At 35.6% G+C, this 72,089-nt stretch overlaps 5 protein-coding genes and 4 pseudogenes across 6 annotated transcripts; 7 read left to right on the plus strand and 2 right to left on the minus strand.

The window, feature by feature from the left end:
• Positions 1 to 2,015: 2,015 nt before the first annotated feature.
• Positions 2,016 to 6,741, plus strand: LOC143634806 (protein ABC transporter 1, mitochondrial-like). The gene is made up of 8 exons (XM_077102795.1): positions 2,016 to 2,554; positions 3,444 to 3,669; positions 4,414 to 4,566; positions 4,765 to 4,923; positions 5,063 to 5,222; positions 5,308 to 5,417; positions 5,546 to 5,662; positions 6,297 to 6,741. The coding sequence occupies exons 1-8, from the start codon at positions 2,016 to 2,018 to the stop codon at positions 6,654 to 6,656; spliced, it is 1,824 nt and encodes a 607-aa protein (XP_076958910.1). The 3' UTR covers positions 6,657 to 6,741.
• Positions 6,742 to 8,140: 1,399 nt separating this feature from the next.
• LOC143634780 (uncharacterized) lies at positions 8,141 to 10,618 on the plus strand (annotated as a pseudogene). The gene is made up of 8 exons (XR_013153926.1): positions 8,141 to 8,343; positions 8,474 to 8,533; positions 9,326 to 9,487; positions 9,570 to 9,752; positions 9,851 to 9,981; positions 10,083 to 10,250; positions 10,319 to 10,448; positions 10,551 to 10,618. The product of XR_013153926.1 is annotated as an uncharacterized LOC143634780 (transcript).
• Positions 10,619 to 16,420: 5,802 nt separating this feature from the next.
• On the plus strand, positions 16,421 to 19,453 carry LOC143634807 (uncharacterized). Its single transcript, XM_077102796.1, has 7 exons — positions 16,421 to 16,494; positions 16,576 to 16,650; positions 18,432 to 18,489; positions 18,686 to 18,741; positions 18,901 to 18,963; positions 19,041 to 19,112; positions 19,201 to 19,453. The coding sequence occupies exons 1-7, from the start codon at positions 16,435 to 16,437 to the stop codon at positions 19,381 to 19,383; spliced, it is 567 nt and encodes a 188-aa protein (XP_076958911.1). The 5' UTR covers positions 16,421 to 16,434; the 3' UTR covers positions 19,384 to 19,453.
• A 5,315-nt stretch (positions 19,454 to 24,768) lies between these two features.
• Positions 24,769 to 28,123, minus strand: LOC143634808 (peptide chain release factor 1, mitochondrial-like). Its single transcript, XM_077102797.1, has 11 exons — positions 27,985 to 28,123; positions 26,647 to 26,753; positions 26,439 to 26,537; positions 26,182 to 26,365; positions 26,041 to 26,089; positions 25,882 to 25,960; positions 25,732 to 25,806; positions 25,543 to 25,620; positions 25,293 to 25,451; positions 25,123 to 25,218; positions 24,769 to 25,026 (listed from the first exon to the last, which is right to left on the minus strand). Exons 1-11 carry the CDS (start codon positions 28,112 to 28,114, stop codon positions 24,826 to 24,828), a joined length of 1,257 nt encoding a protein of 418 aa, XP_076958912.1. The 5' UTR covers positions 28,115 to 28,123; the 3' UTR covers positions 24,769 to 24,825.
• A 2,582-nt stretch (positions 28,124 to 30,705) lies between these two features.
• On the minus strand, positions 30,706 to 36,740 carry LOC143634828 (uncharacterized). Its single transcript, XM_077102810.1, is given in 18 exon segments — positions 30,706 to 30,935; positions 31,030 to 31,578; positions 31,668 to 31,753; positions 31,867 to 31,947; positions 32,051 to 32,467; positions 32,546 to 32,730; positions 32,802 to 32,894; positions 32,973 to 33,161; positions 33,252 to 33,924; positions 34,015 to 34,218; positions 34,304 to 34,386; positions 34,494 to 34,626; positions 34,721 to 34,735; positions 34,737 to 34,915; positions 35,055 to 35,137; positions 35,228 to 35,336; positions 36,137 to 36,414; positions 36,617 to 36,740. Coding segments are annotated over 18 exon segments (3,675 nt in total). The 5' UTR covers positions 36,708 to 36,740; the 3' UTR covers positions 30,706 to 30,708.
• Positions 36,741 to 38,347: 1,607 nt separating this feature from the next.
• On the plus strand, positions 38,348 to 40,108 carry LOC143634809 (pectinesterase pseudogene; annotated as a pseudogene).
• Positions 40,109 to 41,093: 985 nt separating this feature from the next.
• LOC143634781 (disease resistance protein Roq1-like) lies at positions 41,094 to 46,699 on the plus strand (annotated as a pseudogene).
• Positions 46,700 to 58,986: 12,287 nt separating this feature from the next.
• Positions 58,987 to 60,766, plus strand: LOC143634782 (pectinesterase pseudogene; annotated as a pseudogene).
• Positions 60,767 to 62,618: 1,852 nt separating this feature from the next.
• Positions 62,619 to 69,570, plus strand: LOC143634783 (uncharacterized). Its single transcript, XM_077102777.1, has 5 exons — positions 62,619 to 62,809; positions 62,916 to 63,015; positions 69,178 to 69,273; positions 69,369 to 69,421; positions 69,507 to 69,570. The coding sequence occupies exons 1-5, from the start codon at positions 62,619 to 62,621 to the stop codon at positions 69,568 to 69,570; spliced, it is 504 nt and encodes a 167-aa protein (XP_076958892.1).
• The last annotated feature ends 2,519 nt before the right edge of the window (positions 69,571 to 72,089 follow it).

A 72,089-nucleotide genomic window follows, 5' to 3' on the forward strand; every position in this document is an offset into this window, starting at 1 on the left:
AAACCCACAAACAGATGTCTAGTTGCCCACCAGAGGTTTAAAGAGAAGATGAGAGAGAAAGGAATGGAGAAGACAAGAGAGAGGGGGTATTGATGATGTGGTTGTTTGTAATAAAGCCAACTACAAAAATGTTGCAATAATCGTTAGTTGGACGGTGATAGAGACCGACTCGAGATGGTCAATCTCCCAATAGACTCGTAGAGTAGGTTAGGCTCCGAAAACAAAAGAGAATAAGAGAAACCAAAGTTGAAACAATTTTCTGATTATTTTTCTTATTCTTTTTCTCAAACGAGATTACAATATATAGGAAAACAAAGACATAAAAATAAGAAAAGATAAACACTAAGGAAACCTAATATAATACAATAAGTAAACTAAATAAAAGATAAACTTAATTAATATATTAAACTTAAGGGGCTGTTTGGGATTCCTTATTTTCACCTCCTTATAACTTATAAGGAGAAGTCATAAGTTACAAAAGTGTAACTTATCAATATTTCCTCTCACATAATAAGAAAACCCAACCACTTTTTTTTTAATTTATCATAAGTTATAAGTTATAAGGAGGTAAAAATAAGGAATCCCAAACAGCCCCTAAATAATATTTATGATCACATCAGACGGTAAGATGAGAATTAGGAATTAATCAGATGTCTATTCAAGATTTTACAACCACGGCTACAAGCCTACATCCATTGCTCATGCTCTAATGGGTTGATGCTGAGTGAGGGCCTCCCCACCAAGCCACGACCCCATGAATTTTCCCATACCGAATAAAACCAAGCTTATTTTAAAAGATTACTCATAAGTTTAATTTAAGCATGATTTTTTCTTTTTATATTTGACTCGACTAAATCCAACCAACCACCAAGTCAAGCCGTTTAACTAAATTCATTTTCATTATAGTTACATTTATTACAATCATCAAAAATTGATCTTAAACAAAACTAAAATAAAATAAATATAAAAACAAGTCAATTAAAATGACTCCATCATAGCCAATGAGCTTATAGTGGAGCGTTAAAAAAACACTTAGTGTTTTATGTGACCTAAGTTCGATTCATGCCTTCAACATTTAGTTTCAGTGGCACCAGTGTAATGATGAGAGACTTGCCGACTAGGCGAATAGGTAACGTTTACTAGTTGGATCTTTGAAATGAACATGTTTTATCCAATGTTGCAAAAGTCTCCAGGCGAACCTTAAGCGACCGAATGAGGAGTTGGGAGTACTCGGGCATGGTAAATATATATAAAAAAAAATAATTCTTGAATATTATATATTTGTCAAAATAAGCATAATTCACGTCAAAAAGATACTCTAGCTGACTCAGCAACTTTTGAATGGCTTTTATGAGAATCAAATAGAGTAATTATATATACAAGTAGAGTAATTATGTAATTACATCATAGAGTAATTACGTAAGTACTCTATGATGTAATTACATAATTACTCTACTTGTGTATATAATTATTTTATTTGATTATCACGTTTAGCACGTTATTTTCATTTATATTTGATCCAAACCCTATATATTTGTCAAAATAAGCATAATTCACGTCAAAAAGGTACTCTAGCTGACTCAACAACTTTTGTATGACTTTTAATGACTTCTAGAGAATCCCAGCCCGTATTGCCCGACTTTTGACCACCTCGCCCGATTTTTGACCGAATTTGATCACCTCTGACTTGAAGAAAGTCTCCAAGGTAGGGGCGTAGGGCTATGAGAACCGACTAATCGGCCTTGGAATTCGATTTTTACTAAACCGATTTTATCTCACCGCTCCGTCGTGCCTTTAGACAAGTGTTTACTTTGGCTAGAATTTTTCTCGGATTGAAGGCCAGCATCCCGAATGTAATGAATTTAGGCTATGAGCCCATTTGATTTGTCTTGGGCGTCAGGGTTACCGTCCCTTGGCCAGCAACCCTACTTCATCTTCCCATATCCATAACCACCACCACCACCATATAACCAACCAACCAACCAATCACGCCGCCACCATTTTTCACCGGAAAAATGCCGCCGTTAAAAGACCTAACGAAGCTAATGAACGGATTATCATTAGTCGCCAAAGAATCCATTCGCCGTAGCAATCTCAATAACTCAGACCTCCAAACCCTAGCTCGACAAGCCTTACTATCCGTCACCGACTTATCTGGCCTCACCGAAGGCCAAATTCGTAATTTCACCGGCCATAAACCCAATGCCGGTTCCCAAAACGACACCGTTGTGTATTTTGAAGATAATAATAATAATAATAATAATAATAATAATAATAATAATAATAATAATAATAATAATAATAATAATAATATATCGTCGCCTACAGTTTCCGATCGGAGTAATGTTGCCGGAGGTGAGTTGGAGCCTACGGTTGTTGCTGCTCCGTTGAATTTGGAGAATGGTGATGTGGCTGCTGCTAAAGTTGTGGTGGTTGAAGAAGTGGTGAATAATATTCCGGTGACGGAGTTGCCGGAGAAAGTGGCGCCAGTGGTGGTGCAGAGGAGACGGAGGGAGAGGAAGGTTCCGTCTACGCCGTTTTCGAGAGCGCTTGGGTGAGTTTAAGTTGTTAGAATTGGAAACTAAAAGTTAGGGTTAATGTGTGCATGATTCGGTTAGGTTATTAGCCTAATTTAAACCAAAGTCATTGGTTAATCTATTTTATTTAACCAATTGAATTCGGTTAATCAGTCTCATATTTAGGGCTGTCTAAAAAGCTTGGGCTTGTGGCTCGCTTGAATAAAACTAGCTAACAAAACTTGAGTTGGAACAACCTGAGCTGAGTTGGCTCATTTTTGTAACCGAGCCAAACTCGTCCCAGGCTCGGCTCGTTGGCTCGATCTTAGGCTCATTTAACTTCAAAATCGAGCTAGAGCCTAGCTGAGCTGCTTTTTGTAATTTCGAGCTCGAACCCACCCCGGCTCTACTCGAGCTCGACTTGTGAACAGCATAATCGGTTCGTTTGTTAGGTTAGTTTGTCGGTTTCGGTTTGGTTATAAGTTATAACCAAAGCCAACCTTGGGCTAAAATTTTGCTATGAAATACATGAAATGCAAGTATAAATGCATGAAACGAAAGTATACGTGAAATGGAGGTATAAAACCTGAATTACATGAGATGGAAAGCTGGAAATATATGAAAATATGAATGGTTCGGTTCAGTTAATTTCGGTTAACCTACGGTACAAAAAAAACCGATAACTGATTTTCGGTTAATCCAGTTTTTGGTTAATTTTGGTTCGGTTTCAGTTAATGGTTTCCCCAGGTTATGCACAATGCCACGTATAATAGGAATTGATTTGTGTATCATTAAATTTGGGTGTTTTTGTAACTTGTAGCTTGTGATTTGTACAAATCAGTTAATATTATAAGTTTAGTTTGATATGTATACATGTGCTACAATTTTAGCAGACTGGTGGCTAGATTGCTAACTTTAGTTGTTAAGTTTTGCTGGCCTAGGAGCTGGGCTTGCTTGGGGAACGGTACAGGAATCTGCAAGGAGAATTGTGTATGGTAAAAGTGAATCACAAGGGAAACAGTCTGCACTTTCACCGTTTTTGTCTGAAAAGAATGCAGAGCGGTTGGCTCTTGCTCTATGTAGGATGCGTGGAGCAGCATTGAAACTAGGACAGATGTTGAGTATCCAGGATGAATCTCTCGTTCCTGCCCCGGTATATTCCTTTTCTATCCGTTTAAGGCTTTATAGATTAGCAACTCATTTGATGGAAATTAGTTCATTTCACCTGTTAGTTCTAAAGATAATTGTATTAGACTTAACTGCTTAAGTAAATATTAATCGTAGGTCAATGAGACCAACAGCAAACTAACAATGATGTGACTGTCACATGAGTAAACCTGTGAGCAAGATTGCTGAACACAATTGTTTTAACTCATGTGAAGTGAGTCATAATATGAAATTTTGAATCACATTACTTGTTTTTATTATTCACATTTGAGTTGTGCAAATCTAACTAGTAAACTTTCTATCACCAGTTCTACTCCACAATTATTTGTTGAATTCAAGATATTGTAATTTTGTAAATTCAAAATGTGCTTCATTGTTTATTAAAATTCAAATATTGTAACACTTGTAGATATATGTTATGCATGTATGCATGCGTATGCACACAATTCACATGGACATATACATATACTTGCATACATAGATATATATGTATACTTACATGATATACATATGCACATTTCCATTTGTATACATAAATACATGGATATGCGTATATACATTGTGTGTAAATTATGCTTAATGTATAATTTTATGTAATAACTATAACTTATACTTATCTGTATTTGTTGCCGAAGTAATAAAGTAAGCATTAAACTTATATTCAAAAAATGAAAAATTTATTCATGTTTGGTTTTTTGCTTATGAAACTTTGAATTCTTATTCCTAGTAGATATTGGCTGCTTTAGATATTGTTCGTCAGGGTGCTGATGTAATGCCAAGAAGCCAACTTAATCAAGTTTTGGACTCTGAATTAGGTCCTGATTGGTCTTCCAAGTTGAAAAGCTTTGATTATGAACCACTCGCTGCTGCAAGTATAGGCCAGGTGAGTCAGAAGTCGTTTTTTTCCGACTTGTTTAACATTTTGATTCGTCTTTAGTTGTCGGTTAGTTGGCAGTTCTATGATCTTCTAAAAAGTTATGTAGTTTAAATATCGTTTAAGATTCTTTCTTTATGTATTTTATGCAATAAAGTGTGCGCATCTCTCAAGTTTTGGTTCTTAAGGGTTGAAATGTATTCCTAGGTACACCTAGCTGTCACCAAGGATGATATTAAAGTTGCAATGAAGATTCAATATCCTGGAGTTGCAGATAGCATTGAGAGCGACATTGAGAATGTTAAATTGATATTAGACTATACAAATCTGATTCCAGAGGGTTTGTATCTTGATAGAGCTATGAAGGTAACTTTCACCATCACTAGACACTAGCTTTTGATCTTTTTTGTCATCTAAATATCTAATATTGTCATGCTCATCCTGAAGTATGATTGTTAAAATGTCCTGAAAAACAATTTATGGGTGAACCTGAAACCCTTTATAGGTGACAAAAGAAGAATTATCACGCGAATGTGACTACGAGTTGGAGTCATCAAACCAGAAAAGATTTCGCGAATTGCTATCAAATGTAGATGGGTTTTATGTGCCATTCGTTGTAGATGAACTATCAAGTAAAAAAGTTCTCACCACAGAACTTGTTCATGGTAAAGTCAATAATTTTCTTTTAAGATTTGCATTGTTACATCTTTCTTTTGGTGCCCTGAATTTATTTATTTTTTCTTAATACAGGAATTCCTATTGATAAGGTTGCACTTCTAGATCAGGAGACCCGTAGTTATGTTGGGACAAAGTTGCTTGAGCTTACATTAATGGAGCTATTTGTATTCAGATTTATGCAGGCATGTCTTTCTGCATCTTTTTTTTTCTTTTTTATTTATTTATTTATTTTATTTCTTTCACATGTAAAAGACATTGTGAACGCTCCTTCTCTTGTTTCTGATATTTTTTTTTAAATTATTCAATGCAGACCGATCCAAATTGGAGTAATTTTTTGTACAATGAGGATACACGATCAATAAATCTCATCGACTTTGGTGCAGCTCGAAGCTACCCTAAGACTTTTGTTGATAATTACTTGAGAATGGTTAGTATTATTATCAGTTTATCACTATTAATCCTAGCTTTTGTGATTGTGGTTTCAGTTCAAGATTAAGATTTTCTTTAAACACAAGTTTATAAAAGTAAGGGCAAATTTCATGAAGATTAACAATTTTTCGGATTGGTTCTTACTTTGGTAACTGGCTTATTTTGGCCATAGAAAGCACCGATCAAACTTTGATTATTATTATTATTATTATTATTATTTTTTAATTATTTTTTTCATTTAGGGTAATCGATACAGGTTCCTAGTCAAAAAGTCTAGTCAGCAAGTAACTAGCCTACTTGCTGCTTTTTAAAATTGGACTTTTTTTTTTCTGACATTGCATATTTTCTAAAGAAGTTAAAAAACTCAGGTTGCTTGTGCATTTTTCTTAAAAGTTTAATCTTTGAGTTGATTTAAAACTTTGGTACAACTTTTACTTTCAGTTTCTTTTGTCATTTTATTTCTTTAATTGTATTAATTTAAATGTCTGGTAGTTTGTTTATGGCCAAAAATAAGTTAGTTACACAAAAGTCAAAAGTATAAATCAACCCAAATTATATTACCTTGTTATGCTATTAATCCTAAAATAACTAGAAAGAATTATACTTAATGGAGGTTTTAAAATATGAATCAGGTTGTTGCATGTACAAATTGTGATCGGGAAGGTGTAATCGAGATGTCACAGAGGCTTGGTTTCTTGACGGGCAAAGAACCAGAGATAATGTTGGAGGCACATGTGCAGGCGGCTTTTGTTGTAGGTTTGCCATTTGCAAAACCCGGGGACTATGATTTCCGTGCTAATAACATAACTCAAAGCCTTTCAAACATCGGTGGAACAATGTTGAGACACAGATTAACACCACCACCTGATGAGGTGTATAGCCTGCATCGCAAGCTTGCTGGTGCGTTTTTGGCTTGCATCAAGATCGGGGCGGTTGTACCCTGTCGGGAGCTTTTGCTGAAAGTATACGAAAGTTACGAGTTTGATAATTAGAAACATTGATATTGGTTTTGATTAGTTAGTTACTAATTTACTATAATTGCCCTTGATGCATGTATACTTAAATCGAATCACAGGTAGTAAGTAAACCATTTATTCTGTTGACTTGGTCAATCATTTCCTCTGAATAAATTAGTGCAAACTCTGATATTGATTTTTAGGTTAAACTTGAAATGTTACTTCATTTGTTCACTTGTGGACTCACACAGTAAAAGGATTTTATGTGTTTATTTGGCTTTTCATGCTTATTTTTTTGTGTGATTTACTATTTACGTTTGTGGAAGTAAAAGAAAATCTTTGTGGAGAGATCGACACATCAAACATTTTTGACAAGTGACATCATGATCACACGTCCACACTCGTGAAACCTTAAGGTTTCTGATGCAAAAGATAAGTGACATCATGACCACACGTCACACTTGTGAAACTTAAAGTTTCTTATGCGAAAATGAAAAAAAAAAATACTTTCTAAATAAAGTGGCATAAGTAATACATATGGTGTGTCGGTTTAGTAATGCAAGGGGGAGTGTCAGTTTTCGAATCTGATACGAAAAACAATGTTCAAGTTGAACCCAAATGGTACGCTGTAAGCTCGTATCACGAACCCAAATTCAGGTTTTCAATTTTTGAATCAGACTGACATTCGATTTAAATACATGTTTTGATTCAAACAAAACAAAGTTTTCGATTTTCAAACTAAATATTTTTCGAATGACCACGACCAACAAAGAATCAAAATGGTATCAAAACATGTTTGTTAGATAAAACTCGTGCGGTACGCGAGCTTTAAGGTTTTCGGTTTTGATGTACTCGACACGCCAACCGAACAAGAAACGTCAAAATATAGTCGTAATATAACAAAAAAAAAGTGGTTTTTGTTATGTAACGTCTGAACTCGTGATGCCAAATCTGCACGCTGCGTGGGGTGCCAAACGAAAGATAAACCTGAAAATATAACGTGTTTGGTTAATCAGTAGCCTAAATAACTAAAAGTAATAAAAAAATAACAAGAAAATAAAAATAATAAAAAGGTAATAAAAAAGAATAAAAATAATAAAAGTTGAACAGTCAAAATGCCTAGTGGTAGAAGACTTGGATTCTCCGGTGGAGACTCAAGTTCTAATCCCATTTGTGTCATTTTTGGGTGTATATAGACAATGAAGGATTAGAGCTAGGATTTGTACAAAAGTTGTCGGTTCAAATCTTGAGCCCACCCGGGTTTTCGTCCCACTGTGTGTTACACCATAGAGTTCTGCTTTTGTGGTGACACAACAACTATTAAGTGGCAATCTACGGTATGGTTTCCAGGAAAACGCCCATGCCAAACTCTGAAATCAGCGTAGTCCGGCCTGAATGAGCCATAGGAGAGTGGTGAGCTTAAATAATAAAAAAAAAATCTCCTCCTAAAAAAATCAAAACCAACTATATAGTTCTTGTCCGATAAACGCGGACTACGAACTTGAACCTGCAGAGTTTGAACAAAATGGAAGACACAACTCACAAGGTTCGAGAACTAATCCAAAAACAAGTACCCGATTGGGACTCTGACGTCATGGTGGCCACCAGATTCAAAGCCTTCAGCGGCCAGAAGTCTGACTGGGAACCAAGGTACCATTTCTGGAAGGATTTAATTATCAAAATCGCTCAACATCTTAATATCTTCATCATTCGTCCATCAGTGGTCAGTGGTGCGAATCCTAATTCTCAATTTTAATTTCATTTAATTTAAATTTTAAACTAGGGTTTTATTTTAACTTGTATAGAAAGAAAACGTATTTATTATTAATGCTGGTTTGTTTGGTTTTATGAAGGTTAGAAACGTGTGGTTTAATCACGGAGGCTTGATTCCGTTATGCATTGATACTGTTCCGGTATTTTTATTATACTTTGATAGGTAACCGTTCACCGAACAAGCCCGTTTTCTTAACGAACGAACACGAACAAAAAAATTTGTCTGGCTAGGTGTTTGTGAAGCGTTCGCTGCGATCATAAAAGGTTAATGGACCGTTCGTCCGTTAAGTGTTTGTTGGACAAGCGGACGCTTCATGAACACCTATCTGAACAAATTTTTTTGTTTGTGTTTGTTCGTTAACGAAATGAACTTGTTTGGGAATGGTTTGCTAGCACAAGCGAACGAACACAAACAATTTTTTATTTGATTTGGCTAACCGAGAATGGTCAGCTTCAATGGTTTCATTGCTACCGTGCTTTTTAAAAAAAAAAAATTTAATTTACTTATATATTAATCGCGTAATACCCATACACACACACACACATATATACATACATATATATATGTTTTATAGTTTATAATTTTGCTTAAATCTATATGATAAGATTAGAAAAGTCATTGAAAAATATTAAAAGCCTTTCAAAAACAAACAAACATTAACGAACATAAACGGACGCTAACAAACACATTATCGAACGTTCACAAACACAATTGAACAAACACGGCCTTTGTTCGTGTTCGCTAGCTTAGTTAATCGAACCGGAATTCCTTGTTCATGTAAGTTCGTTTATTAAACAAACGAACATAAACGAACTTCCCGCCTAACAGTTCACCGAACCTTCGGTTCATTTACAGCCCTAGTAATAATTATTACACTACAACACGTGCACTATAGTGTTCATCATTTCTAGGGTTTTGTTTCTTCTTCCAGGTTGAAATGTATAATTCGGGCGACCTATTATCTAGCAGCGATCTTATCGATCCCAAAAGTGGCCAACTCACCCAATTATTCCACAAAGTAAGACATCTGCTTCCTGTGTCTAGGTCTGCAATTCCCTCAGAAGATGAGTTCATCATTTCAACGCTCTTACAGGTACCCTATACTCACAGCTTGAGCATGCCTTGAACTAATGAAATCTATATTATAATCTTGGTTATGCTGTAATCCAATATAGGAGAAATGTGATGAAGTTATCAAGCTTTTATCGGAAGATCACTGGACTTCTTCATGTATCATCACTATGAACAAATTTCAAGTGATTTGTGGAGGGGCAAAACAAGCATCAGTGATCTTGAGCCATTTGTCCAAATGCGGGAAGGCTAAGTACCTCGTGATCAGGCGGAATGATCTTATAGAGGTACTGTTATTTTTTATAATATTATTGTTGTTATTGTTACAAATTACAATTATTGCTATTACCAAAACAGTACTTGAAGTTGTGATTACATATAGCAGGGTGTGAAAGTCTCGCTTTCTTCTAAAACTATCTCGGGTACTACAAGTTCGGATTATGATGTTCTGCACTTGACTTGGACTGCAGAGAAGCTCCAGCTACAAATTGATATGATCGATCAACTTTGTAACAGGTAAGCATATTGCATATGATATTCACATACTTTTTAATTTGCTGAAAGCATTACTTGATATGGATTCCAACAATTAACTTGTGATATGTGCTATTGTGTAGGTCCAAAACATCGGCTTTGGCTTCTTTAAAATCAGGGAACAAAGTTATTGCACGACGACATGCAAGGGAACTGAAGCTGTCATCTGAACGTAGAGAAAAATGTGATGTGCTTTTAAGGCGAGTAGAGGAAGTCCTAGAGCCATATCAGATGCTGATGATTCAAAAGAGGTTTGTTTAATAATTTTCGCGGTAAATAGTAAAATAAAGTCACATTTGGTGTTACTTTTTATTTGCAGGTTTTTGAAGCTATTAAAAGCGGTACGAAGGCAATGAAGGATAAGATGATCACGATAGAAGAAGTGCAGCATAGTTTAGATGATCTTGATGAAGCAATCAGTTCACAAAAGCAAGTAGAGAAAGTCTTAGGTACTCCCACATTTGATTCTATATTAAGACCGATAAAGCCTAACTATTCACCATGGTTTTAATGCGTTCTTACTAACACGGGTTTGTTTGTGTGCTTTTCAGGGGCAACTCTGTCTTATGATGACTTTGATGAAGATCTCGAAGACGATGTAAGGCCCCGAACCCGGTAGCTCTACTTTAGCGTCGGATTTACTCATAAACGCAGTTCGTACAAATCAGAGTTCATTAAAACTTTCGCGGAATATAAAAACTTTCATAAAACATTTCATAACAAAACACGTCTTGTCTTAAAACATCATTTTGTCTTTCAAAATAATCGAAACATTTAACTTAAACGTCTTGAGTCTTCCGATGCCAGCCTCTTATTCAGTGCCACGTGTCTCCTCAAGCGAGCTGCCTCATCCTACTCACCTGCGTGCATACTAAAAGTCAGCTACGCTGAGTGAGTTCTAGTTAATCGCACGCCATACAATACAACACATACATACATATCCGAAGATACATATCCATACTTCACTAGTTACCCTTCTGTTCTACATACATACTTGCTACCATACATATATACATATCTACAATCACTAACCTCAGTCTACCGAGAGTACGTTCATAGTCCGCCGTCTATACCTGTACTCACGATCGTGAACACGTAAAAGGTCCGCAGTCCTTACCTATGTTCACCATTCATGGTACGTACAAGGTCCGCAGTCCTTCCCTATACCATCATACATCCACAACACGTACAAGGTCCACGGTCCTTCCCTATGTTGCAACCTAATTCATAGCACGTATGAGGTCCGCAGTCCTCCCCTATGCTAAAGCACGTATAAGGTCCACAGTCCTTTCCTGTGCTGACGCCTATCTATATTACGTATAAGGTCTGCAGTCCTTATCTACGTTACGTATAAGGTCCGCAGTCCTTATCTACGTTGGCGTCTATCTCTTATAACACGTATAAGGCCCACCGTCCCTATCTACGTCTACATCTATCATCTACATCACGTATAAGGCTCGCAGTCCTTAACTACGCCATCACCTGCCAAGTCTATGTCCAACAGAAGTTAGAGGGATTTGCCATCCTAACTTACTATGTCGAACGTAGAACTCACATACCATTTGTGTACCTGTATACACATACTTCACATATACAATAATTACATTATAGCATAAGAACACTCTAGGCGTTCTTTACATCCTTCATTTAACAACCATACCCCTTGTCGTTACGTGCAATATCCGAAGATCGTTCACGCCCCGACAAGTATTCATTTGTAATATTCATACATCTTCGATATATAATATTCGTACCTTTAATTTTAACCTGACAGTACGCGCAATATCCGAAGATCGTTCGCGTACCGACAAGCAATCATTCATATCCATCACATATATCACATATGGCATACACTTATCACTTAGGATAAATGTATTAACAACACATCGAGTATGCACACAGCCCCGAAAACATAACAAGGAATGGGGCTAGAAACTCACCTGAACTCTGCTTCTTCCTCTGATAGTTGTAAATCCCTTCTTTAACTGAGCTCGGCTGACTGTATAAGTTACACGTATCAATACTCGCCTGATCTAATCTGGTGGCCTAGTATTAGCTTACTTTTACTTATCGTTTTAATCTATTCTCTAATCGAACTTGACTTTAGGCGAAGTTAAACCTTAGGCGAACTTAGCTTTAGGCGAAGTTAAACCTTAGGCGAACTTAGCTTTAGGCGAAGTTAAACCTTAGGCGAACTTGGCTTTAGGCGAAGTTGTCATCAGGCGAACTTGGCTTGCAGGCGAAGTTCATCAGGCGAACTTAGCTTGCAGGCGAAGTTGTCGTCTGCAGCTACTGTTCGTTCTTAAATTCCTTAATCACCTTCGTTTCTTAACCAAATAACTCGATTTAGGTACCTACGGGATCGTCTGACCAGCGCCTACAAACCCCAACCATCAAATCGACCTAACATCGATGTTTAAAGGGTGTGATTTAGGCATATAGGTTACGGGTTCTTTTTATCAACCGATTAACCCATCAAATCATAACCATTTTCAGTAAGATTAGCTTTGTTGGATTCGTTTTTACCATACAAACTCAGATCATTTCTCAAATCAACCCGAACCTACACGAACGATTTCTAACTATAAACGTACCTTGAACGAGTCGAACTACGAACACGGAAGCTTTTATGTTGTTTTGGTCCGTCACAACGTTCCAGCACCAACAAGCTCGGGTTTTCGCCTTCGGATCTTGGTTCGGGTCGTGTGTGTATGGAATATGTGAGAATGAGGATTAAATGGTGGTTAATGGTATTTATATTTAGGGATCATGGGCTTAAGCCCATGGACTCTCCTTCCTTCTTTCATAACCCAAGTCCATAACCCATATCCATTACCCAACGCTAGCCCGACCCATACCAACTCCTACTCTATTTATTTATTTCCCGATAACCCGAGTAAACTTTCCCTCTATTATTAAGTAATATAATTAATATCATTTTGAAAATTTCGGGATGTTACAGACGAGTTGGATAAACTCATGGAAGAAAGTGGGTAGGGATGGCAACGGGGCGGTTTCGGGGCGGGGAATGCCAATCCCATACCCGCCCCGGTTTATAAAACCCATTACCAAAACCGTCTAAAAACCCGCGGGGACTAAACGGGGAATCCCCATCGGGGATTCGGGGAAAACCGCGGGTATTCGGGGAACCCGTCTAGCATAAATGGTTTTTAAACGGGCTAAATTCCCCGTGGGGATCCCCATTTAACCGTCGGGTTCACCGTTTAAAACCCGATTGTAAGAAAATGATACAAAATTACAATACAATATTAATACACAAAAAGTTCAATATCCAAACACATTACACATACAAAAGACATTATTAATACATAAAAATGTTTATTTCTCCCATCACAACGGAAATTAACTTCATGATTGATCCTTCTTACACGTCCATACCGCACCCATTCAACCATTCAAACACTTGTCACGCCAGATTGCTATGATAATCAAACATTAACATATTAATTGGAAACTATATAAGAATCAATGTTAAACCATATTAAAATGTAAACGATAAACCATATATATATGTATTACCTCAATACCATCGTCACAATCATATTCAATAGTTTGGCAATATGCCTCGGATTCTTCTGAACAAGTTGCTATATTCATATCACAAAAGTCAAAAGTTTATATAGTAGCTAAGTTAAAAATAAAAAATAAAATGTTTGTTTACCTTTGATTTCATTCAACAACCAACTTTGGGCGCACATTAACGCTTCCAATGTTTTTGGATGAAGACGGCTACGATGTGGACTTACCAATCTACCACTTGTACTAAAAGCGGACTCGGAAGCAACGGTAGATATTGGAATCGCCAATATATCTCGAGCAATCTTTTGCAACCTTGGGTACTTGACACCATTTGTTTTCCACCAAGCTAAAAGGTCAATCTCAGTTTCTTTTATCCAAACTTTCTCTTGTAGATACAAATCAAGCTCCGTTGTGACACCTAATATATAAATAAAGTTAATACAATTAATGAATAAAGTTAAATTAATGTAAATAATAAGTCATACCCGAATGATTATCCTCTTCAACGAATGTGAAGTATTCGTTGAAAAATCTTCCACCCCCCGCATTGTTTTGACTTGATCTCACACCATCATCCCGTGAAGTTCCTTGACTGTAACTTTCATAATCTTGAAACAACCTATATACAAGCTCCTATAAACAACGGGTATACGGGAAAATGGGTTAGGCAGCCTTATTGGGAAAATAAATAATAAATAATATATTATATATAAATATAAAAATTATATTTAATTAAACGGGTTTTAAACGGGTATACGGGGCGGGTATACGGGGCGGGTACAGGCTATACCATACCCGCCCCGAACCCGATTAACTTAAACGGGGAAACCCCGAACCCGGACCCGTCCCCGATTAAGTGTCCCCGAACCCGCCCCGTTCGGGGCGGGTTTCGGTTTTCCCCATCGGGTTTGGTTTTTTTTGCCATCCCTAAAAGTGGGAAATCATCAGCTGATGGTATCACGGGAGCAGTTGAATCATTGAGTAACACGCTCTCAGATCTTAAGCTTGCAGATCATGATGTAACCATACTGGAACCTGCAGAAAGATCAAATGTATCTAAGGTTCATGAGCTTGCACCTTCCTGATTATTATCCTCTCTCTGTGCAACTTCTGTAACATGTAATATACTTGCTTAAGAAAAATTGTTTGTAAAACGCGTAAGAAATTTGTTTGTAGTGTTTAGAGCTTCATCGAGCTGTTAAGAGGGCGTTTGGATTGTCGATTGGAACTGTTATTCTGTTTTGATATAGAAAAGTATTTTGGAGTGCTTGGATGGAAGCAAACTGCTTATGATCATCCGAAATACTTATTGTTGGCCAAATATGCAGTTTGGAGTAGTAGTTTGGTATCTAAACTAGTTATTTGGTTATATTACCTATTGGATCCTTAAATAAGCAAAATTAACAAACACATAATATTTATAACATAAAACCCGAAAGATAGAAAACCTATAGGACTTGTTTACTATCCAAGTTATATAATTTGAATACAACATGGATGTGATCAAGAAGAAAGATATAAGATTGTAATTCTGATAAAATAATGTGAGATTTATCTTGTTTGCCTTTTAACAAAATGGTCATGTGAAAGGGATGAAATATTAATAAAGAAGTTTACTGAGAATGGTTAAATTTTCTAAATATTTATATTTTTTATATACATTTCACTAAGTTTTCATAATCATTTATCACCACCACAAATACTTACATGGCGGTATAACTTAATCAAAAGATGCTGACATGGACTTCGTTGTTTGTTGACCTATTACGGGCTTTAAAATTATCACCGTCACTTATTAGGCTTCAAAAATATAATAATAAGAAAAAGTTGTCATCTTTCATTTTGGGCATAAATAATTAAATACCTTGTATCGTCACGTCAGCTCCACATCATATTCCAAATATTTTTCAAAAGGTTTATTTTTTCTACAACAACAAACCTATACAAACCCTATTCAAAATATTATAGATGTATATATACATGTAATATATATATGTGTATGTGACAGAAATGGCCTTGTCATCAGTTTGTTTCCAATTTGCTTCTCTGCATACTTTGAAGACAAACTCTACCTTAACAACAAGGAGATTTGTTACCAAAAAGTTTCTCTTGCCATATGGATTCAGACCTTTGTTGCTCATTGTAGCTATGAGAACTTTTAAAGTTTCTCCTATGTGTGCGATGTGTTACCATATAATCGGACATCCTATTAACATAAGGTATACCGGTTTTTATTAATTTAAACTATTATCTTTTGGTCATTGTCGATTCCAACTAACATTTTTTTCCCAGAAAACTCAACATTTTCGTCCCAAACATCTTTGTATCCCTGATTGGACATTCAGAATCTTTTTATAGTAAAACTCACAATTATTGAGATTGTCGAAACCCTAGAACCATCGTCGGAATCGGTTGGTGGTGCTCAAGTGGTGGTGGTTGGTTAGTGGCGAGTCAGTTGGTAGTTGGTGGTGGTGGTGTTCCGCTGAGAATGTGACTTTCCCAGCCAAAAGCGTTTTTCCGCCGACTTGAAACTAACGCCGTTAGGATTCTGTTAGTGCAAAACGTTACGAACAAATATGATAAAAAATGAGATTGTTACCAGTCAATTCGTTAGTTAGAACCGACATAACAAAAATAAAATAAAATAAAATGGTAAGATTAATAAAAATCAATATAACATAATAATTTTACCTGTTTTTATTTTTTAGTTTAAGGGTTGAAACTTAAAACCGACTTAAAATAAAGTTTTACACGAACTTAACATAAATAAATATTTAATCTGAATGCAATTTTAGTTCATTACATATAATAATAATAATAATAATAATAATAATGTAATAGCTTCTTCCTTCACAGTTTTGATATCAAATTGAAAAATTAATAATCTCAGGAGAGATGACTGACGATGGTTTCCGTCCGGCAACCAGGCTGATAAATTTTTTATCCCAGGAGCAGGTACATCGGTCATTCCAAATTTGCCCCTACTTATTTATTATTATTATTATTTAATAATTGTTTTAACAAACAAACAAACAGTTGGATGAAGCTAAGAGAACTAGAGGACCTAGGGTTGAAGATGGTACTGCCCAAAGAGATCGTCCTCTTTTTGAGGTTAGTATAGTAATTATTTAATTATATTATATTATTATATGTATGTCTATATGTATATGTATATTAAGCTTAATTGATTCCTTCATATTTGTGTTTGTTGATGTTAATTGATTACTTCTAGGACTGTAAATGAACCGAATGCTCGGTTAACTGGTCGTGAACCGTTTGTTTATTTAATAAACGAAACGAACATGAACAAAAAAATTGTGTTTGTTTAATTAAACGAACGAACATGAACACATGTCTCGTTTTTCATTTGTCTGTGAACGTTCGTTTATGTTCGTTTGCATATTAATAGAAAATAATTAGATATTATCTTGAAGAGTCATCTACTTAATGGTTTTATATTTGTTCATTTATGTTTGTTTATTTTTGTTCAGTTATGTTCGTGAACTGTTCGTTTAGAATTTAATCAAACGAACATAAACAGACACGAACATTCTCATTTTTTAAATAAACAAACACGGACACAAAATATGTGTTCGATTAAGTGTTCGTGTTCGTTTAAAGTTAAACGAACGGACATGAGCATGCCCTTGTTCATGTTCGTTCGGTTCGTTTACAGGCCTAATTACTTCCATTCACCATATCTATCTTCTGCTCAGTTGTAATAAGAGAAAAAAATACAAAGCATCGCTTAAGAAACACCATTGGCATACTAACTAGTAACTTCACACATGATGTTGTTTCATACAGCCAAAAATTTGGTCATACGGCGGGTAGTATGGCGTGTTATACACACGGGCCGTATGAGGTGATGTTTGTGCGAATCATTCCGGCCCGTATGACTATTTTTTGTCAGCCATACAGTCTGTGTGATAACATCTGGTGTATGTATGGTATCAACCAAAAATATTACCTTTAAATAGGCCTGACCTTTAAATAGGTCCTGTTGCTATACTAGCTGCCAGGCAACAGGGCTGGAAATTGTGAAAATAGGTTTGGATGATGAGAGTATAGAGTAGGCGTTAGATATAAAGAGGAATATTATATCTGTTGCGTAATCTGTCTAAGTTTGGTTACCTATTTATTTTTGGTTGTTGATGGTTTTCACTTTTAGATGAGAAATAACTCGTATCTCACTCGCCAATTTGCTTGTTCGTTAATTTGGCTTGAACTCATGTAAGCTCCTCTAGCTCGCTCATTTGTGAGTTTGTATATGTTCTGGATCCAAATATGAGCTGAGGGTATCGTTGTTGGGTTGCTCGAATAGTACATTATAGATTGTAAGGGTCTGCTAAATGAATAAATGATCCGACCCAACTGCCTGCTACTAGCTCTTGTCTATTTTCCTTGCTTTCCATCTTCTTTAATCTTTTCTTCTTGGTAAGGATCCACATGAGATTGCATATGCTATACAACCTGTGAAAATTTTTCTGACTTTCTATGTGCATTACTTTTGTTGGTTAATTTCTGAATGGGTCCAAATTGATCAGGTCAATTGGTTGTGGTGGTGTCACTGTGTGAGTCAAATTTATAGGAGTCAGTCTTTTGACTTGATAACCTAAAATTTACTTAATTTTAGGTTATCAAGTTTTTTAAGTTTTAGAAATTGTATTTGGAGTCGAAGTGTGAGTCCGTTTGTGTTTAAGTACAGAGTTATGGTATTCGTTCTATACGTGTTTTTCAATTTGACAAATCAAAAAGAGTTAGGGCGAGGTTTCCTCAAATTAGTTGTGTTTGTGTGCGATTGAACATCGATCGGACCACAATTTTGCATTAATTTGAAACTTCAGCAATACACAGAAGTTGATGTGACATGTTTTGATAATTTGGTGCAGATTTTAAAAGAAAATAAGGACAAAAAAGATGCAGAGTTCAACGAACGATTCAAGCATAGTAAGTGCTAGTCATTCTCATTACTTCTTTCGGCGCTCCAATTTGGCCTTGCTGATCCGTGATTTCTTTGTGATTGTTGTTCTTTTGTTTATAAAGGCTGAGCGGGCTCACTGGATTTTTTGTTTGTTTGCCGAGTCTTAATAGTATATGCAGTCTTGAGAGATGGTTCATTTATTTTTTTATTTTATTATTGCAGGACCTCCAAAGGCATTGGATGAAGACGAGACTGAGTTTCTTGATAAGCTTGAAATGGTGATTACCTTTTCATATTACTTGCTTCATTTGAATAGCAATATAGCATACATGTTCTTACAACGCCGTTTTTTGGTTCTAAATAGTTGCAAAATACAAACTTTTTTTGGTCATGTTTAGTTATTTTGGTTTCTGAAAATAATTTATTTGTTTGTCTAGTCAAGGAGAGAATACGAGCAGCAAGTAGCAGATGATGAAGCCAAACAGCTGCGGAGCTTTCAGGTACGCTATATATTTTTTATTAGGATTTTTATATAACCTTGGACCTTTACAAAATCATTTTTGTTTGTATCATGCAGGAACAAGTGGCTGCACAATCAGCTATTCTACACGAGCTAAAGGAAATACCTACAGTCCTTCCCAAACCTCACGTTAGATTTTGAGCGTTGTGTACTTATGCGTTACGATCAACTTCTATTAAGTGTTTCATTGGATAATCTTGTACATATTGGCTTGTAGGAGCATCAACCATCTGTAGAGAAGAAAGCACGTGCCCGCCCGCTAGGGGTAGTTATAAAAGTGAAACCCCAACCAAAAAAAGCAAAGACTGACACATCTGAAGAATGTAAACCTTCGGTTCCTATTAACAATGTTGTTACTGGCGGGCTTGTTTCATATAGTGATGAAAGTGATGATGATTAGGCGTTTGTTTCTAGCGTTTTGATTTTGTCCCAAACTTTGTATCCTTGGTTCTTTGCTTATAGATAATTTGTGTGCATCACTTCATTGATTGGAAATATTCAACACATTTGTATCAAACAGCTAATCTCAGGTAGGGGTGCAAACGAGCCGAGCCGAGCCTCGAGTTTAGTTTTTGAGCCAGAGCTCGAGTCTTGTATGAGAATATCTTTTAGGCTCGTCAAGCCTTAGCGAACCTTGTGTGTTTTTAGATTTTAGTTCTTTCGGACCTTATGCACAAATTTCACATTGCGCAACCAAGCTCAAGCCAAGCTTCAGCTTGTTTAAAAGTACTTGACACGAGTTCGACTTGAGCTTAGGCTTGTTCGAGGTTTCTCAAAATATATAAAAATAATTAAAAATGATAAAAGGATTATATAACTTAATGATACATAAACTGAGCCCAAGACTAGCACGAGCTCACAAAAACGACTCACAAGCCAAGCTCGAGCTTTAGATGAAGAGCTCGAAAGAACCGAGCTTGATGTCACTAAGGTGCTGTTTGTTTTTGAAGACAAAAACTGTCTGCAATCTGATTTCATCTGATTTCATGTCTGCAACTGAAGATGTGGTCTGAAGGTCTGCAATCTGAAAATATAATACTGTTTGTTTTATAAACTGGGTATCGTCTGCATAAGCTGAAAAATAGTTACCTAACATACATATTATAGTAGATAGAAGTCATTTAACGTCTGTAGACTATTAAAATAGTTGTTGGTGGTGGTGATGGTGGTGGGTGGTGGATGGTGTTGGTGGTGGTGGTGGTGGTGGTAGTGGGCGACGGTTGTGGCCGACCGGGGGGGTGATGGATGGTGATAGTGGTGGGTGGTGGACGGTGTTGGTGGCGGATGGTAGGTGGCGGTGGTGGGTGGTGGTAGAGGACGATGGTTGTGGCCGACGGGTGGGTGGTGGTGGTGATGGATGGTGGTGGTGGTGGGTGGTGGTGGTGGTGATGGACGGTGGTGGTGGGTGGTTGTCACACCCCGTTAAGCGATTTGCGGAAGCGTAAAACGGAAATGCAACAGATACAACTGGTATCAAATACATTGTTCATAAAGTAACATTACTAACTAATTTACAATATATTACATCGTTCTAATCTCTTTTAGAAACTAGGTGATACAATCAAACCGGTTCTTCAATTACTTTACTTCTAACTCAAATGCCCATGACATCAATCACCAATCAGACACGTAATACACAGGAAATTACTTCTCATATCTGATTACCTGAAAAGCATGTTAAAACAGGTTAACTACGAATAGTTGGTGAGTTTCATAAGTTTAACGAAATCAGTTCTGCATACCACACAGTCATAGTTTGTATGTACGCGCGTATGTAAAAATATGTATTTACGTTTGTATAAATATGTACAGCCATATCTTTTTGTGTGCATATGCACACATGTAAGTTTATAATATGTATTCGAAATTTCGGTAAAATCGTGATTGTTTGTTCGTACTACCTGTTTACAATTTCCGTGTTTAATCAACCACTGTGGACCCCCTTCCTCCCACAACGGTTCCACATAAACTCAACCACTGTGGCCCCCCTTCTGCCCACAATGGTTCCGCGTTAACATCAACCACTGTGGTCCCCCTTCCACCCACAATGATTCCACGTAAACTCAAACATTATATAGTGTACACGCAAATAATTAGTATATTCTACACATAGTATTTTCTACGGCTAATCACATAGCATGTATATAGACACATAAACACATATAGTATTTATCACGTATCACCAAATACTGTGGCTCCCCATCCGCCCACAATACGCATAATTACATTATTTTCTTAATATTCATGTCATAATCAAGTTAGTTCGTTTAATAAGTTGCAGCAGAACTTGGCTCATAGGCCATGCTCAACTTTAGTTTATAAGTTGCAGCAGAACTTGGCTCATAGGCCATACTCAACTTTAGTTTAGTAAGTTGCAGCAGAACTTGGCTCATAGGTCATACTCAACTTTAGTTTGTTACTATTGTGGCCCCCCTTCCGCCCACAATAGCCCCATAATCATCATAGACCACGTTATCCCCATGGCCATTACAGGCCATGTTGTTTCCCAAATTAGTTATATTTAACATTACATAACGTGTTTGTATAAACATGCTGTCACGTGTAATTTCATTATGTTTTGCAATTCGTATTATCTCCACTCAATATATCAATCAACGATAGTAATCATCTTTCATCAGCACGTAGTCAATCATTATGTTTGTAGGGACTTTTCATATATAAATGTTCAGATATTTTATATCCTGATCCGTTTTCAGATAGATAACGTGTATAAACATGCTTTCCACCCCAAAAGTTCGTAAAATAGTTTAAAGAGTGGGGTCATGAAACTCACAGTTTTGTAGGCACTCAGTGCGAGATCAGCACGGGGTTCGTTTCCCTTGCTATCACTTAGTCCCTATAGTCCATATTATAATAATATTAATATTTTAATATTATTATAATCTCAGTGCTAAACTAGGTGTATAACTAATCTGGGTATAACTAGAACGCCCAGAAAGTGACAATAGGCTTAGGTTGTGATGTTGTTCAATGTCTAATACTTAAAACCGAACTTGGCTCAAATTCTCGTTTTCCCAGCTGGGCCAAGTTGTTCGTTTACGCGTTCAGAAAACAGTTATGGGAAAATAAGCTTGGATAAATGTATTGGTTAATAAAATGATTAAGTTATAAAGAAGGATCACATACTGGGGTCCTGGATTAGCCACGGGGCCCGTTTCCGTTTATTCAATTTGATTTGAGAAGAAACGCGCACAATCTATCCGGATTGTCCAGGTTTCTCATAGAAAAGTTCGTTTTTACTTAATTAATCCAAAAATATTATTTTTGATCACTCTTGGTGTTTTGATATTCCCGCAGGTTCGTTAATCGCGAACTTGCCGGTTTTTATTAAAATTGAATTTGTTTAATCTTTAAATTAGTATAATTAATTAACCATTAATCATTAAATTATGAAAATTTAATCATTTATCAATTAAAATATGTATATTTTTATAAAAAAATTTTTGGAATTATTTACTGATTTATTAATTTATAAAATTTCATTTTGTCAGCTATATTTCGCCCGAAAATCGTCCGTTTACCCCAAACAATTTCCAAAATTTCCACAAAAATTCCTGAATGCTAAATTCATGTCCCAAAACAATCTGTATCAATTCCAGAATGTAAAAAGCTTGTTCAATATTCTTTTCGGCCCAAATTTGGCTATAAAAATTCGCACGAACGCATATATACAAAAAATCTTTAGACTTCTCCAAATGATCTCAAAATTCATATGTGATCAAAATACATCAAATCTGAGTTCCCAGAAAAATTTCATAATTTTTGAAGTATTTTAGCTATTTTTCCCAAATAAACGTCCCAATTTGGTAATAAATTCGCCAAATATTCTCGGATGGTCGAAAAATTACCAAATTTGAAAAGGGACTTATTGACATGGTCCCTGATGTCCCTGAAAAATTTCAAGTCCTAAAAATATGCACATCACAACCTTAACCTAAATAGCCCGTAAGCGAGTGTTTCGGTATTACCTTAACGGGTTTGGCTCGTTTCCGACTTTTTAATCAAGTTTTCAGGTTCTTGTGCTTCTAAGCAAGCTAGGTACAAGTCCTATATCATAAACCAAGCAATTTTTCATCAACATAACAGCCCTTAACTTAGGGTTTCGGCTAGTGCACAAAAACGAACTTTTGAACCGTAAAAACGCCGTTTCAACCCTTTCATCCGTGTTTATGGCCAAAAAAAACTATCAAAACAGGTTCCTTACCATGTGTATGATCAAAACATGTTTATGGACCATTTTTAGGATTTTTACACGGTTAGGAATGATTTTTAGTAATCAAGACATGTTTTTATGGTATTAAACGCGTTTAAACAAGTACAAAGGCTACTTATTTAAGCTCCTTACCTTAGGGTTTGAAGGTTTTCTAGCTGGAGCAGAACTTGTGTCCAGAATTCTCATGAAAAAGATGTCACAAAATATCTTAGAACTTGTTTAAATATGAAAAGGGTTTAAGGGGGGAAAAGTCTTCTTTGGCGGGCTGGGCTCGTTGGGTCCCCTTTTGGGCCCATTTGGCCCACTTTTCTCGATTTACGTGCCCGAACGTGAAATTCCGAGTCCAAATTTATTTCGGGTTCGGTTTTTGGCGACAAAAATATATCGGGTGCGACAAACGGAGCGAAAACGAGTGTTTTTCGGCTAGTTTTGTGTAAAATTAAAAAAACATACTATATATTTGTAAAAATCAAAAATATTTTCACGGATCGCTTAAAACATTTCAAGTAAGTTTTTGGTAAGTCTTTTTTGGCTTAACGGATGATACAATGCTTGGTTTGTAACTATATTTCGTGTTTAAGTCTATAGCGGGTAGTTAAACGAGCATGTTTTCGTTTAACTTGTTTGCTATCGAACTAAGGCCATATTATCAGTATGTTGGCTTATAATAGACATATATCTCGTATAGATGGCCCCTCGGGATATCTGGGTCATAAACAGACCCATTCGGTTAATCGTTCGTTCGTTACGCAATAAGCGGTTAAACGCTTATTCGAGTTTGTAAGTATTAAGGTGTACTCGGTTTTGCCACGGATGTCACAGTGGTGGTAGTGGATGATGGTTGTGGCGGACGGTGGGTGGTGGTGGTGATGGACGGTGGCGGTGGAAGGTGGTGGTGGTGGACGATGGGTGGTGGTGGTGGACGGTGGTGGTAAGTGGGTGGTGGTGGTGGTGGATGGTGGTGGACGGTGGTGGTGATGGATGGTGATGGTGGCGGACGGTGGGTGGTGGTGGTGGTGGCGGACGATGGGTAGTGGACGGTGGTGGTAGTGGTGGCGCACGATGGGTGGTGGTGGTGTTGGACATTGGGTGTTGGTAGGATGTTAAGAAGTGTGAAGATGTGTGAAGAAGTTAAACAATAGCTTCTTTTTTAAGACCATAAAAACAGCTTGCAGATATTATTTAAAAAAAAAACAAACAGTTTTCAGAAGCTTATGTCTGCGCACCGGTAGACATAAGCCTCCTGCAGAGGTTTTAAGTAAACAATCGTTCAGCTTTTAAACTCCTGCTAAGATCAGCGTTGATCACCAAAACACAGCGAAAATTTATGACTCGAAAAGGGAACTTAAGATTGTAAGTAAGAACACTTAGATGAAACATCAATTATAAATGCCATAATTCACTAACTTATCATTATTATAAAATTGGCAACCAAGATATATTCAACCTAATGGTTACAAATCATCTTAAAAGGTTCTACATAGTACATACATCTAAATATCATAATTCACTAACTTAAACATTATTATAAATGTTTGAAAAAGCTTAATAGATGAAACATCAATTACAAGGTGCTTTGGAAAACATTTTGTTGGTATAAAAAATATATTAATAAGCTGAGGTGGAAGTAAAGTCAGCAATTGCATCCATTTCCTGCTGCAGAAGAAGTGCATCAATGAAGTAATCCAAACTCTCTCCCTGTAACACATCACTGATGGAATGATGAGTGAAACCGATCCTGTGATCCGTAACGCGCCCTTGTGGAAAGTTGTACGTACGTATACGTTCAGATCTATCCCCGCTACCAATCTGGTTTCATGTCAAATTTCAGTTCCAATATTCGCACAAAAATCAAATAAAACTTTTAAATAATAATAATAATAATAATAATAATAATAATAATACCTGCTTTGATCTTAGTTCGGATCTACTGTTTTGAACTCTACACCTTTCCATCTCATACAGTCGAGCGCACAACACTTTTAGTGCTTTAGCCTTATTCTAACAAACCAAAGGAAAAGAATATTAATATGCATGTTGTATGACTGTGGTAAAAGTTTATAAATATAGTTTACCATATGTTGTGAGCGTTCGTCTTGTATGGAAACCGTGAGGCCAGTTGGAATATGTGTGATCCTAACAGCACTATTAGTAGTATTTGCATGCTGACCACCAGATCCCCCGGACCTGTATGTGTCGATTCTCAAATCCTCGTTTCTTAGTTGAACATCTACCTGAAAAAAGCGAGTGACACAAATTATTTAATAAATTAAAAGCATAATAAAATGACAACTAGTTTAGTAAAGTCATGGATCAGACGATCACCTCGTCTGCTTGCGGAAGGATAGCAACCGACACAGCACTTGTATGAACACGCCCTGATTTCTCTGTGACAGGAACTCGCTGCAAAATTGCAAAAAAAACAAAAAAATGTTAAGGAAAAATGTCTTTCACATTAGCTTCAAATTTAGTAATATACCAAGTAAAATAGTAAATAAAAAAGAAAAAAAAAACCTGCACTCTGTGGACCCCACTCTCGAATTTTAGTTTTCCATAGACATCTGCCCCGGATATTGCAGCACTTGCTTCCTGCAAAATAATATGCACGCGTCACGCGTGACTCATTGTTAAATGATCAAAAAATAAAATGAAGTAAAATATAACCTTGAATCCTTTCATATTTGAATCTGTGACTTCCACCACCTCAAATCTCCAACCTTTTTTATGCGAGTATCTTTCATACCTAGCGCGATTCAAGTATCAACGGTCAGAAATAAAGAAAAACATTTTTAAAACTACAGTGAAAAGTCTAAACTATCACACATTTTAAAGATGTCCATAGCAAACAGTGAAGCCTCTTCGCCTCCGGTCCCTGATGCAAAATCAAAATAATTAAAGTTAATAATAATAACTAAGATTTGGTGTTATGTTTAAAAACACCGTAATAATGAATGAGCGTGTTACCTGCTCTAACTTCCAAAATGCAATCTCTTACATCTGCATCATCTTTAGGCAGCAAAGACTTAAGCAGCAGATTATGCAGTTCTTGTTCTTTTTTCGTGGCTTGATCCAGTTCCTCGTATGCCATGGCCTGCATGTCTTTATCTTCTTCGCATTCGCCCATTAGTGATTTCAAACTTTCAATTTCCTACAACATAACAATAAAAGCGGACACGAAATTAACATATTGGTAACATTAACTTAAAAGCATAAAGACTCACCTTTTCTACTGTCCTCAACTTACTTATGAGATCCATTTTATCACTCAGACTTTGAAGCTCCTTGTTTGCTCTTGAATACTCGGTTGGTGAGGTTTCCGGCTGTCTTTATTCAATATAAAAAATTAGAAATCGAAAAACGATAGCATCGTATTGGTATATAAACTCAAAACTGGAAGTTTAAACATTAATGAGACATGATCGCTTTTACCTGATTAATTATTCCTTCAAGATAAGCATGCCTGTGCTCGATAGCCGAGAGTCTCTGCTCCATAATCTTGATCAGTTCAGCTGACGATTGAGTTTGCACCTCCGCCACTTTTAAAATGAGAAAAAAATAAATAAATATAGTGTTAGTATTAGGGGCGTACAAATTGCAGTTCGGTTTGGTTTTTACCCTCAATCATAACCATAACCGAACTTCAGCTTCGGTTAATCGGTTATGAAGCTCAGTTATGGTTCAATTTCAGTTAATTAACCAAGCCAAGTTTGAACTAAAATTTAACTAAATGAACATGAAAAAAGAATCGGTGACATCAAACGTGAATTACATGAAGGTTAGTATACACATATTCTCAAGGTTTTTCGTTAAAACATTGACACATCATATACCCAATTGTCCACATATACATCTAATACTATATTATAATACATCTGAGAACGAAAAAAATGGTAATTTTACGTAACTTTGAGAGTTAAATTACAACTTTTGAAACACATGGTACAATCACTTTAAGCATGCTATTGACTTTTAACCTCCCCGCCCCTCGCCATTTTCAAATAGTCATAACCTTTTTGAACGTAAATATTTTGTTTTAAAAAAATTAGACTATAAAAACGAGCATTTTATTCTCTTTAATCTGAGTATGTCATTGCTATTTAAAAAATAAAAAAAATAATAATTAAAAAAAACCTTTTTATTCATAAAAATTAATGTTACATGATTACCAAAGTTTGTGTTCCTCACTGCATCTGCGGGCACCTCTCTAGTATACATATATACATATATTATCTCGACAAAAGCACGTCTTAGTTTTTCTTTCAGTTTCGTTATGGGACGTCCTTAGCCATAACCAACTAGTCAGTTAATTATATAACCTTAACAATAATTGTCGGTTAGTACCGGTAATCAATTAGTTCACTTCCGGTTATCGGTTATCCCTATCATCATTTGTATGTTCAACCATGGTTAAATTAACAGTAATCAACTAATCATACAACCAGCAAATTTGGCCTAATTTCTGAAATCCAATAAAGATAACTGCTTTTTCTCCTGTAATTTCATCCAACTAATAACTGATTTTTTAACAAACATACCCACAAAAAAATGCATAATGAAATTAAAAAAAAACAAAAAAAAAACAAATAAATAAATATGAACAAATAAATTCACAGCCAGCAAATTTGCCCGGACTTCTAAAAACAAATAAAGATAACAACTTTTTGTCCTTAATTTCATCTAACTAATAACTGATTTGTTAACAAACGTACCCACAAAAAAATGCATAATGAAATTTAAAAAAAAAAGAAAAGATAAATATGAACAGACCAGTTGAGTATAGAGGTATAAAAAAAGGATGAGTCTTTGAGCCAAGATGATGATAATAATTATGGGTTCCATATGCTGAGAATGATCGAACTAAGTTTCTGCATAAAACCCTAAACCCACCAACTCTCATTTTCTCTTCTTCTTCCAAAGATTATATTAGGGTTTATTCAACAGTATTATGGATATGCCTTTGATTTAGAATTGGAAACAAATAATAAATAAAATGAATAATGGATTTTGATAGTAATGTTAAAAAGTGGAAGAAACTTCCCATTAGCTAATATCCTATTCGGACCTTTTATTTTTTTTGGAAGAAATGTGGACCCGAGACCCTACCTTTTAAACAATAAAAGGGTCGGGTATAAATAAGGGTTTCAAGGGTCTAACCCTTTACCCTTTAAAACAGTAATCGCGGGTCCTTTTCTGCATTTACTAATTGCATATCTCATATATGACTTTAATATATGAATCCTATAACAATTATACTTTCATTTAATAACACAGTAAACTCTAACTTATAAAGTTTATCAATCATTTCAACCGATGCAAATAATCTTCACACTCACAAATTACACGTAGAGAACAATTCAGTGATTTTCATATATGTGTGTTTCCAATCAGTAGTATGATCTTTTATTTTTATTTTTATTTTTCTTAGTAGTTAGGAAATTTATAATGAATCATATATAAAATACAAACCTCTCATATATTTCAGATTAATCGCGAATATGATGTATATCTGTTTAGAAACTAGTAAAAGGGTTAAGGGTTTGAAAAAGGGTCGGACCCTTGAAACCTTTTTACCCTTTAAGGTGAAATTTAAATACCCTTTACCCGACCTATATTATATATTCGGGTCTAATTAAGGCTTTTACGAGTCGGGTAAAAGGGTTTCAAGGTTCCGAGCCTTATCTTGCTCACCCCTAGATTTTGATTTTCTAGTATCATTTTTCAATGAAAGAAGAGGAGGGGTGTAAAGTATAAATTTAAGTTCTTGAGCTCAGCTCGTATTTTAATTACTATTTTAATTAATGAGAGCTCGACCTCGAGCTCAACTCGTTTCGAGCATTATATCTAGAGTTGAGATCGGCTTGTGAATAAGTATTCAAGCTCTCGAGCTCTGCTTGTTTATTATATATAATATATTAAAAACCAAAATTTACTCCTCTCACTAAGTTTACTATTCATGAAATCATCAATTTTCCACAGATTATTTTTAATGCTATAGTCCAAGTTGTTAGGTAAGTATTCTTAGCATCATCTCTTAAGTGGATTTTGTTTACATGTAGAGTCAAAAAGGTCAACTAATTCTGGATTGTTCGCACTAAATTTATATAATCTGATTTTCGTGAAATTTTAAGGTGAGTTTCTTGGTGTAAAACTGTATCGATAGTATTAGATAATTTATTTGTTTTCTAACTTAAAATGTTACTCTAACGTAACGACTATTTTGTAAGATTATAAAGAAATTTTTGGCAGCAACACTCTTTTAGAACACTTAAAGCAAAGTAGAAAACTATAAGTTTTGGGCCCGGGCATGTAACAAGTTGGTTTGGTTGCAATAATACACATGCTGCCCGTCGTAGACACCGTAACAATCGCACGCAGCAATGCGCGGGTAAGAACCTTGTTACTTATTATTTAACTTATATGTTTATTACTATGTTTAAATATTTTCAGAATTGTATAAATAATAAGCTCGCAAGCCAACTCGAGCGCGATAAGTGAAGTTCGGGCTCGTTTAGTCAACAACCTTATTTTTAGGCTTAGGCTCGGGCTCGTTTAGTTAACAACCCAATTTTTAGGTTCATGCTCGAGTTTGTTTAAGCTCAGCTCAATTCGAATTTTTTACAAACCAATCTCGAGTAGCTCACGGACGGCTTTCTCCGTATACATACGTGTGCTTTCCATGCTTTTACTCTCTTCAAAGAGATATTTAAGATCTAATAATATGCATCAAGATTTTTCTTATCATTGTCTATTCTTGAAGACTCTTGATTTATTACAACTTTTAATATCACACTATGTCAGGTGAAAATGATTGAATTATGATATATTGATATGTAACTTACACGAAAGTTAAATTTACGAATAATAATTACATTAGAGGTTGATTTTTCAATTAAACACGATATCCTTGTACGGCAAAACGGGCTGGCAGGTTCTGTAATGACTCGAATCAAGTTTGGGCAAAACGTGCAACTCAAGAAAACATGGTCGAATTCGTTTGCGTCAGAGCGAGTTCCCCTACTACATTTGTTTTTACGACAGCTAGCGGTGACGGCAGAGGCTCTGAATTTTCGGATAACCTAAATAGTGTCTTAGTGAGATAGTCATAACTCCAGTTTGGGATTTCGGGTTTTTCATTTGGATGATACTCGCCTGACTTCCGATGGAACGAATGTATACGTAAGCTCAAGAAAACTTTGCATTTTGAGATTTTCATAAAAAGTTAAATGTGTCTATATACAATTCCAAATTCTTATTCTTCAAAATTATTTTTTAATTTAACAACAAATAAACATTCAGACCAAGTTGTGCGTAGATCATTAGATCATGACAGTGATTTGCAAAAGAACTTAATACAATATAACAATAAATACAGGATTGTTGCTTAGAAATTTGAATGACTATTGTACTCTTAAAAAAAAAAGAAAAAATGAAAAAAAAAGCTGATCCAAACAAAAATACCAACTGAACTAAGCTTAATTCCAACCGAACTAACTAACCTTCTGCAGGTGCTAAAAACTCCATCATCTGCATCCCTCTTCCCGCAACTGCTATTTGATAACGGCTTTTACCGCATTTTCTAATATCAAGTGCTTCTGGTTCTGGTACACTAACAATCAAATGACAATGCTCACTTAGTTTACCATCATTTGACACGCGCCAACAACGCAAACGTTGGTCAAGGCCCGTAGAAAAAACCCAATGCCCATCTGTCCATACACCTGTAATACACATACATGATATATCATACTTAATTTCAGTAAAAAGTAATTGGATCTTGGAAGGTAAAAGCCACAATTAAAGAGAAAGTTTTACCTTTTACAGCAGAGCTATGAGCTGACCCGGTTTTGTCAGGATGTGAAAATACAATCTTGAAGTTTTTAGAAGTGTTGACTTGATGAGTGAAGTGAACTTCTGAAGTTGGTTCATCAGAACTCGTCACGTTAACACGAAAAGAGTGGAGTGCTTGATCATCACCACCGCTTATAACATTACAAGAAAAACAAAATTCAGAATCTTTAACATCTGAAACACGGAGACAATTCACCCCAGATTGGTGAACATTTTTCAAAACATGCAGCGGTTGAATCGTGTTTAATGATGTTTGGTCTTGCGTATCATACTCGGTGTTCTCTGAGGGTTTTGGTGATGTGGCAGCCGAGTTTTCAAGTGACCGCCATTGGCGTCCACCCTGGCTACCTCTTCCGGTTCGTGGTCTTTTCTGAAAGTTTCTGCAATCTTCCTTCTTCAAGTTTGATACTTTTTGCATAAAAGCTTGCACTGTTTCAGTTACGTCCCAAAAGGCAATACTTCCATCTGTTGACCCACTAATAACCGTAAATACGCTTTTTGTCTGACTTTTATCTGTAAAGAAACAAGGGATTTCTGGCATCAGTAACACATCAATTGCAGCAAGTATTATTTAAAAAAATAAGAAGCTGAAAAGTATAAACCTTGAAAACTTGGAAGTTCAGGAATAATGACATGTTGCAACGACAGAACTGGTGACGCTGAAGGAATCAATATTGCAACGTCAAACCTGAAACGGTAAAAAAATGATGAAATTTGAGGATAATGGCTTGTTTTAAGAGCATATGCTTTATGTTATTTAATATATTATATATGATATTGTTAAAGTGGCTAAATGTGTACCAGAGGCGATGTGGTAATACTAGAGCCCTTAATGTAACTGTGGCATCTGAACAAGAAACAACAATGAAACACACAGAAGTCCTGCAATCAAACATAATACGAATCTTCATAAATACATTTCAAATTTTGAATTCAGGCATGAATAGTTAAAACAAAGAAAGCTAAATCTCGGATATCAAACCACCTTGAACCAGAAATCTTCACATGAAATGCAGTCACAGCTAGGTACCGCCAATCATTTTCATTATCGTCATTGCAGCAAACATTATCAAGGTTTCCATTGGTTTCGTTCTTTTTTGACCCGTTTAAATTTGTACCACCTTTTCTGTTTGGCAAGTCACTAGAAAGCCATTGGAACAGCATTTCACTTTTAGGTGTTGAAATACTCTTGCGTTTCCAAGCCGTTATGACCCTTTTTGCACCAACTGAAATTAACAGGAAATGATCTTCCTGATCATCTAAATCTGTTCCTTGCTTATTCATTGTGTGATCTGTAAAGGTATATACCTTCTGCACGGAGCAGAGTGATCTTACAGCAGAACCGCCAACATGCTCTCCAAGCAATTTTGAAGCAGACCAGTTATCCGCACCTGAAGAATACCTGAATATACATTTACATCATTAGTTAAACACAAACTAATAAAAGATAATAAGATTAATTTGTTTTTATGAAGTATACCTTGTTAATCTCACAGTTCCATCTTCACAGCCTGTTGCTATGAAACTTAACTGAAAACTATTTGCATGATCGACAATGAAGCATAGCATGTGCATCTCTCTGCCATGAAATTGCAAATGGAGATTCTGAGGATATATTTTGTCACTACTGACTACCCAGTGCTTGTGCATATAAATCACTTCATCCTATGAAAAAAAACAATTTTCAGATTGGACAATTTATGTTGTGAATAATTGCTTGATATTTAAGCACAAACCTTCACAAATGCAAAGCAATTCTTCATTTCTGGTATATTACCAAGTAAATAAGTATGAGGCCGACGCCATCCGCCACATGGAATTTCAGCTACCTGTTACAATTAAAAAGACAGGTCAAGCAATATACGATGTGCATAATGACACTGTATAGGAGGCCAAAAACGTCAAACCTTAGTCTCAGTTGACAAATTCCAGATTATAAAATCAGCTGATGCAAAGCCTATTGCATAGTCAGGATTCTCATTGGGAAAGAAAGATTTGACTAAACTCAGCTCTTTGATTTGTTTCATTCCAATGAAGTCCATTTTTTGTTCAAATTTATCATATTCCAAATAGCATATGCACCCATCTCCTCCAGTCTGAAGAAATAACCAATGGGTCAAGTTAATTTTAAATTAAGTTTCTACATTTTCATTCACTTATGAAAAAACAAAATCCCTTGAGCGTACCGAGTGTAATTCAATGTTACTTGAACTTGAACCATGAATAGAAACACCGGTCACGGTTGATATGCCATGAGCACCTTTAAAGTAATTTAAAGGGGAAATTTTTGCAACCGAAGAAACAGGTGGACTGAGTAATAGGTCTCTTAATAAAGGGAATAACACAAGATTACCACGAAGATCCCCACATACTAACACTTCCTCCTGAAATGATGCATCCAAACATATTATCCTTGTAGGAAAGCATGATGTGAACTCTGCAACTAAATACTCAGAAAATGACTCGATACGCCATAGCTTCAACTTTCCTCTAGGATCAGCAGTGAAGACAAAAGTGGGGCCTAAAGACTCACACCAAAATGTTTCTAAAAGTTGTCTTTCAGCTTCAGCAGACCAAGTTAAGGAATGGTTGACTTCTGGCGTTGTAAGATCAACAACTTTCACAACGGTTAATCTTCCCTTACCATCTCCCAGAGCAATCCAGTTGTCCACACAAGATGTGCCACCTGGAAATACACTTATACAAACTATTGCGATATTCTCACTGGTACGGAAAAGCTGAGTCCATGCCACGTCACCAGTATCGGATATGTTAGCAAGGTACAAGACACCATTGTTTGTGGCAACATAAAGTGCATTTTCACTAACAAAATGCATACATCGTACATATTCACTTTTGCTGCACGTGCAACAAAACAATTCAGTTGTTTAATATACCAGGTATAATAAAAATATAAGATGCTTATAATACTTTTGACACTGAACATACCTGTCCATTAGTCCAGTACGGTTTGAATTTGGAATCTTGATTGTAAAGATTTGTTTTCTATCATATTCTTCCACACCATTGCATCTTGTTAAACCCATTGGTACAGAAGAATGCAGCTGATGCACTTTTATAGCAGAATCAAATCCAGCAGTAACAAGAAGAGACGAAACCGGGTCATACAAGCATCGCCATACTCCCCTCCCTCTGCACAACCAAGGTTTTTTTTTAGAATTTAAGTTTTATAAAATATTTTCTTTTTGCAAATTGCCTGTGTGGACTTTTAACTTACATGTGCTCCTTGATTACTCTAAGTTGAGTTCCATCCAGTCCCCATGCACGACATGTACAGTCCTCGCCCACAGTGATGATTAACTGAGATGACCACCATTATCCCCATGCAATAAAACAATTAGCAGGCTTACATAGTTGGCTATTTTGATCTCACTTTATAACTAATTGTAAGAGACGAGCGGGCTTACAGAGTCGGACATATAACAACCCCAAACCCTAGCACTGTGACCGAACAGCACGGGTCCACTAGAAGGAGAGATGGTCATCTCTGCAGCATTATTGGAATCTTTTTTAGCACTAAGAACTTCCCATACACGAGCACTGCACTAAAAGCAAATCAAAGAAACACATTAAATATACATCTTTTGCTGCTTCTAGGATTTTAACAGTCAATGAAATCGGCATCAGAATTGACCTGCGGTCATCAGAGAGACACTCGTTTTGATCCATCCTGAGACCATGTAATACGGAATATAGAACCTTCATGTCCAGCCAGTCTACAAACAGTGACGACTTTGTACTGGCGATTGCAAACATGGACCCCACCTTCATTTGAAGGATTGCCTAAACAAGGAGTATTACACCCGCAAACAACTTTCCAGACTATAATCTGCCAGCACAAATTTAGAACAAAATCAGCTTCAAACGTTCAAAACCAAAGAAATACTGAATTAGAAGACACATGATCAATCACAGAAGTGTATTTAACCGTATAATAAAATATTAAAAGGAGGGAGAAACTTAAGTACCTCGTTAAAAATGGTACCAGATGCTACATGGATAGAATCACTTTTGTCACCCCACATGCGCATAGTATACAGAAGACATCTATCTGTGAATAAATAAGAACCATGTAGTATTTAAACTGGAGTAAATAACAGCATTACTTAGTGTAGAAGTCAAAAGTATATGTGTACCATACCTGGAGAGCTAACCTGATAGCTAATTTTAGATGTCAATATGTCCCAAAAATAAACAGAGTTGTCAGTGCATCCGATAGCAAGAAACTGACTCCCTTGATTTACAGAATCCTACTACCAATCTTAACAGAGTAAGTACACAACTAAACATAGGTCTGTAAACGAACCGAACGAACACGAATGGGGACATGTTCGTGTTCGTTCATTTAACTTTAACCGAAACATATGGCCGAACAATTTTTTTTTGTTTCATGCTTGCTCATTAAGAAAGTGGCCATGTTAATGTTTGTACGTTCAAAACCTAAACAAACTGTTCACAAACTTCAATGAACATAATTTATTTCGTGGAGCCTTAACAACTAACAAGTCTTGTGTATTTTAAGTTTTACCTCCTTTGAACTTCTGTGTATTAAGTTAACACTTCATAGCCAAGCTCGAGCCGAGCTATGGCTTGTTTAAGGTACTAAACGAGCTCGAGCCGAGCTTAGGCTCATTTAAGGTTTTCTCAAAATATACAAAAATAATAAAAAATAATGTATAAAATTAATTAATTAATTAATAATAAAAGAGCCGAGCTCAAGCTTCAAAAAACAACTCACGAGTCGAGCTCGAGCTTTAGAAAAAGAACTCGTACCAAGCTGAGCTCGAGCTCGGGCTTGGCTCATTTACACCCCTACTGAAATTAACCAAGTGTGTATGTGTGTGTGTGTGTAAACGAGGCCCTTTTATGTTAATATTTATATAAATCTAACTACTTATATACCTATTAAAATTTAAATGAACATAAATGAACGTTCAGAAACATCAATTAACGAACAAAACGTGCGTTCATCTTTCCCACCTAACGTTCAGTTCGTTTACAAGCCAAAGTCTAAACATGAATAATGGATACTGAAATCAACGATATACACCTGTACAACGCAGGCATCCAAAATCCAATGACCGAAATTAGGCAGCACCTGAACCGAAACCAGATTAACAACCACTTCCTTATCACGATCCGTTAACTCAACATTAAACTGAAACAACTTGAGTTTACGTTCACCAAACACAGCCACTCTAAAACTACCAAACGCATCAGGCGAATCAACACGCAGTATTCCGTGAACTCTAATTCCGTCAAATACTTGAAACGAAGCAATCATGTTGGAAGTAGTTAGGTCATAGAATAGAAGCTGCGATCCAGTACCTAATTAACAATACAAAACAATTATTATTATTATTATTATCAATTTATCATTATTATTACTACTATTATTATTATATTGCGTCAAAAAAATACTAGAAACGAAGCATTCATGTTCGAAGTAATTACTGTGATCCAGTACCTAATTAACAATAAAATGCAACTATTATTATTATTATTATTATTAAGTTGAAGATAAGCTAACCTGCAAGGAGGTATGGAAGTGACGTAGACGGTGGAGGAAGGTGAAGAAAAGCGAGAGCTGAGATTTCTCCGAGGTACTGTCCAGTCTGCATATTTACAGGTGGAGGTTTGGTTGTTCACGGCGGAGACAGGCGGCTGAGATGGTTTGAAGACTAAGGACGTTAAGTCGTTAACTGAAATTTATGGTGTGGGCCGTTGGTTTGGTATGGGTTGGCCCAATACGAACCGGTGTACGGTTCATCAGAAAATCGTGCATGGTTCCGGTTCATGAAAATTCCGATTTTTGCACCTCTAGTTGTTGTGATGTAAGATGACCCATTAAGAACGGATTGAATTTTAAAGAAGATGTGGAGTGAACACTCTGGGCAAAAGTGAAATTGCACTAATTTTGACGTTATTTTACTAATCTCGTGAAAATAACGTTAAAAGTGACGGACGGTTAATCAGGCATCATGTAGTGGCGTTGATAGCTGAAAGATAAGGGTACATGCACCGATCAGCTGGTGTCCCGATGATTGAGTGCTATGTGCCTTATGTCCAAGGCTTGATGCAAAACTACTATCGAGCCGGGGGTCTCACCGGAAGCAGCCTCTCTATCCCTATGGGGTAGAGGTAAGGCTGCCTACATCTTACCCTCCTCAGACCCTACCATAGCTTTGCTATTGGTGGGATATACTGAGTACGATGATGATGATGATGATGATGATGATGTGGAGTGAACACTGACTGCTTTGGGCCATTGACCCGGTTTATAACTCGACCCACTTCATAAAAAAAACCGGTTTGGACCCAACCCAACAGGCTTGGTTGTAGCTTTGTTCTCTTAAAATGGTTTGGACCTGGCCCGATTTGAAAACCATGCTAAAAAAAACCTAGTATTTTGTCACAAACCGGTCTGGATAAGGCTTAACATCTTTCCAACCCGATTCGGTTTGGCCCAAACCGGTTTTGTCTGTACATTGATGAACTCGTGTCACTTTATAACCCGAACCAGTTTGGGTAACTAAACTGATTTGTACATGTCTAGCTAGATCGCCTATTAAGAAAAGATGGTTTATCAAATAACATCTTTTAAAAAAACAAGCCAACTCACATGCCAGAGAGTAGAGTCATAAACAAGTTGTAAACAAGCCTTGTGGAGGTTTCCAGCCAAGCCGCTTGCAAGGGTTTGAGCTCAAGCCCGAATCAAGCTGCTTTTGGCTCGACTCAAACTTGGCTCGCAAAGATATCTCTCTACTTTCAAGTGTTTGTTTTGAGCTTTTAGATTTCGATAAGTAAATTTGTCTCTAAAATGTTTAAATTGCGATTATTATATCCAACTAGTATGGAAAATACATGCACTCACGATAGAAAATTCAAATATAACTGAATATTAATAAGTTTTAGCCTTAAATTTTTAATCATGTTTCTTGTGAATATTGACATAAAAATGCTCTTATGATATATTAGTTATACAACTATATAAAGGTATCAACATAGTTCAAAATTTTAAATCCAAACTTACAACATGTTACATGTTAATACAACATTTCAAATTCTCCTTTAAGGAGACACTAATGACTAAAATTCGGATCATCTTCAATTGTCATCAAAGGTTGAAAGCAAACCATTAAGCAATGCAAGTTTACAGGATCATCATTAATTAACACTCCATACACAAACTATAAATACATACCCTCACACTCCAAACATATTCATCTCTCACTTCAACTATCCATTCAACACAAGCAACATGGCTAACAAGGTAGTTGTGTCCGTCGCTTCAGTAGTCATCGTCGTTGGTTGCGTGATAGGAGTCATTCTCTTACTCGCCAACAACGGAAGGTCGCGTACTGCGGCCGGCAGCACTAGCTCGAAAATAGGCGACGTGGTATGCAAGCCAACCGAGTACAAAGAGTCTTGCTTGAACGCTGTCGATGAGGTGGCGAAAAACACATCCGCCACCCCACAGGATTACATCATCGCGGTCATACGTCAGACCGCGGCTGAGTTGAATAAAGGCCTTGAAAAGGCCGTTGCTGCCCAGAAAGATCTAGGCAGTGGCAATAAGCAAAGCAAAGCTGAGCTTGAATCGTGTCGGAAAATGATTGGTTATGCGACAGATGAGCTCCAACAGGTTCTCAAAGTCGTCTCCGAGACCAAAGCGGCCACCATAGCCCAACAAACACACCCGATTCTAGACTGGTTGACCGCGGTCCGAGCCTACCAAACCACATGTGTGGATGAGATCCAAGACAAGAAACTAAAAGAGGACATGCAACAAGCTTTACAAACATCCAAAGAGCTAACTTATAATGCGCAAAAGATTGTCTTCAATGTGCATAATATCCTTAAGGATGTTGGAGTCAATCTAGACTCATTCAAACTCCCACCCACCGGAAACCGTAAGCTTTTATCTGAAATCGAGGAGCTTGACCGCCACGGTTTCCCATCGTGGGTCCCACACACCGACCGGAAGCTTCTACAAGCCACTAGTGGTGATACTGAAGCCATGTGCAAGTCTCCGGTACCACCACCAGTTTCTGCAAACCCTACACCTGATGCGGTCGTGGCCCAGGACGGTAGTGGCCAGTTCAACAGCATTAAACAAGCAGTGGCCGCTTACCGTCCTGGCCCATCAGGAAGATATATAATCTATATCAAAGCCGGTACATACAAAGAAGGCCAAATCACCATAGACAGAGGCCAGGACAATGTGTACATGTACGGTGACGGCCAAGGGAAGACCGTAATCACTGGTAATCTAAACTATGCGATCGCCAAAATTGGAACGTCCCAAACTGCAACCGTGATTGCGATTGGAGAGCGCTTCATGGCTAAGGGAATTACTTTTGAAAACTCAATCGGGCCAGCAGGACACCAGGCGGTCGCCTTCAGGTCCCAGTCCCCACACACAGTTATGATGGACTGCGCGTTTATGGCTTACCAAGACACATTATACTACCACACACATGACCAATTCTACAAAAGCTGCACCATTGCAGGAACAGTTGACTTCATATTCGGGACGGGCCGGGCTTACATCCAGGACACGAATATTGTTGTCCGAAAGCCGGATGTAGCCCAAGGGAATATGTGCACAGCTGATGGAAGGGAGAAAATGGAAGAAGTGGGAGGTGTGGTGCTACACAATTGCCATATTATGGCGTCGCCCGAATTGGCGTCCGTGCAAGGGAACTTTGCGTCGTATCTGGGCCGACCATGGAAAGCCGCCGCGACATCAATGATATTGAAATGTAACATTGATGACTTGATCAGACCAGAGGGATGGATGACATGGCAATCACCTGATGGTGCAAATAACCACATGACATGTAACTTTAGGGAGTTTGGGAACACGGGGCCGGGTGCGAACCAGGCGGGCCGGGTGACATGGCCCGGGTACAAGCCGAACACGGATGTGAATGAAGCACAACAATATACACTAGGCCAGTTTTTGGATGGTGGAAGTTGGTTGCCTAAATATGGTGTGCCTGCAACGCTTGGCTTATAAGTTGCAAAGTTATACTGTACTTAGTATTTGAGTTGAGAGAGCATAATGGGTCCCACAAGGATGAGTTGGCATAGTGATGTGGCATTGACAATGCTAGCTCGGGTATGCCAAGAATAAAATACTTCTTTAAGAGCACGTGAGGATGTATTTGGCGGGTCCTTTTAATTTTATTAAAAAACAAATGTAATAAAATGTTTATTATAGTTCTGTAATTTGTTGTTTTAATTAAAAACAGTTTTGCAACTTAAGTTTCATGGTTTTCTTCATCAATTGTTTATAGTATGAACTATGAACCTGTTTTTGTTTCTTTTAAGAGCATGTGTATTAATAGTACTAGGGACTAAATAATACTTTAGTCATTAACTATATATGCATATATAATGCAATATAAGCTCTTTAAATTTATTTTTTTTTTGTTCCATATGTTTTGGTTAATTCAACTATAAGCAAGGTAGTGATTACATTGAAACAGAAGACAAACAGGCAACAATATAAATAGAGCTAGCTTGTAATGAAAATGTTTCATACATCAATTTTGATATTAGTCAGGCTAATAAGGCTAAACAAGTTTATAATATTTAAAATGGATTTAATAACACTTATGTACGTAAGCTAAAAGCGAAACCATAACCGAAGTTATCACTTATCGGTTAATCAATTTTATTAAACAATCGGTTTTTGGTTAATTTGATTCAGTTAATTATGTTAGTTTGTCAGTTTTACAGATGATTTGCTTTAGTTTTTTTTACGTCCTTGTTTAATTTAAAATTTTTGGTTTTTTTTATTAGTAAAAAATTTCCATTACAATGGGGTCATGTATCACATACATGCCACCTTTGCCGACCAAGACATTGTTTATGAATAAAAAAGATTTTGTGAATATGGGTCTTTTGCTTTTTTAATAAAGTCTAATTAATTATTAATTACTTTAAATAAAGAATAATCACACATCTCTTTATATTCATATAATTCCAGTAAAAAAACAAACAGAACCACATCAATCTTGTTTCTTTAACTGTGATGGCATCTTCATCATCTTGTAATTGGAGTGTATTTCTTAGTTTTAGAGGAGAAGATACCCGAAAGACGTTTGTAGATCATCTTTACTCGGCCCTTGTAGATAGAAAAATCCCTACTTACAAGGACGATGAGACACTTCCGAGAGGTGAATCCATCGGCCCATCTCTCTTCAAGGCTATCGAAGGATCACAGATTGCTGTCGTTATGTTCTCAAAGAATCATGCAGACTCTTCATGGTGTTTGGAAGAACTTTCATATATTATGAAATGCAAGGATAGTAAAGGGCTAATAGTTATGCCCATATTCTATGACGTGGATCCCTCGGAAGTTAGGAAGCAAAAGGGGGACTTCGGAAGAGGTTTTTCCAAACAAGAGGTGGGAAAGAGTAACAAAGTAGAATCATGGAGAATGGCGCTTGTTGATGCAAGTGAAATTGTTGGATGGGAACCCAAAAATATAGCGAACGGGTAGTTTAATCTCTTTACTTTTTAAAAAACTTTTTATTATATATGCTTAAGGGGGTTAAGGTTTTGCAATTTGAAGTTACAATGACATTTGAATTGTTCCTAATGCATTAATTTGTACCTTGTATCAACTATCAAGAGGTATAAACTAGCTGAGTGAATCCCGAGCTTGACAAAGCTCAGCTTGGCTAACAAAATCTGGATATGTAGCTTGAAACAAAGTCGACTACATGACATTTGAAATTGTTCCTATCATGAGTAATTTGGGGGATATGCTCTAATAACTTGATAAGGAGTTTACTGCGCCTTACCTATGCTTACATGACCAGGTCCTCGCTCAATGAGTTTAGAGGCCTAAACTAAAATGAAGATTATGTGACCCTTTCATAACCATTTTGAAAAAAAGAATTAATAAAAAAAAACACTTGTTAAAGGTTTTGAACTCATGACCTAAAGCTTATCAATAGTCAAGTTTTCCGCCAAAACCAATACATAACTTTAAGTTTAATTTGCCCATTATAATATATCTATATATAATGTTTTTTTTCTTTTTGGAATTGAAGGTGTTAATTAAATGTGGCCTAAAGCCCTTGCCTGGTTTCGCTGGCCCACGAACCGGCCCTGTATGCATATGACATTTCATATTCATTTGTTATTTGTGTGTATCTTTCTCTTGAAAAATTACATTAATACAGTTAGTATATACTATGATTTCCATTTGGGGATAATGATAAGGGAATGGTAGCATAACAAGCATTTATGAAGTTGACTTAGTGTAGTGATCCTATTTCAATATTAGATCTAAGATATATTACAATCCATTGCTTTATATTGTTGATACACTAATTATCCATACATTCGATATGCAGGCATGAAGCGAAAGTTATCAAAGAAATTGCTGATACAATTTCTGATAAGTTGTTTTCCATAAACTTTTATGTTGATGAAGACCTTGTTGGGATGAGTGCTCGATTAAAAGAACTAGAAGCACAACTAGATAATGGATTGCATGGTGTGCGCATGGTTGGGGTATGGGGGGTCGGGGGCGGTGGTAAGACTACTCTTGCATTCTCTCTTTATATGAGAATTTCGAGAAATTTTCAAGGTCATTGCATTATTGATAATATTCGAGAGGAATCGAGCAGACATGGTTTAAAAACTCTGCAAGAAAACTTACTATCAAGGCTTTTGAAAACGAAGATGACACTGCAGAGTGTTGAAGAAGGAAAGCACATGATAAAAAGTAGGCTGAACCATAGCAACGTCTTAATTCTTCTTGATGATGTTGATGATTGTAAGCAGTTAGATGCTTTAGTTGGATCACATAATTGGTTTGGTAGTGGGACTCGGATATAATTACAACCAGAGATGAACATTTGCTAAGAACCCACAAGGTAGACCATGTGTGTCCTATCACATTATTATCATATGAAGAGGCTATCATGCTTTTTAATAAACATGCATATAACAAAAATAACCTCGTCAGAGATTATGAGAAACTTTCATTGCATGTGGTTTCTTATTGTGATGGGCTCCCATTAGCAATCAAAGTTTTAGGTTCTTTTTTATATGACAAAGATGAGAATGAATGGGCGTGTTCTTTGGCTAGACTAACAGATATTCCAGAAATGGAAATTGTGGAAAAGCTCAAAATTAGCTATGATGGGCTTCAAACTCTAGAGAAAGAGTTATTCTTGGATATTGCATGTTTCTTTAGAGGAGAAAGCACAAAGTGCCCTTCTCATATTTTTGGTGATGATGCAATGGAACTATTTGAAGATTGTGGTTATCACCCTCATATAGGAATAAAGGTGTTAACACAAAAAGCTCTCATAAGTATTGTGAATGACAGGTTTGATATGCACGACATGGTTCAAGAAATGGCACGTTACATTGTTAGAGGAGAACATCCTAACAATCCTGATAAACATAGCAGAGTTTGGATACATGAAGAAATCAGAAACATGTATCTTGGGGATGCATCATTAATGGTATATATTAAGCTATCTAATTTCTGAAAAACTCATTATATATTTAAGAAATGATGCACATGTTCTTACCAAAGAAAATACTTATACTTTTAACTCAAATCTATACTTTGTTTTCTCTTATATTGTAGGAAAATAACAAAATTGAAGCGATGAGACTTGAGCTGCGTGGTCGGTTATCACCTTTGTGTAAGATTGTATCAAACATGAAGAAACTAAGGTGGCTTAGTTTGACTCTTAAAGATGTCCATGATGAGAATACCGAAGGGCCTAATTTTCTTTCAAACGAGTTGCAATATATTAGATGGTTTGGTTATCCCAAAAGTCCATTTCCAGACAGTTTCCAACCAATGAAGCTTGCTACTCTGAAAGTGTCTACCAGCTTGCAAAAACAACTTTGGAAAGATTACAAGGTAATCTAATTAATCATTTGATTAAGGCAAATTGGAAGTAAATAATCCCAACTTTTGTGTATTGGCCAATAATAATTCTAACTTAAAAATCACTACCATTGGTCCCAACTTTCAACTATGTTTGTCTCAATAGACCTCTGTTAAAAAACACTTAACGTCGTTAAGTTTTTTTTCCGAGTTCAAACCGATGTTTTAGGGATTTTGATCGGAAGAACGATACGATTGGACTGGTGTAAAACTTATCACGAAACGATGATAAGTTGGGGCCGCTGATAGTGATTTTTAAAGCCAATACACAAAAGTTATGATTATTTATTTTCAATTGTTCTTTTATTAGCACCTTAAAATGGATCATGAGTGACTAATTACACCTTAAAAGTACCCGTAGCTGTATTAATGCAATCCCTTAGTGGTGGTATTGATAATTTGAATTATGCAATTTATCTATTATCATACTTATTATCATCAACTCTTATATTAACTAGTGTATGCTTTTATACATTGTTTAGTATCTACCCAACTAGAAAGTACTTATACTCAAAGACATGAAGAATCTACGTAGCACACCAAATTTTGGTGGACTCCCATGTCTTCAAAAGTTGACACTCTATAATTGCAAAGTCTTAAAAGAAATCCACCCATCACTTGGGAAACTTGCAAATATTAAGTGCGTAAGTGTAACACATTGTGACAAGCTTACAATGTTTCCAACGATTGTCCATATGGAAAAACTCGAATGCCTTGAAATTATTGATTGCGAGGAAATTGTGAAGTTCCCAAAGATAGAATCAAAATTGAAAAGCTTGGTTAAGTTGTATTTGAGTAATATGGGGATAGATGTTCTGCTTTCATCAATTGGAGACCAATGTCCCAACCTTATTTCTCTAGAATTAGGTTATTGTTCTTATTCAAAGAAGAAAGAAGTCAAGTTTTATGGATTGAAACATTTAGAAGAGTTCAAGTTTAATGGATCGCGCCGTGCGAGGGAGCTAGACCATTTTTTCATCCCTTGTTTATGTTTATGTTTATGTTTAGTTGATGATCTTTATGTAAAAAAATGGAACATAAATGATCTTTCTCATTTGTTGCGGTTGGTGATCCCACACTTGACACGTAACCTACGAAAGTTGGATTTGGGTTACCTCCATTTAGAAGACGGAGAAATCCTTAATCATATTAGCGAGTTATCCAACTTACAAGAGTTAAATCTAAGTGGCAACGATTTTACACGGTTAGATTTCAGACTCTGCCAACTGACTCGACTCAAACTCTTCAACCTAAGTGATTGTGAACGGCTTGTTGAATTGCCCAAGCTCCCATCAAGTGTGGTTATTTTCGTAGCAGATAATTGCTATTCGCTCACAACTTGCAAAGATTTTTACACAAATTGTAAATGGTTATGTGAAGTCTCAATTGTAAAGGGGGGAGTTGTAGCTTGTGGCAGCAGGTTACTACAATGTATGCTTGAGGTATGTATGACCCTATCTATTCTTTAATATTTTATTGATGAAGCTTTAAATATATACTAGATGTGGCAAAATGAATGGGTCGGGATGGATTAAGTGATGGGTCAAAATGGGTTTGAATCAGGATGGGTATGGGTCAAGATACGTTTTTTTTTTAAGTTTATGAACTCATCTTGATCTAAGTAAAAGTTAAAATACAAGGGAGTTTAATAAACCCCTAAAAAAATAATAATTAAAAATAATAACTCAAAATATAAATAAAAAATGAAAAAAGTAAAACAACTAAAATGTTTCCATCGTCGTCCTCGTTCATTAAAAAAAGACGGTTTTGTCTCGGGTCAGGTTCGGTTTTTCTCGATTCGATTTTGGTTTTTTTCGTTTTAGTCAGTTTCGATTTTTGTTCGGTTCCGATGTTTTCGAAAACTATTCAGTTTTGATTTTTCAGGTTCGGTTTTTCTCGATTCGATTTTGGTTTTTTCGTTTTAGTCAGTTTCGATTTTTAGGTTTCTGTTTGGTTTCATGCTTTGTTTTGAAATAAAAGTAGGAAGGAACTTGTTATAGTTCATTTTAACCCACAAATTAACAAACACATTCTAACTCATAATCAAAAGTCACTAGCATTTTCTCAACCCATCTTGACTTTCTTGAATTTTTTTTTATTTAACCTGACCCATTTCAATTTTAAAAGTAATCCATGTTGACCCAAAACAACCCATTTGGGTTTGTTTTGCCACCCCTATGCTATATTTTGGTGTAATACTTAGGATCTAATGAATTTTTGTTTATTGAAAAGGGAATTGCTATAAAAAAAACCTTAATGATTCTAAGACTTGAAGGCATTGAGATTGCAAAGGTGTTTACACCTCCACTTGCTAGAGGGAGGAGATGTAGATTGATACTTCCAGAGAACTGGTCCAACGATTTTTCAGGATTCTTAATGTGCACCGTTCATACGCTTGGAAGCGATCCCCCAATGGTAAGTATGGAGCAAGTGCCGACTAGTATGGATTATGAAGATGATGTGGTTTGGGAGGAGAGTTTACATAATGAACGTACATTAGTTTGGTACGTTCCATTTGCTTCAATCACACACACAACATGGTGGAACTCAACATGCAAAGAGATTTTGTTTACCGTGTCGCTTATTGATTTGCCTGATGATACAATTAGTGGGTTTGGAGTTAGTCTAGTTGACAATAAAAATGGAAGTGGAAGTGGTCCACCAGAAAGAAGAATTTGAAATTTATAAGTATATGCCTAAAGTTGAAGATTACGAGGATTCAACAGATGGTTTAGAATTTTGGTTTTGTTTTAGTGATTTATCAACATACTATGATGGGGCTATTAAGTACCCAAAGTTTCGTGCGCGAAAAGTTAAGTTCTAGCTGGTTGAACGTGGCACAGCTACGAAAATATTATCTTTAAACAAGTGTACCAAACGGGTCTAGGGCCACTTTGTTTGCAAGTTAATAAAAATCCTTTCTCGTTATCCATCTTTTCAAACATATTCTTATGATGTTAAAAATAAGCGCATAACAGAAAAACAAAATAAGAAAAGATTACTCTGACAACCTCAATTATTCGATTAATTATTGTTTACATTTTACTATTAAAATAATGAGATCCAGCGATTGATAAGCATGTGAATCTCGTTAAAATTTTTGAAATAAATAGGCATAATATATTTTTAAGGTCATTCTTACAATATTTGTAAAATAATAATAAAAACAATAGCAAATACATTTAGGGGTATTTCGATGTAATTTCTTAATAAAATTTAATTTACATTACTATTAAAACAATAGCAAATACATAACTAAGTACATAAATAATAAAAATATAAATATTTATGAAAAATATATAATTTCATAATAAAATGTACGAACTATTATATTTTAACTTTTGTAATAGGTACAATAGTTATGCATGCTAGTAAGAACAGTTTGATAATTGAGTAAGATTTTATAGAAATAAATAAAAGTAAAAGGTTTATTGTTTAAGATTTTCAAAATTTAACAATAATAATCCATCATTTTACTACGTTGCCAAAGTTTTGCAGTATTTTGTGTGCTCGAAAACCCATAATTCGGCCACACGTGCCTTCGGACATTAATTCTCCTTATTTTTCCGGCGAGTTGACGAAAAAGATGAAGCATCAATAAGGCATTTCAGGTAAATTGTTAATTTCAACTCCTTTTAGTTGGTTTTCACCTCCTCATATGATTATGAGGTCTTAGGTTCGAACCAACCATTTTACGTTTTTAATTTTTGTCCAAAACCACCACTTTACAAGGTTTTTTTTGAAACAAAGTCACATTAATGTTGAAAATATTCCTTCCAGAAAAGGTTATCGAAAATTATCATAAAATGTAATCTACCTATTTTAATAAAGTAAAATAAATGTGAACACTTGTCATGTTTTGATTAATTTTTATAATTTTTTCCCTCCAAAACTAATATACACAAAAACATGTAATAAATAAATAATTATTCACTTTCCTTTTACACTAATATAATATCTATATATTTTTATAAATATAATTATTAACATATTATTTTACTATATATTCAAAATACTTGGTGAATTCCAAAAATCAACAACAAATCATGTTTCTCAAATGAAAATTGTTTCGGGTTTTTTTGTGGAACTTAAATTTGATTTTATGGGTCAAAATTTGGCAAATAGATTGTTTGGTACAAGTTAACTACATTTCGGTCAAAATTTGTTAGGGTCAAAAATGAAAATTTTGAGTATTTTAAAAAGTTTGAGAATGCGAAATAGATTTATCGTCAAATTTGTTATGGGTTCAAAGTATTGACTTTAAAATGTCAAAAGTATGAAAGTTAAAATTTTAAACATGATTCGGATTTCAAATTTATTTTTAAGGGGATTTTTTGAAATAATCAAAAGGCTCGGGATTTTGCAAACTGACTATTTTTTCCTCAACTATTAAAATTTAAAAAAACATTGCGAACACTTTCGACACGCCACCCTCATGCCTATCAATGCTTAACTTTTATCAAATTTGAAATATTTATGTTAACATTAATTTTTCTTTCAATGGTGATCAGAACATTGTATGGGAAGCATGACATGCTAAACTATGCTCAAATGAAACAAAATATTCACAAAATTAAATGGGTTAACATGTTGTTTTTTATGTTGTCATTATGACAAAGTCGAGAAGCCCTCTGAAACTTATCAAAATATTTTTCATGGTGTAGCTCAGAAAAACATAGTTATTGAAGAACATCCATTATTACAATTTAATGTTCTACTTTCCTTTGATGGGTGGTAAATTGATAAATATATCAATAAAGGTAACGTTCTTTTTGTATTTAGGCTGAATGGTTAGAACTACTATCGTATGAGAAGTCTTATTTCTGAAATTAGTTCATAACCAAAATTCTTTCATACATATATGACACCGAGAATGAATTTTTCAATAGAAAGAAGCATTCTCGGGTACGGTTTTGCATGGATATTTTTTTATTAAGTTCATTTAAAAATATTATTTTTTGATATAAATAAAATCAATTTATGTACACATTGTATAGATACAAGCATAGATGTAATACATTTTTTTTCATATATTGTTTTACTTATAATTTTGTAATTTGAATTATCCTGTGTGTGACACGGACTTTAAAACTAGTTATAGAATATTACAATAATTATTTTTAATAAATTTTCACCATACTTAACAAAAGTGATATGTGTACGTACATTTTCTCAAATTGTAATATATTTATTTAAATATCTTTCCGGTGTTTGATAATAAAATAAATGAAGTATGAATATATCTATTATATAACGATAACCAACAACATACCTCAGGATAACCGGTGTTGGTCGAGACTCGGGACTTATACAAATAACTGAACTAGTACAAAAGGCGTTGTGTTTGTGTAACATTTCGTTTTTCCGTTTCTCATATGCTTGTAATCGTTACCCGACCCGATTTGTATTCGGGTAATTAATCAATAAAATTCCCGCATGATTTAGTATTCTTTTGTTATTGCCCATTTATTTAGATTAATTTTTTTATATAACTATTAAACCATCAAAAAAATGCAAATTAACCACTACACTTACTTCTAACCCACTTTGCATCCACAATTGAAGTCTAGGGACCTTTTTGCAAAAATAATTCAAATATTTCTTCTTCCTCTCTTCACCAACGTATACCCCCTCCCCCCACCCCACTTTTCTTGAGCCTTAATTTTCGGGCATAATCAAGAAATTGACTTTTCACCAAATCCTCGATTAATCAAAATCGCACACACCCACACTCTAAATTGGAAAAAAGAATCAAAAATTTACAGCTATTACAACCTAAACGATCCGCGGCTAACCTAGGCTCAAAAACACTATATAAACTTACGAAAACTCAATTGAACTCGCACCCACACTCTCTACTACATCGCAATCATAAACCGTAACTTAATTGTAGCATATCTAGTCACCTAAAGCCTGTTCGCGAATGAGTTCAGAACCTAAACCCTAGCCGCCGTTCTCCCTTAATTCGGCACCCAAAACGGTAATTGAAATGTATATCTAGTTCGTTTTTAATCCATTAACGTTATCCTTAACTCTATTCGAATTAACAATTAATGTGAATTGAAGATTTAGGGTTTGTGTTGTATTTGGGGATGAACTATTCAGGTATATGCTTAAACATAATACGAACTGCGTTATTGACAACTTAAATTAGGCTGGTGCATGCTTTGTTAAGACATGGGAACCGGTCCAGGCGTGGGTTCGAACCCCTGGACCCGGTTTTGCATATTTATTTTATTTTAATTAGATCTTTGTTTTATTTTTTTATTATAATCATAATATAATATTAAATAAACTTTGTTTTAACGAAACTGAATCTCGAAAGTAGTATTTTGGTCGTAGTTTCATGTCATATTTTCCTATCTATAAATGGGTATATATATATGTGCGCGCGCGCACACGCATATATTTTCTTTATATATATATATATATGCATAAATAGTTAACATATACGATAATATGAAACAAAAATATATATTTTTTTCATCTAAATCGATCTAGCTTAAAGGTTCAAATAATTTTTTTATAATATAAATACATGTGTGTAACTTTTTATAATTAACACCAATGTATCATCAAAGTATATATATAGTGTTCATTAATGCTTAATATCTGTTATGTATTTTTAAAATTCATCTACTTGAAAATATGAATATGATATACCACTTATATTAATTACCAAATAATAATATTAACACTAATAATAATAACAATAATAATAACAATAATAGTAAATATACCAAAATTAGTTAATAAAAAATTAACAAAAAAAACAACCTACACCCTACAAGACTCCAATTTTATGTTAACAATTAAACTAGTAATATGTAAAACGCAAACCACCATCAAATCTCAAATCGTTATTAATTCTTTTCCTCATTTATTAATACTATCGTTAAACAATTTGGGCATCCTTGTTGAAGTATCTCGAAGGCTTGAACGTGTTCATCCTCACTTTTTATTATTATCTCATCCTCACTAATTAATTGTGACACCCCATAAGAATATGTTATTATCAGTACTAGTATAAATAACAATTAAATTGAAAACGTTTATTATAGGTTCGAATATGAGTTACTAGGCTATCATATGCATCAAGAATTCACATTGTCATATGTCTTGTATTGGTAACCATTGGGGAATACCCGGGTCACACACTAGTCCGTCCGTTCGGCAAACACAAACGTAATATGAACTAGGAATAAGAATTACAAGCCCATTACGGTACATGCGACAATCATACGTAAATTTATAATTATGTATCCTTATACAAGAGTGAAATAATATTAGATATTATTAAATTACAATTCCTAGAAACTTAACCCAAAACTCTTGATCAAACACCTTAATTAGAATTCAACCTACACTTAATTGTATCATTTGAGAAATTTGTCCAAGGCATCATAATAGCAATCTTAGGAGACAAGACCCAAACAAATCATAGCATGTTCCTAACACACCGACTTTCGGTAGAAAATAATACACCCCAATCTCTTGAATATTTTTCTTATTACTCCACTCAACCTTCACCAACCTAAAAGCATGCTATGTCAAATCCTTGTCTCTTTCCTCTGCCTGCATAAAGAGTTCTTTGACTTGTAAAGGGAACTCACACAAAAATAATATACAAACACACAGGCTCTGTTCTCTATGTTTCGGTTTGGAGCAGCCCAAACCCCAAGTCTTTGTTGCTTTCAGCTATATCCACACGACATACACAATCCGGGTTCTCTCTCTCATTTCCGATTGTTTCTCTCTACTTGTAGCACCACCACCCGACGCCATCTTCCGCCACCGTAGCCTCACCAGCATACACCTCGACCAGTTGCTCATTCCGGCGCCACCAACCCACCACCTCCAACGCTGCTTTCTCCCTCTGTTACCAGCCGCGACCCGACCGCGCCACCGGTGCACACCACTCCACCAGTCACCACCCAGCATCGCATATCACAGCCAACCGATCGACCCACATTATAACTCCGAACCCAACTTGAGACACTCTACGGTTCATCGTTAAACCCGAAACACACCGTACACGGACTTAAACGTGGAGTGTGAAGCTAGCTCAAGTTCTTTTCCTCAAACCAACCCGAGTTGTAGCGTAGGTATATCCTAAATCTCATTTCATATAAATATATCATGAAGAATGTTAATGCTTAAAAGTAACCACCCAACTAGTATGGTTAACATTAACATGTTACCTAGAATAAGAGTTATGAACTTGTTAGGTATAAAATCCATAATAATATGGAACCTACATGGGATGGTGAAAACTTTGGGTTCATTATTTTAATATAACTATAAATATGCGTATATGACCAACAAGCATTCAATTAATATCTGGTTGTATACTTAAGTTGAATGCATGGGAAAATCATATATAGTAGGTTAACTATATATCTTAGCATAATCAAGTAAATAAAACGTTATAACAAAGGGAAAACATATTGTTTAATTGTTTGGAGACTTGCATGGATTTTAACACAGTATAGTTTGCAATATATATATATATATATATATATATATATATATATATATATAAAAGGGTTTAAATAAGAATAAGAAATTTCCTAAGAATAATAAGAACCACTAGGAAATTAACATGTGGAATTATTTTAATTTTCATTAAAGGGTAGTTAGGTAATTTTATATTTTCATTTAATTTAATTAAAAAATCATAAAAACCGTTTTAGTTCCGACAATTATGGGATTTGAACGTGGTCTTTGTTTTCCAAAATACCAAAAGTCAATTAATAAGAAACTGCATCTTCAACCTTAAGAATTTTTGCTAGGAACATGATTTATTATGCAAACCCTTCCCGATAAATTCTATGAATGGACGGCGAGAACTGTAAATGATCAATTGATTACTAATAGTGTTTATTATTATTAATACCGATGGTGTGTTATTTCCGATTCAGTCGTTCAGTAATAGTGTTTTAGTTCATATAAAATATCATGCATGGTTTTCTACAAAAATTGTCCGATGTATTCAAGGTTGACACAATTCCATTTACAGTGTGTTAGGAATTAAACGAATAGTTTTTAAAGTGCCTTACAATGGTTTAAATTTAAATTATTATTGTTTAGATTGAAGATACAAAGCATTTAAATGCATGTTGCAAGCTACAACGTTACATTTTTTAAATTTTTAGTGATAATTATAAGTGTTTGTTCACTACCACACAATTGAAAGTATATCAGATGGTGTTTGAATTGCTTGAGCACACCTTGTATACACAGAGTTTGATCCGATTGATGATTTCAAAATGAATCTTAAAAGGTAGAATTATGAGATATGGTGTTTTGAAAATAATGGAAAACCCTATATATTAGCCATAACAATCGCATCTTCCTATCGTATTTTGACTAAAAAAATTGGCTGTTCCAAATTTTAATAAATTAGGTGGACGATTTTGCCCCTTAGAAACTACACGAAAAGAGTAAAGTTAAGAAACACCATGGTTTTTTTACAATTTCTAATCTCAACCATTAGATTGGTTGATCTAATGGCCTATATTTATTCCTACCATTCTTAGAAAACAATGTGTTTTTACTATAACCTTACCCTATATATATATAGGGTAAAGTTAAAATGAAAACCCGCTTAAGTTGTGAAAACCCGCGAAAACCCTATGTAACATCATTTTTTTTTGTTACAAGTAATATATGTTGTAACATTTAATACAAAACATCGAAACATAAAAAAAAATGTTTTGCTATTTTTTAACATTTTTTTACTAATTTTTATATATGTTTTCAGGAGAGAGAAAAAGTTATATTTATATTTACATTTTTTATTCACTTTAATTGTGAACCACAAGATTTAAATATTAATTAAAAACATGTGTTTGAGAAACGGGTTTTTAGAGTTTTCACAACTCAAGTGCGTTTTTATTTTATATATATATATATATATATACACACACTTGACAACAAGATTAGACGGAACAAAAATGCAATTTATAAACAAAAATGATATATTTTAGAACTTAAAGGTATTTATGGTATTAAACTAGTAACAAATTATTTTCCTATTAAAAGGAGCGAATACATAATCATATGTCTTATTATGAACTTGTAAAATATTGGGAGATATTAAATTTGTGAAATTTAAACGAACGAAAACGATATTTTAACTCGATAACTATAAAATACAAGTCATGTTATATGAGACAAGGATGAAGAATGGTTTTCTGAAAATAAAATATATAATTATATATATTTTTAACGGTTAAAAACGAGTATGTTTAGATTTTAAAACCCAACAGAGTGTTATTTCGCAAAAACACAAAAATGATATTGTAATATATATGTAAGCTTATATATAAAAAAAAGGTCACAAAACTTATCACCAATGAGTTGACGAATCAGGTTTAGTTTAACAAAATACGTATGAAACAAGTCTTCTAACTAGTTGGGTGAAACGCGGTCATGCATGAAACACTTCGGTATCGGAAATGAAACATTAGATCTAAATTGTCGTTGCACATTATAGGACATTTGTAGGACGAGACTTGGAATTTTGTATCATCCAGCGCACGTTTGAGAATCAGGTGAGTTTCACGGTCCCTTTTTAATATAACTGTTTTGAAACTCTTGGGGGGGGGGGAATGCATGGAGAAACACATGTTCGGAAATGAGTAGAAACGCGGTCTCATTTTGTTACATGGGTTGGAAACAATAATGCACCAAATTAAGTTCCCTAGAATCTATGATCATTAACTATTGTAGACGTGGCCAATGTGGATAGTACTATTCGGGATTAACACACCCCACCCGTTGGTAGTCGCACTAACTTAGATTGGAGGTCTAGCGGGTGATATTTGTCCAACAGATGACTTCGATGTTTTCGCATTAGAACATCAAGAGGGGCGCTCATAGAAACGCTGTTAGGTCTTGATCATAGAGCTCATGGTAACTGTCTGAGAAATTGGTTGACTCTTTGTCCAAGAAACACATATTTTTAGATGTCATATAAACCTGTGAAACTCACCAATAATTTTTGTTGACGTTTTTATGCATGCATTCTCAGGTAAGAAGCATTGGAAACACATATGGAGTCACATGCATGTAGAGGCATTCTGATGAAGTATTTATCGTAAAGTCTATAAACAGTGACTATGATCCATGACGTCATCACGCCCCCGCGTTTCCGCCGTCGGCGGGGTGTAACACTAATCCACTAACTAAAAGAAAGTAATTCACATTCCCCTTTTTACCGTTTTATATTTTGGGGGCGTTATGCGTTAAATCAATTTTCACTATAATTCCACTATTGCGTTATATAATATTCCACTATTCACATTCCCCTTTTTACCGTTTATTTTATGTTTTGGTGGTTGGTATCTCATCCTCATCCTCATTAGTATAATCATACGCCGTCGGAGTAGCTCGTTATCCATGGGATTTGAGTGAAAAGATAACTTTTATATTATTGTTATTGTTATGCTAGTTTTAGTATTTCATATTGTCGCAAGGAATTGTCATTTTTATAGTATATGTATTCAAAAACCGTGATTACTTGCTCAACTTTATATTGACAAACTATGTATTTTCCTGCACGGCGCAGGTAGCTATATTGGATGAAGCAAGAAGTTTAAAGAGTAGATTCGACCTTAGGATGCATGATGATGAGCTTATTTAAATTATTTTTAATTGTAACGTTTACATTTCTTGTGAGACAATGCTTGTGCTTTGCGTATTTGAGATTATATAAAATAAATAATTTAGATGTTGACACGTGTATTTACTTAGTGTCTTTTGAGCTATGATACAATTATGTCGCGTCCCGGCATATTCCACCGTAGGTTGGGATGTGACAGTTTGTAGAACGGAGTTGTGCGCGAAAAATCATAGAAAATCTGGGCTGGCAAGAAGTAAGCATAATCATTTTATAGTTTTTTCCGCTAACTTTTGTTCGTAAAATGTTGTTATTTATCACCGTGTAGGGAGAGGCACTTGGAAGTAGCATGAGCCATGAAGGGTATAACCGAGCTGTTATTAGTAGATGAAATAAAGGTGGCTCGAGTTGGGTTGGAACCTGAACACCAATTGGACCCGAATTTGACTTCAATCAAATTGTTTTTAGTCACTACAAAGTGAGAATCTTAAAAAAGGGTATATGTGATTGGTTATTTTCAATAGGTAAAGGGTGTTATAGATGTTTTAACTTATAATTTTTTATTTTTATACATAATTTGAGAATAAATACCGTCAAAGAGTGTAGGTTTCTGAATAACAACTCGCTACTTGGAGAGATACTTGGATGCGTATTTGCAAACAAAGAAATGATGTTAGGGGTTGTCTATATGCTCGGTTGAAAAGGCTAAGCCTTTGAGGTTGCACATTTGCAAACAAAAGGCATTATGAAAACATATATGTTTTTTATTAGATAAATGAATTCTTTAAAAATAAAAACTATAAAAATATAATTAGATACTTTCGTAACTTTAGCATATGATATACGGAACATTGGATATGTATGTTTTACATTGGACATGTTTCTTTAGAGGAAAAAGCACAAGGTGCCCTTCTAATATTTTTGGTGATGATGCAATGGAGCTATTTGAAGATTGTGGTAATCACCCTCGTATAGGAATAAAGGTGTTAACACAAAAAGCTCTCATAAGTACTGTGGATAACAAGTTTGATATGCACGACATGGTTCAAGAAATGACACATTACATTGTTAGAGGAGAACATCCTAACAATCCTAATAAACATATTAGAGTTTGGAAACATGAAGAAATCAGAAACATGTATCTTGGGGATGCATCATTAATGGTATATATTAAGCTATCTAATTTCTGAAAAACTCATTATATATTTAATGAATGATGCACATGTTCTTACCTAAGAAAAATAGTTATACTTTTAACTCAAATCTATACTTTGTTTTCTCCTATATTGTAGGAAAATAACAAAATTGAAGCGACAAAATTTGATAATATATACAAATTTTATTTAGCCTCTTGCTCCCGCGGTAATTTCCCCTTTAAATCATATGGGCATTCAAGTCCTTGATCTTTTTTTTTTGGGCGGGCCTTTATCCGCCCGAGTGGGTTGTTTACGAGCACCTATTCTTCAACAAGTGCTCCAACTTGCCAGATTTTATCGCTGCCTCAATCTCGATATCTTCATAAAACATGCAATTTTTATTTGGGTTCAGATGAGCCCTGCGAATCATCGGTTGCGGCTTCTTGAACTCAACGTTTTCAGTCATTAAAATTTCAGTCGGGGTCTTCCTTAAGGGAGTCCACTTGAGACTCTCCTGTCCTTACCCGCGATCCTTCTTTTTCTGACCAATTAAAGATCTTGCATCAAATTGTTTAGAAGATTAGGCGGGTGCTTGAATGCGGGACCAAATTGATCCTCGTTCTTCCTTCTTGGGCAGGCATTTTTGAACTATGACTTAGCAGATTGCTTAGGAGTCTCTCGCCCCCCAAAATATTCTCTGTGGTCGCAAACACTTTTGTTGTAGTCATGATGGCGTCCCAAGTTTAGGGCATTCTATCCCGTCCCGTCTAGCAACGAATCAAATCGTTATTTCGAACATTTTGCCTAAACGCTCCTCTTAGCATATATTCGCTGATCCCGCCGATGTTCAAGCTTTCATTATTGAATCTTGTGATAAAGTTTTCAATTGACTCGTTATCTCGGCGGACAACGTTCAATATCTCCAACGGGTCACGCATGTGCTTTCTCTACTGGCTGAAATGTTGTGAGAATTTCGTCACCAAATCATCCCAACTTTGATTTGACCATCGGTTTTAACCATTCCCGGGCCGCACTGGTCAAAGTCAAAGCAAACATATGGTACCAGTATGGGAGAGTCTATCTGCTGACTCCCCTCAATGCGGTAAAGTTCAATATGTGATCACTTGGATCAGACATCCCATTGTATTTACCCAAGTTGCTTGGGATCTTGACGTTTGTTGGGAAGAGGGCTGTGGCGATCCACATAATAAATTTTGACTTTTTCGTGAATGCCGCCGAGCGATAAGGCTTCGTAAAGTCTTCTTCAGCATCACTGCAATACTCAGTGTGCTTTACCATCGCCCGCGCATGGCTGGTCCCTTCCCTTCCATAAGTGCGACTATTATCACTCGCGTATCCTTCATCATGATACGTGGTGTCACGATATCTTCGTGAAGCGTGACTCTGATCATATGCAGTTCCGCGCGGTATGCTCTGCTGAACTAGACGACCTCTGTCACGACTTCTGTCCCTTTGGTACTCACTTAAGCGTTCCAAAATCTCCATGTCCAGATCTAACTGACTTCGGCGCATGGCTGATGGGGGAGGAGAAGGAGGTGGCGAGTCTTTGTAATTAACGTCCTCACCTGAATTCACTCATTTTTTACCATCTGGTCATAAATAAATGATATGTTATAACCCGTTTAAAAGCTATCTGGATTTGGTGACCCATGACCCGCTTATGTTTTTTACTATAAAATTGTTTATTAATTATAAATAATATCTTTTTATTTTTAAATTGGATATTAAATTTTAGTATATCCCTATTTTATAGGATTTTCATATCAAATAATTGGTAAGATTAAATTTTAATTTAATGAGATGTTATAACCCGTTTAAGAGCTATCTGATTTTGGTAAGACCCATACCTATGAATTTGGGTTAAATCAATGAGAGACCTCCATTTAAAAATCAAGCAATCTGATGGCTTTCATAAAAGAGGGGAGCGACCACATCGCGACACATAGGAGTTTAGGGTCTTCGTTTATATATATTATTATAGATAGATTATAGATAGTTAATTTAGAAATTATTACATTGAATGTCAACCTTAGTATATTTTCGGACACCATTAGACCACTTCAACTTCTCCAAAAGTATAGGATCATCATTATTGTTTTCCCATGCATAAACTATAAATACATGCACACACACTCCAAACATATTCATCCCTCACTTGAACAAACAACACAATTATATATAGCACCATGGGTAAAGTCATTGTGTCTGTTGCATCTGCAATCTTGGTGATCGGTTGCGTGATCGCCGTGGTTATGCTACTCGCGAATAACAACGGACGGTCCCCTATTAAGCTCGGTAGCACGAGCCCTAGCCCTAGCACGAGCACGAGTTCGAAAACAGCTGACTTGATATGCAAGCCAACCGAGTACAAAGACGCTTGCTTGGACGCTGTCGATGAGGTTGCGAAAAAATCGTCCGCCACGCCCCAGGATTACATTATTGCGGCCATTCGTGAGACCGCGAATGAACTCAATAGGGCCCTTGACGCGGCCATCAAAAATTCAAAAGATTTGGGTAGTGGTAACAAACAATCCAAAGCCGAGCTTGATACGTGCGAAAAAATGATTGGGTACGCGATTGACGAGCTTAAACAAGTTCTTAAAGTCGTGTCCGAGACGAAAGCGACGTCGTTGGTGCAACAAATGGACCCGATTCTAGTCTGGCTAACTGCGGTCCGGTCGTACCAGACTACTTGTGTGGATGAGATCCAAGACCAGAAGTTGAAAGATGATATGCAACAAGCGTTGCAAGCATCCAATGAGTTAACTTTTAATGCACAAAAGATTATTTACAATGTGCATAATATCCTTAAGGATATTGGTGTATTGGATGCTTTTAAACAGCCCACAACGGGAAACCGTAAGCTTCTGGCTGAGGTGGACCAGATTGAGCGCCATAGTTTCCCGTCGTGGTCCCGGCCGGGGACCGCAAGCTTTTACAGGCCACGGCCGGTGATGCTGAAGCATTGTTCAAATCTCACATGCCACCACCAGTTCTTGCAAACCCTACACCTGACGCAGTCGTGGCCCAGGATGGTAGTGGGAAGTTTCAAAGCATCAAACAAGCCGTGGCCGCTTACGCGCCAGGGCCGTCTGGAAGATATATAATCTATATCAAAGCGGGTACATACGACGAAGGACAAATCACCGTAGACATAGGCCAAGACAATGTGTATATGTACGGTGACGGCCAGGGAAAACCGTAATCACTGGTAATCTAAATTTTGCGCTCGCGAATATTGGAACCTCACAGACCGCAACCGTGATTGCTCTAGGAGAACGGTTCATGGCTAAGGGAATCACATTCCGAAACTCGATAGGCCCTGCAGGACACCAGGCGGTCGCGTTCAGGTCCCAGTCCCCACACACAGTTATGCTGGACTGTGCCTTCGAGGGTTACCAAGACACATTATACTATCACGCACACGACCAGTTTTACAAAAGTTGTACCATATCTGGAACCATTGACTTCATATTCGGGACGGGTAGGGCTTACATCCAGGACAGCGATATTTATGTCCGAAAGCCGGATGTAAACCAAGGCAATATGTGTACCGCCGACGGAAGGATGAAAATGGAAGAAGTGGGAGGGGTGGTGCTTCACAATTGTCATATTATGGCTGCACCGGAGTTTGCTCCGGTGCAGGCTAACTTTCCATCGTATCTGGGACGGCCATGGAAAGCCGCGGCTACTTCAGTCATATTGAAGTGTAACATTGATGGTTTTATTAAACCTGAAGGTTGGACTACATGGGAATCACCTGATGGTGCAAATAACCACTTGACATGTAACTTTAGAGAGTTTGAAAACAGTGGGCCCGGTGCGAACCAGGCGGGTCGGGTGACATGGCCCGGCTATAAGCCAATCGCGGACGTGAGTCAAGCACAAGATTATACTCTTGGTACATTCTTGAATGGTGGAAACTGGTTGCCTCAGTATGGTGTACCTGCGACTCTTGGGTTATAAATTATAAGGTTACTATTTTTTAGTATTTGAAGTGTGAGAGCATAATGGGTCCCACAAGGATGAGTTGGAATGTTGACGTGGCATTGACAAACATTGCTTGGGTATGTCAAGAATAAAATCCTTCGATGATGCATTTGGTGGGTCCTTTCAGTTTTATTAAAAAACAAATGTAATAACATTGTTTATTGTACTTATACTTACGTAATTTGTTGTTTTAATAAAAATCAATTTTGCAAGTGTTATGGTTTGCCCTATGTTTTATATATTTGCTCATCAATTTAAAGTTTTAGAACTCTATTTTAATAAGTCTATAAAATGTTAGTTCTTTTAATATTTCCTAATTGGTTCCAACATTCTTCTATTTCTATTCCTTAACTTTTATGCGGTTTTGAAACTTACTGTAAGAACATGTGTTTTAATAATACATCAATATGTAATGCTACTTTAATTACTAACTAGGATATAGCCCGTATAATACATGAATGGTTAAAAAATACAACAAAAAAATTAAATTTAATAATATATGTAATAACATATACCTAATGTATTCATAAGATATAAATAATAATAAATAAAATTTTATAATTCATAAATACAAAAACCTCATTTATTAGAGCATTTAAAGTTGCATTTTTAACTTTGTTGGTAATTCTATAAATGATAATAGTATTAGTTAGCATCCTAATTAACTACTGTAGTTGATGACATAAAAAAATTAGTTTTATTTTAATAGAATATGTAGATTAGATACCAAAAGGTTTTAGCCTAGTGATATCAATGTTGAGTCATGAGTGTTTGATTCCCATATTGAACGATGATGTAGGTTTAGGAGCAAAATAGCCATGTGTGAGTTAACCTTTTAAAAAATAAAATAATTAATTAGATATACAAAATAAGCTCTTGAAACAATTTTTTGTGTTTGTAATTAAGTTGAGTTTATACGAGCTCAAACTTAAAACTAAATTTGTTAAACTAGCATGTTCAGATGTTGATTTTAATTAAACTTGCGAACTTAAACGAATCTATAGCTTTTACAAATATAATACATATTTATATAAAGTATACAACTAAATGAAATATATATTATATATATAATTACAAAAAGAATTTTAATATTTATATAATATTACAGATACAACTTGATTATAGATATTTAAAAAATAAAATAATATATAATGAAAAATATTTAAGACAATGAAAAGGTTAATCTATTTATAATTAATAAATAAGTAACTAGTTGCATCACGTGTTACAGTTCTGTTAGCCTAATAATTTTTGTCCTCTTCTCTTAGTTTGCTATTTCGTATTCATAGCAATAAAAATTAATATATTAATTTAAATATAGTAACTTATTTGAAATATATAATTTCAAATACATTAATTAAATTACTAGTGTCTAACTTATACGTATTCTTAAAATACCATTCTATTATTCATAAATCTCCATAAATTTGTATATAACAATAACAATCATGTTAAAACTTAAAAGCGACTTTAATAATAATGATTATATAAATAAAGTCTAATATATTAATATATTAGGTTCGTTTTATCTTGAAAATTCATTCGAGTTTAGTTTGACTCAAAGCGTGTTTTCTTACGCGGTGAAAATCAATAGAAAAACGGTTGATTTTCCGTCTCAGAAATACTCACTTGATTATTGAGGTTAGTTTCAAACACTCTTTAAAAAATGAAAAAAAGAGTTTGGGCTCGGGTTCGGCAGGATTCGGTTTAAGTTGCTTTAGATTGCCGAGATTTATTAATGCTTTCTCATGCAGATGTTGGGTGTAGTACTACTGCATGCATGTGCACTAGCTAGTCACTATTAAAAAGTCCTCCAGTATAACGTGATATGTCTCAAACAGTGTCTGCTAGATTAATTTCCGTTCAAATGTCATCCGCCGTTGTCTTCTCCGTCTCCAGCGGTGTCCTCTCACTACCATCCCATTCGTCTTCGTCGATTCGGTCAATCAATCGACGCAGTACAATGGCATTTAAAGTTAAACCTTGGTCTACCGTCCGCATGGAATGGCAGGACTGCACGTACTTAATTACTTCATTTATTAAATCAACTAGAATTTAATTTAGTATAGTATGGTATAGTTTCATATTCATTTCAATTTAACTGTTTGATTTATATATTATGTAGGGTTAAAAGGGCAATGAATGTGCCAGTTTCTGTAGCGTATAGTTGTTATCTTGATAGAGAAGCAACTCCTCAATGGATGCCACTGGTTTCATCTGTTAAGGTGTGTTTTCTCTAACCTATAAATGCTTTCGTTTTTTTTTCTCAGGTGACCAGTGTGGAAAAAATCTCTATAGTCGCTAGTCGGGAGGTGGGGCGGACTCTAGCGATTAATCAGGATTAATCGGATTGGACTTTAACGTATAATTTTCAGTTTTATATATACACGCACACATTTATATATGTAATTTTCAGTTTTATACACATGCAAACACAATTTGGCCAGAAATTGACTGGAAATCGCTGATTTTGGCCGGAATCTCACCGGAAACCGCCGATTTAAACCTCATCAGAAAAAAGCCGATTAATCTAGATTTTGACCGGATTTGACCATTGATTAGTTGGCTGATTAGCCCAAAATAATTAATCTATGAAGTAGGGACTAGTAATTAATCGGGGATTAATCGATACCTTTTGCGACACTAAAGTCCTGGGGATTCAAGTGTCCTATAAGAACGCTAAAAAAGTCCCTTAGGCCCTGATGAATTATATAAACTAACTTTTTTTAAATGACGATTAGCGTTATAACAATAAACATAACAAAACCATAGTATTAGTTTTGAGGTTTTAATGTTTTATATAGAGGGCTCAATAAGTTTTTCGGTTTTGTAATTTAAAAAATATATAAAAATTTAGTGTCCCTGATAAAACATGCCCAGGCTACAGCTCACCCTTAACTGGGGCCGGCCTTGAATATTATGAGAAAAGATTGAGAATAATTGTCTGTGTTTTTTACAAAGAATGAGAAATTACAAAATAAATAGGAAATACACTTTTGGTTAACAAGGAAATACAATCAAGAGTAATTGAAAGGAACTACTCCAACGGTCCATAATTGAGAGGATCAAGCTGTCAATATTTTATAATAGGAAGTGATGATTTCATTGATCCTATACCAAAAAAGTTTTATTTTCTAACACTCCCTCTCAAGTTGAGTAGTTGGATCTCCGACACTCAACCTGTCAAGACAGTTGTGGAAGATTCACCCGTTAACGGCTTTTGTTAATATATCGGCTAACTGGTCTTTTGATCGAACGAACGGAAGCTCTATTATCCCTGTTTCAATTTTTTCTTTGATGAAGTTTCTGTCAACCTCCACATGCTTTGTGTGATCGTGTTGAACAAGATTCTGGGAAATTTGTATTGCAGCTTTGTTGTCACACATAATCTTACTTGTTTCGGTTTGGGGAAAACCGATCTCTGTTAAAAGTCTTCGTATCCATAGAAATTCTGCGAGTCCTCGTTCAATTCCGCGGAATTCAGCTTCAGCACTGGATAATGCCACCACCTTTTGTTTTTTGCTCCTCCATGTAACCAAGTTTCCTCCAAGTAAGGTGAAATATCCTGATGTTGATCTTCGGTCATCCTTATCTCCAACCCAGTCTGCGTCTGTATACAGCTGGATCTTTAGATGTTTATTTGGTTGAAACAGAACCCCATAACCCGTTGTTCCTTTGACGTATCTAATAATTCTCCATACTGCACCCATGTGTGTTACTTGTGGTCGGTGCATAAATTTACTAACTACCCCAGCTGCATATGCAATATCTGGGCGAGTATGCGAGAGGTATATTAGTTTACCGACCAAGCGCTGATATGTTTCTTTGTTTGCCAATTCTCCTTCTTCTTCCATATGTAGCTTGTGATTTACCATTATTGGGGTGTCAGCAGGTTTGCAATCAATCTTTCCTATTTCGGCCAGAAGATCAAGAATATATTTCTTTTGACATATAAAGATCCCTCGTTTAGACCTTAATACTTCAATTCCAAGAAAGTATTTGAGTCTTCCTAGGTCCTTCATTTCAAATTCCATGAACAATTTTGCCTTCAACTCCTTCATCTACTCCTCATCATTTCCTGTAACGATCATGTCATCAACATATATAATTAAACAAGTCACAAGTTTACCTTTTTTTTAAGGAAGAGTGTATGATCGGAGTTGCTTTGGCAGAACCCATGTCCTTTCATTGCTAGAGTAAATCTTCCGAACCAAGCTTGAGGAGATTGTTTAAGCCCGTAAAGAGATTTTCTAATCGACATACTTCCTTTATCTTGAAATTTTTTGTGAATCCGGGTGGAGCTTCCATATAAACTTCTTCTTTCAATTCTCCATGTAAGAAGGCATTTTTAACATCAAATTGATGAAGAGGCCATCCTTCATTAGCGGCGATTGAAAAAAGAACTCGAATTGTATCAATCTTTGCTACCGGCGAGAATGTCTCCGAGTAGTCAATTCCGTATGTTTGGGTATAACCTTTAGCTACCAGACGTGCTTCGTATCTTTCAATAGTTCCATCTGGTTTATGTTAGTAGTAAACACCCATCTACATCCAACTGGTTTCTTTCCTGGAGGCAGGTTACACTTTTCCCACGTGTCATTTTTTATTAATGCCTTCATTTATGTTTCCATAGCATCCTTCCAGTTGTTTGATTTTAAGGCTTGTTCCACTGAGGTTGGTATCTGTTCAGCATATAGGGAAGAAGTAAAGGCCTTGGCTTCTTTGGATAAGTTTCCTTCAGCTATATTTGCCATAGGATATCTGGAAGATCTAGTGTGTTTTTCTGGGGAATACCGTTTTGGCGGTATTCCTCGGTTGGCCCTGGGTGAGAGAACGTATTTCTCAGTCATTTCTTCTTCTTCTTCTTCATCTTGTTCTTCTTCTTCTTCTTCTTCCTCATCCTCCTCCTCCTGCACTGTTTGTTCTATTTCTATCCCACAATTATCAATGTTTTGTTTTTCCTGAGATTCTTCATGCGCTAGTGAATTACATACCTCAGACGCTAGGTCGGGAGGATTTTGGTTTGGAACATTGCTTGTTGGTCCCTCATATTGTTGAGACGCTGGTGGCTCAAATTGGGTACTATGATCTTCTGACGATGGTTGGGTACTATGATCTTCTGATGATGGCTGGGTACTTCGATTAACCATGATTGGGCACATTTTGGGACCCATTTTAGCCAACTCAATGTGTCATTATCCTCTTTCTCCCCCTGACAACCTTGCTGAGAGCTATAAAAGAATTCGGTTTCCAAGAAGTCACAATTCATGGTAGTGTACATATGACATCTTTTAGGACTGTAGCACCGATATCCTTTTTGGTTGACACCGTAGCCAACAAAAACACATTTTTCAGCACAAGGGTCGAGTTTGGATCGATTGATTTTGGGTATGTGAACATAGACAGAGCACCCAAAAATTCGGGGTTGTAATGAAAGTGCAAGAGGGAGTTTGGTAATCTCAGAAAGGGTTTGAAGAGGGGTTTTTAAATCAAGAGCTTTCGTTGGTAGTCGATTAATAAGATATGTGCAGTAGCAAGGGCTTCAGGCCAGAAGGATTTAGGTGTTCTAGATTCAATTAGAAGGGCACGTGTTATTTCCAAAAGAATTCAATTTTTTCGTTCGACGGTTCCATTTTGTTTGGGAGTGTGGGAGCAGGACGTTTGGTGAATTATTCCTTTTGTTTCGCAAAATTGTCTCATTGATGTGTTAACAAATCCCCCCCCCCCCCCATTATCAGACCGAAGAATTAGGATGTTTGTTTTAAATTGTGTTTGTATCATGGCATAAAAATTAGTAAATTTATCGAAAACTTCATATTTGTGTTTTAAGAAGTAAATCCATGTCATACGAGTGCAATCATCAACAAACAAAACGAAAAAACGAAAATTTTGTCCCCCAACAACTTCCTCCGGTCCCCCAAACTTCCGAATTGATAAGAGAAAAAGGTAAATTAACCTTTGAGTTATTTGGCTTAAATGTTTGTCTATGACTTTTAGCCAAAACACAAGTTTCACAGTTTAAAGTTTCATTTAAAGAAAATAATTTTGGAAATAAAAGATGTAAATAACTGATAGATGGGTGTCCCGGTCTTCTATGCCATAACCAAGCTTCTCTATTCGTAGTTCCGTGAGCCAGCATCACAGTACCATGTTGAGTCACTTCGTCCACATAATACAATCCCTGGCATTCAGTGCCACGCCTAATAATCTTTCCTGTCCTTATGTCTCGTAATATACAAAAGGTGGGATGCATTAAAACAGTGCAATTTAATTCCTTCGTTACATGGCTTATTGATAAAAGTTTGTGTGACAAGGACGGAACATAGAGACAATTTGAGAGTTTTAAAGTCGGGGAGATTTCGATAGTCCCCCCTCCTTTTACGAGAACTATTCCCCCATTTGCGGTTTTTATGTGGTTTATTTTCGGTTTAGATTTTGAAATAATATCTGATAGTTCAAAAGTCATGGTGTCAGTAGCACCACAATCAAATATCCATGATTTTTCAAAGGTTTCATTAGTTTTAACCCTATTTACTTCTCCAATTTAAGTCACTTCGTCCACATAATTTGTTTTGTTTCTAAATCTTCCATTACTAAATTTGTTTTGTTTCTAAATCTTCCATTAGTTTTGTTTAGTTTATATTTGTGAAAAGTAGAACTTTGATGGGCTTTGTTTGTTAAACTAAAATTTTGATCTGTATGATAATTATCAGATTCTTAAGGAGGTTTATGTAACATTTGTAAAATAAGAGGGTTCAAGTGATTAGTGTCTAAAAAACAAGGATTTGAGGAGAGTTCCTCAATCCTGTTACCTCCATTGTTACACAGATTGCTGCTGTCTTCATCTCCGGCAGATAACGTACCACCGAATCCAATCTTCGATTTGTTGTTGGTCGCCACCGCTACTTGTAGGTTGTCTACGACGGCAACCACTTTTCCCCCATCTTTATTGTTCTTTTTGTGGCCGTCACTCCACCATTCGGGGTAGCCGATAATTTTGAAGCATTGTTCTTTGGTGTGTTTTCTCATACCACAGTGGCTACATTGTTCTTTGACAGAAACTCTAACACTTCATTATTGTTTGCTCCGATGGTTGCTAATCCGGCCAACACGCTTTGTTGTGATGGGTTCCCGGAGGCAGCCCAAAGAGTTGTTTGGTGAGCCGTTTCCTTTCTAATAGCGGTGTAGCCTCCTTCGGCCGAGGATTTTGCGGTTTGGTTTTGGGAATTAAGGGCAATTTTCAGGAGGTTTCCAAACTGAGTTACTATGTCTTCATAATTGGTTCTTGTTGTATTTATCAAGCTACCGTCTTCGGATATGGTAGCTTAATTTGATCGGGAATAACAGAAGGTTATTGGAATAGATGATGAGCAATATTTGGTCCAAGAACCAGACACTGCCTGATACCATATGAGAAAAGATTGAGAATAATTGTCTGTGTTTTTTACAAAGAATGAGAAATTACAAAATAAATAGGAAATACACTTTTGGTTAACAAGGAAATACAATCAAGAGTAATTGAAAGGAACTACTCTAACGGTTCATAATTGAGAGGATCAAGTTGTCAATATTTTATAATAGGAAGTGATGATTTCATTGATCCTATACCAAAAAAGTTTTATTTTCTAACAAATATAAGATCCTATCAAAAGTCTTTACTAGTGGAGTTACCAGGCCCATACAAGTCTCATATAAAATATGAATCTTTTCACTCTCATACGTACTTCTGAAGTCACTACGTGGAAAAACTTGACCTATAAGTTATGATTACGAGTGGAGTTATGGGATCATAGACAGCGATGAAAAGGTTTTGACGAGCCGAATCAAGTGGCAAACATATATTAACATACTTCTTAACTTAGCATATACTCCTATGTTGGCATACTTATGCAGTGAGTAAAATTTAAGTTTACTGCATTCAAATATCAGCTCCTCAGATAGTTCAGACAACACTAAGAATGCATTTTTTCTAATTTTACCTAGTAGTATTTTTCTGCTATTCCTGAGTTCTAGAGCTATGCTTTCTTTCTCTTTTTAAACTTTTAAACAGACGTTGAATGAAACGATACAAAGCTTCTAGCCCGATACTTTTGTAAGTTGGACCGTTATGTTCAACTAACGTTACAACGAACCCATATCCTTGTTCTTTCCGTCATAGACGAAGCTTAATGAGGGCCAGGGGTGGCCTCGGGCTCCCCTATTTTTTCGTAATAGTGTAAATTTACCCGTTTTTCGTCCGAAAAGTTTTATACGTAGTGTAAATTTACCCGTTTTCGACCGAAAATTTGAAACCCCCCCCCCCGTTTATGAATTTTTTTTAATAACAAAAATACATTTTGAGTCGGGCCCCTTTTAGCTCCGTGTTACAAAGGCCATACTGGTTTCAGATATTAGAAGACAAGCCCGAGATAACATGGTGGTCTCTCAAGTATGAAGTATTTGGGAGCAATCTTGAATTCTCTTGGCTTGCTCCTTATATGCAGGTAAATTAACTAAAAGGGTACCCATAACCCGCGTATTCTTTTTATTTATTATTTATTTATTTATTTTTATGATGCCATATTGTTAAATGTTGCAGCCAATTCCAAATCAGAAAATCCACTGGAGGTCCTTAGAAGGTCTACCAAACCGGTAAATTCGTTAATCTGCTAAAATTAATAGTACTCGACTGAGTATAAAAAATTTGAAATGCTTGTGTAATTATTTTTTGTTACAGAGGAGCTGTATGTTTTTTTCCTAAAGGTTCTTCAACATGTTTGGTTGAAGTAAGTTTTCATTGATCAAAATTCAAAATCCATTTCATTTACATTTATGTTTTATACAAGGTGTATTGGTTTTTATTAATCCTTACTATCATCTTTTGGTTGCTGCCAGCTAACGATATGGTTGTTAATAGTCTCATCTTTTAACGTATTTGTTCCCAACGGTCCGCGACTAAGAAAATTCTAACGTCGTTAGTTACAGGTCGCCAGAAAAATGTTTTTGGCCAGAAACTCACATTTTTTCCCGGAAAACTCAACATTTTCGTCCCAAACATCTTGGTAACCTTGTATCGGACCTTTAGAAACCTTTTCTAGTAAAAGGCCCAGCTATTGAGATTGCTTGAAACCTAGAACGGTAGTGTTCAAGTGGTGGTGAGTGAGTTGGTGGTGGTGGGTATTCAGGTCGAGTTTACTGACAAAAAATGTGATTTTTTTGGTCAAAAGCATTTTTCTGGCGACCCGCAAATAATGACGCTAGAATTCTGTTAGTCGCGGACTGTTGGATCAAATACGTTAAAAGATGGGACCATCAACAGTCAATTTGTTAGTTATGATCGGTAACAAACAAAATATAATAGTTAGGATTAATAAAATCCAATATACCTTTATACAAAGGCTATGAACTTATTATAGAATTCTTGTTTTCTACGGCTTACTTTTTCATATGAAGTACCTCAATTATTGTCCCCTGTGGTATCTGTAAGTACTTGAATGCAATTAGTGGTGTTTTTTTTTTTTAATATGTTAACCATTAACCAAGTTTTCTTCAATTTTAACTACAACTAGATATTACAGCCTTTCAATGAGAACTTAATGAGGCGCGGCTTGGAAAGGTTTGCAAATTATGCAAGGACATACCAACCAGATTCGGTCTGAGAGTTCTTACTCTGTAATCTGTATTGTACAAGTATAATAATATATATAATCATGTCATATTCTTTATTTTTGTACATTTAGCCATGAATTAGGCTAATATTTATTAATTTGAAGACATGTATGCACAATTGTACATTTATATGAAACATGTTGATGTTAGAAAGGTATGCAACAAATTGCATTTCATGATCCTGTAAATTTATATGGATACATGCCAAGAACTTGCAAATAGTTAATGTGTCATCGTGTCGACACGATGTCTTAGAATGATATATTATAAATAAAAAATCTAATTTAAGTATAATTTAAGTCATTTACATGAGGCATGAGCTTCATAGTAAATAAACCATAGAAATGAAATACCTTATTTTTAAGAGATAAAAAAATCAATTATATCGTATTATCGTGTATATATTATGAGTACTATGTTTGTGTTCTTGTTAATATTATCATTGTAATCGGTATAATAATAATGATGATGATGATAATAATAATAATAATAATATACTAATAATAATGTTATTATTAAGATAAGTTATGCTTTATGGTTCACACAATGGAACTTGATTGATTTAGTGCTTTTTATATGATGTATTATTTATTCTGTCTATTAGGTTTTGGACTTTTATAATTATAATAGTAGGTGAGCATCCAATTCATCCAATTACAAGTTAGAGATAATTAGTGATTTCCTCAACTTTAAAAGAAAAATACAAAATAAGTGAGTGACTCACTGACTCGCATCTTTCTTTCGTAGTCATTTTTTTCTAATTTCTTTTACTAATGTTTCTTTAACTTACGTATTAATCTAACCAATTAATCAAAAACATTGTATTCTTTAGTTCACATATTAATCTAACCAATTAACCAAACACGTTATACTTTTTTGTGTCTTATTTTTATTTTTGGTAGCGCTCGTAGCACACAAGTTTAGTAACTCGGGTTTAAACATTACATAATAGTAAAACAAAGAAGTAACACGTTTCAATAGGATTTTGGTTATATTACGACTATGTTTTAGGTATTCTCTTTAATTAGCATAGTGAGTATACAAAAACCAAAATGCTTTACACTCACCACAGCGCACAACCTCTGTCTTATTAGTTTGGTTTTAAAGTATTTTCAAATCCACAAATAAAATTCCATGTGCATGCCATTCCTTTTTCTGAAAACGGTTAACGAATCCTCCAAATATGCTACCAGCTAAATTCACCACATCGGGATACACTTTCTAATCCAGAGAAAACCCTCACCTAAGGCGAACTCCCGTAAACACTCGCCTGAAGGCACGACAGTGCGGTGAAGTAATACTCGTTAAGTTCAAGGATCCAACTAGTTAATGCCGCATGCTCGCTTAGTCTCCTATCATCATCTGGTGTCGCCGAAACTAAATGATGGGGCAATAATCAACCCGTGTCACATGAAACACCAAATCCTATTCTTACCACTCCAATCACTTGCTTATTGTCGCGCATCACTCCTTTTAATTTATTTTATTTAAACAAAATAAAATAAAATACTCGAGTAAAAATTTCAAAATAATATTTTGCAACCAACGTTGTAGCTTCTTGGAAGGGTCCCATCAATATGTATATGTAAATGATTAAATACCCTTCAATCACCATCATCATTACACTATGTCAATAATGCAATTTCATTAT

The sequence above is a fragment of the Bidens hawaiensis genome, unplaced genomic scaffold (genome assembly GCF_021521415.1).
Source record: "Bidens hawaiensis isolate Kalapana, Puna unplaced genomic scaffold, B.hawaiensis_p1.1 tig00007248_1, whole genome shotgun sequence".
Classification (NCBI taxonomy): Eukaryota; Viridiplantae; Streptophyta; class Magnoliopsida; order Asterales; family Asteraceae; genus Bidens; species Bidens hawaiensis.

What these genes read in the sequence shown, in the direction of transcription:
- LOC143634808 (XM_077102797.1), bottom strand. Translation starts at nt 28,114, where the DNA reads ATGAGAGTTGGTGGGTTTAGGGTTTTATGCAGAAACTTAGTTCGATCA. An exon ending in TTGAAGGAATAATTAATCAG is followed by an intron (nt 26,538 to 26,646) that starts GTAAAAGCGATC and finishes GAATAAAGACAG; the next exon opens with CCGGAAACCTCACCAACCGA. An exon ending in CCGAACTAAGATCAAAGCAG is followed by an intron (nt 25,027 to 25,122) that starts GTATTATTATTA and finishes ACATGAAACCAG; the next exon opens with ATTGGTAGCGGGGATAGATC.
- LOC143634806 (XM_077102795.1), top strand. Translation starts at nt 2,016, where the DNA reads ATGCCGCCGTTAAAAGACCTAACGAAGCTAATGAACGGATTATCATTA. An exon ending in AATCTCTCGTTCCTGCCCCG is followed by an intron (nt 3,670 to 4,413) that starts GTATATTCCTTT and finishes TATTCCTAGTAG; the next exon opens with ATATTGGCTGCTTTAGATAT. An exon ending in CTGCTGCAAGTATAGGCCAG is followed by an intron (nt 4,567 to 4,764) that starts GTGAGTCAGAAG and finishes ATGTATTCCTAG; the next exon opens with GTACACCTAGCTGTCACCAA.
- LOC143634807 (XM_077102796.1), top strand. Translation starts at nt 16,435, where the DNA reads ATGACTGACGATGGTTTCCGTCCGGCAACCAGGCTGATAAATTTTTTA. An exon ending in GAGATCGTCCTCTTTTTGAG is followed by an intron (nt 16,651 to 18,431) that starts GTTAGTATAGTA and finishes AATTTGGTGCAG; the next exon opens with ATTTTAAAAGAAAATAAGGA. An exon ending in CAGTCCTTCCCAAACCTCAC is followed by an intron (nt 19,113 to 19,200) that starts GTTAGATTTTGA and finishes ATTGGCTTGTAG; the next exon opens with GAGCATCAACCATCTGTAGA.
- LOC143634783 (XM_077102777.1), top strand. Translation starts at nt 62,619, where the DNA reads ATGTCTCAAACAGTGTCTGCTAGATTAATTTCCGTTCAAATGTCATCC. An exon ending in CACTGGTTTCATCTGTTAAG is followed by an intron (nt 63,016 to 69,177) that starts GTGTGTTTTCTC and finishes TACTGGTTTCAG; the next exon opens with ATATTAGAAGACAAGCCCGA. An exon ending in GGCTTGCTCCTTATATGCAG is followed by an intron (nt 69,274 to 69,368) that starts GTAAATTAACTA and finishes TAAATGTTGCAG; the next exon opens with CCAATTCCAAATCAGAAAAT.